General features: G+C 38.9%; 1 protein-coding gene across 1 annotated transcript; it reads right to left on the reverse strand.

Moving 5' to 3' along the window:
• Positions 1–551: 551 nt before the first annotated feature.
• On the reverse strand, positions 552–27,980 carry PALMD (palmdelphin). The gene is made up of 8 exons (XM_074151833.1): positions 27,824–27,980; positions 22,267–22,347; positions 16,624–16,754; positions 9,696–9,810; positions 8,774–8,807; positions 8,564–8,674; positions 6,729–7,817; positions 552–2,473 (listed from the first exon to the last, which is right to left on the reverse strand). Exons 1-8 carry the CDS (start codon positions 27,866–27,868, stop codon positions 2,430–2,432), a joined length of 1,650 nt encoding a protein of 549 aa, XP_074007934.1. The 5' UTR covers positions 27,869–27,980; the 3' UTR covers positions 552–2,429.
• Between the last annotated feature and the right edge of the window lie 44,109 nt (positions 27,981–72,089).

Genomic DNA, 72,089 nt, shown 5'->3' on the forward strand with positions numbered 1-72,089 from the left:
TGCCAAAGTGTTCTGCTTCCTAGCCAAGAGGTTTGTAACGCCAACTTAACACCTACTTCTTGTGCTGTGTATGGTTAAGGCTACTTTTACTTTTTTACATTACTTTTCATGTACCAGTAGTGGATTTCACCTGTAGATTTACTATGCATTTGCTATTGCGAAGTCTCTCTTCAGTCTCCTTTCTTTTAAACTACTTTGAATAATATTATGTTGGCAGCAGCATTTTTGCCCCCTTTTCCAGATCATTTAATTTTAATAGCATAGATTAAAGGAAGGCAGGATATGAGTGTCCATAGTAATCTGCCGCTGTTAGAAAAACTGCTTGTGACTGCTTCATATCGCTTACCTACTCTCTCACTTTTTGGTGTATCCTGTTAAGAACCTTTGAGTATATGTAAAAATAACAACAAAAAAAAAAAAAAGAAGAAAACAGAGTTGAAGGCAATTCCCTCTGCTGCTCTCAGAACCAAAAAAATAACAAATGAAACATAAGGGAGGAAAAAACATTATAAATTATATATTAAAAAAATAAAATAAAACACAGGCTAGATATAGAGAAAGTGTAATATAGTTAAATTTATTTATTCTTATTTACTATTCCATTCTCCAGGTAACCATCTCTGACAAGTCCAAAGATTTGAGATTATTACCCACTTCAGACTGGAAGCCACCAAGAGTTTAGAGGCTACAAGTCAGCTGATTACTACCATCGTGCCTCAGTATGAGGTAGTAGCTTCAGTTTCCTGCCTTGAAACGAGGAAGACCAGCAAAAAAAATCATGGTTGTATTTTGCTGGTGCATAATTTGAGTCAGCTATACTAGAATAACACAACCTGAGCTTTATCTCTTTAGTGATTGCAACCAGGCTAAGACCTAGCAAAATAAAGCTATCGTACTGATTTGAATATAAGGATGTAGTGCTACTACAAGTAGGCACTTTTTCCCTGCAAGAAGTATGTACTGGAGAAATCTGACTTGCATGTGATTTTTCTAGGTGTAATTATACTTATGGCTGCGGTAAGGGCCCTTAGCTCCTCCCTCATGTGGAAACAAATAACCTGTTCCTTGGTGGGAGCTGTGAATGTTGCTGGAGAGCTGTGCTCAGCGGGGGCTGCCCCTGTAACAGACCTTCTGTTGCAGCTGCAGGACAATTTATTGGCAACTCAGTATTTCTGATTAGAGGCTTCCACTAATTTTACCTTCCCTGACCAACTGAAAACCTGTATGCTAAACACTATTTTTTAAAATATATATTTAATTACTTTACTGAGAGAGTGGTCAGGCAGTGGAACAGCCTGCCCAGGGAGGTGGTGGAGTCACCATCCCTGGAGGTATTTAAGAAACGTGTAGACATGGCACTTCAGGGCATGCTCTAGTGCCCGAGATTGTTGGTTTGTGTCTGTTGGTGGGTGGGTGTGGTGTGTGGTTGTGGGTGTTTGTTTTGTTTCATTTTTGGTGTTTGGTGTTGTGGGTTTTTTGGGGGGTTTTTTTTGTTTTGTTTTCTTGTTGGTTGGACTCGATGATCTCAAAGGTCCCTTCCAACCAAGAAGATTCTGTGATTATTTTTATTTTTTATTTTTTATTTTTAATGGATGGGCACTACCTGTCTGGCTACCGGTTTCCTGGAAAAACAGGGCTTTCTGTAGCAAGCTAGGGGGTGAAACCATGCTACAGAGGTCTGGCTGTTTGTGGTGAGATGCACAGGATTGATCTGTGAGGTTATGGGTGGAGAGTGTGTATATGGCACGGGGAAGGGAGCAGGGTCTGAGGATGGCTATACTGTCAGATATAAAATAGTAGAGTGGGTGGACTGTGGAGCTCTAGAAGGTGGCTAAATATTTAAATGCTGACTTTACTATTTTTGGTTTGTTTTGCTGTCACTTGGAAAGGAATGCTTTAGATTTTGGCCAAAGTGTTACGCTTGGAAACTAGCTTTTATATTTACGTTTCTTCCTGCTCTTATCTCTCGTTTAGTGTTTTATTAACCAATGCTTTTACCAGAAAAATGCTGGGACGGCATTTTCAATCAAAATCAGGTAATTGGCACACTTTGAAGTGAAACAAGGTCCTGTTAAGTTCCATGGAAATGGGTGTTTATCTGCTCTGTGTATATAGCAACAACATATTCCTGATTGTGGGAACCAGTACGCACGTGTCTTCGTGCCTGGATGTACACTGCATTTATGATCTTAGGTAACTTTCCACTACTTTCAGCAAAATTCAGGATGCAATTTGTGTGCACGTGGCAGTTGGTCAAATCTAAAAGTCTGTTCAAGTCCATTGGATTATGCAGAGGGCAAAATAACCCAGATGCATAAAACAGAGGAGCAAAACAAGCATTATGATCCAAAAAAGAATGTGTTGAAGAAACTCTTCTCAGCTTTATTCTGCTTTGAGTAGTAAATTTTGCTTCCACGTCATTACAGCTGTTAAATCACCTTTTTCCCCAGCTTTGCCATTCTCATCCTCAGAGCTGAAAAAAGAAAACAAAGCAAGCCATTGCATTTTAAGACTAACTTTCTGTTTCTGATGCTAAATATCCTTATTTGGAAAAATGAAGAATACACGTACCTCCAGTGGTTAATCCAGCAGAATAAGCATTGTTTTAGTGTTATAGGAAGAAATCAGTAGAAGGCATTAGTTCTGGTAATTTTGCAATTAAGTGAGTATATTAAGAAATTACTTCATTATCACTATTTGAAAATTCACACAGCTCTCTTCTAACTGTTTTGTTTCTGTTACCTTCACTAAGGCATTGCAGACAGATGGGTTTGTCCTTGACTTGATGCTGACAGATTAAAAGGATGCATGAATAATTAAACAAACTCTTTGTTTAAACTAAATTCCTCAGTGGGAGCTGTAAGTGTTTGGAAGCCTTTTTCTTTTGTGTTGATGTTCACAGAAAACTCTCCTGTCTTCCTGCTGCCATGAGTCAGAGCGGGAGTTAGTCATACTCCTGATTTAAGTCTGACGGAGTAACTCGGTATCGGTATAAACATCAGTATGGCTATTGTCTGTGTCTGGGTATAATGTGGGTTAGTTTGAAAGTGACAGTGCAGGGCAGATGATTAAATGTTAGGGCTATTTTTAGAATGGCAGTATAATGCTGCAGTTTGATATGTAAGACCCTCCCCCCACCACGTAGTTGATCTGAGAATGCGGTGGGAATAATCTCCAGCTCTCTGACCTGTTAGTTTGAAGAGTCACCCGAAATAGCATGTCTCGTTCCTTCACCCTGCATATGTCTCTGTACTGAGAGACGGGGGACAAAGCAGCTGTTTGCTTGATTAATGCATGTCAGCAAATGTCCAATTTGAGTTATGATTTGAATGCTGCAAATCAGAAACATCTGAGTGTAACTTTATATCATAGGGCCACCCATGTTAAGCTTAGCTCTTGCAAAGACCCTGTGTACTGTTTGCAGACCAAGGAATTCTGAAGGATTCAAGTCCTGGTTGTGTTTTGAGAGAACAATCAGTCTGATGCTTCGCCTACAGCAAATAGTCCATTTTTGTATTGCTCTATGCGTTACAGAAACAGATGGTATTCATGTATCTTTCTCTATTTAAAAGTTTTGTTGTATGTTCTTCAATGCAAATTGAGCTAAGTCTCCATTGTGTTTTTTGAAGGTTGCACAGCTTCCAGTGGTAAGGAAAAAAAATGAGGTCATCTAGACTAGCTACTTGCCAAAAGCCTTGGACCTTTGTGTCCCATGAGCGCCTGTTCCACACTGTCAGTAGGTTTTACTGCCTGTTCAGCTTCAGTTTTTCCTTTCCTTATTCATTCTACTATGTCTAGCCTTTGTTCCCCCTCTAAGGACTTTTAATTTCCCTAATGAGTATTCAGTCTTCAAAACATTTGCACACTAACTCATTTTACTGAAATTTAAAGAAGAAAATAAGCTCTAATAATGCAAACCGCTGGTGTCCTGATTATAGCATTGTCATCCTTCTCTCTGTATGGTTTTTCTGAGGGCACATATTTTGAGATATTATCCCCCACCAAACTCATGGGGAAAGGAAAATTGCTCCTATAGGGCAAAAAGTATGTCCTACATTTCTGTCAGTTTGGGGACATACTGAAAGCTAATTTAATCTGGTATTTCTCTACATAGATTGGCACATGGAACAATTCCTCTGCCTCCTAGTTGTCTTTGGCCACCACTAACTTGTTCAGTAGCTTGATCTGAAGATTCATTTCTTTCCTAAAGCAAGATTGTTACATAAGGGACGGTCTCCCTGCTCTGTCCCGTGCTTCCTTGCTTTCTGTTCTCTTTCAAAGGGTCCTCAGTGCCTGTTTTATGTTCAAATGCAATTGCTTCCCAAAGCTTTCATTTCAGAGAGGATTATTTTTTCCTGTTGTAACATTTGTTGTTTTAGTAATGAAGGATGAGGTACCAAAAATAATTTTGACTCACCTCTTTTCACTGGTGGTGTTTAGGGTGAACCTGCTAGGCTGGGCATCAGTGGCTGCTTTTAAAACAGTTTATTTCCCTAAGAAACAGCTGCATGTAATACATTGTTCTAGTTTTAAGAGGCTTTCCTGGTTTTGTTTCTTTTTTAGAAGTCGCAGTAGGATTACAGGACTGCTTGGAAAAAATTGAGTCACTTCCTGGCTTTTTCCACTGATCAAAATGTCCCAGGGAGTGCCAATAAATAGGTGGAGGGGTAAGGAGGAATATGGCTTAATTCCAAATTTTACTGGGCACTTAAGAGGCTCACTTGGAGGCAGTGCTGACTGTTGGGGTGTGTTTTTGAGGCAGTTGCCAAACCGCTTTTAATTTAATTGGGACCAGCTCTTTCCTAACTGGCTATTTTCTCCTTAGTAGAATACTTGTAAGTAAACGGGTAAGACCAAATCCGGGTTAATGGGACCCGTCTCTGCTAGATTTACACTTATCACCCTTCCTTGAAAGTCAGTGTTTGTTTTCCACTAACCTCAAAAGAGAGAGAACCTCGATTTGTTCCGAGAGTATCTGAGTGGTAGGGAAAAATTAACAAGTTTCAGATACTTCTTTCAGGAGACACAAATAAGCAAAAATTGTTACAGATCAAGGTGCTGAGCTAACCTCTCATGGCCTCTACATGGCCCACCCAAATGGTACTGCTAGCTCGTAGTTACTTCTTGGAACCCTCTTTCCCAGAATCTGTTCAGGAGCACCCATGCAGTGAGCTGTCAGATGAATGAACTGTTTCAGCAGCAACCAGCTGGTGGGTGGGGGAGTCTCACTTCTTCATTATATGTGTATATGCATGTCATGGGGAAATTAAAGGCCTATCTCCAAAATATAGTGGGCTGGAGCAGTTGCTGGAGTAGTTTATCTTGCCTGTACCAGCTACTTCTGCTTTCAGTTGCTGCCCTAAGGGTTGCTGGCAGCAGCCTTTGGTTCCAGAGGGCACAGGGAAGTGCACAGATGGCAGAATTGGTGTTTGAGAGAAGCAAAGGTCCTTTCAAGTGATAGACAAGTGCAGGGGCCTCTGATGAGAAAGGCTGTCCAGCACTGCTGGAATATCTCGGGCTGTTGTGTATGTGACTGCGTGAGGTCAATACTCCTATAAACTGGGAGCGTTACTTACTGAACAGCTCCTCCCAATCAGTGCATACTGATGCAAAAATACTTGAAACTCCTTATGTGATCCAATGACTACCCTTTCTCCTGGCTTTACCTGTATTGTAAAGAAATGCTGGGCTGCCAGTGTAGCTTTAGGCAGAGCCCAAAATTACACTTTAGTTGCCAAACTGCAAAGTTATTCAGAATATAGTCTGGAAGAGGAGCAGGGAGGGAATGCGGGATCAGGACCCCTGATTTCCTATAATTCAGTACTCTTTCCTTGAAGTGGAATGTGACTGTCTGAAATCTGCTGCTCTGTAAATATACTTAGATGCAGTTTAATGGTATGCGTTGAAGTGCAACATAGTCATAAAGAAGAACTTTCTGTGTTTCCGGAAGATCTTGCTATGGTTCTTTCAACCTTTTATTATAAAACTTTATAGTAAGAAATAGACACCTTGAGAGTGTCTATTAATATAGAATATTATAATAGAATATTATAATAGAATATAAAAAGCGTTAAAAAATAACACTATGGACTTATATGTGTTAACCACATGTAGTGATGAAAATTGTTTTGTCGTCTTTCAGAGGCTATAAAAATATCTTACTCAGGTTAACAAAGGAACGGTAAAACTTGCATAAACATTGTCAAGGCAAGGTTGGCAATGCTGATTCCAGAAAAATGCGAAGTAAAGCTGGTTATTAGTCTTTCTGATTTAAGGAACAATTTGTGTTATCTAGGATATAGTTAGAATGCAGACAGGCACAAAAACATTCCAGTGAGGAGACAGTGTTAAGAAGCAATGCTTGTAGTTACCTGGTAGAAATGAAAGCCAATTCTGCTAATTGAGGTAGCATTAACGGAACTTTTAATTGTCACTTGAAAGAGAACCACTTTTAATCTGTGAAGGTTACAGAAATGGCTTTTCTGAGATAGTTTATTTTCCAAATTTTGATATGGTAACTAGTGCATTGCTAAAGATTAAATAATTCCACAATACCAAAATGCAGATTGGCATTTGTTAATAAACAAGAGCAAAGAATTCATTAGTAATTGTATATTAGTCCATGAAACAATCCAAATAGTAAAGTTGAAACAGTTGCTAGCAGATAAGAGTAGTATCAGTTTGCTACATGAGTGAACAGCAGTGACATGATCGTCCTTTTCTGTTACCTGTTAGTGAGGGATCTTCAGTACCGTCTCCAGATACCTGGCTGTGAAGATGAGCACGGTGTGTTGGTGAGCTTAAGCGTTCCTCTTGTTCTCGCAGGGAGATGGAATTTTTGTGGGGTACCTTGCTCAGGCTCGCGCCCAGACTGCTCACAGGGTTCATTTGTGGGACTTCTGTGATTTTCCTGCTTGGTGGCTGATAAACCTGACTGTAGTGCCCTATGGGATGATATGCTGGTTTTTCAGATTTGCTATCATCTTCATCATCGTCATCAATAATAACTAATTCTGCACGGATAACCCCATCGTATCGTGACAACTTTTGGTCTGCTTCTTCATCATCGTCGTCAACACGCTGATAACCCATGAAAATCATTGTTACTGGTTCAGAATCATCCACGTAACATGGCACAGCTTGGACAACACTGTATTGAACATCTTCATCATCTTGAGGTGCAGGGGACACTTCATTAAGATGGCAGGGACTTTGAAATCTTGTCTCATGTCTTTCTCTTGTATTCTGGTAAGGTTTTAATTCTCCATGTGCAGCTTCTCTTTCTTCATTATGTATCATCCTGTTCTCAGGATTAGTGTGCGCTTTCTTCTCTGAATGGGAAAGTACTGGAGAGGGAGACTTTGGCTGTATTACCTTTGGAAGATCAAGCCCATTCTCTTGCTGCATAAAGGGCTCTGTTTTGGAGGAGAATTCTGTCTGATGGTTGCTAAATCCATTCATCTCTCTTCTGTGAGTGTCTTCCAGTTTTGGTCCAGGCACTAATTTGTCTTTCTGAGGAGTAACTGGCCTGCAAAATTTATTTGCAAACACAGGCTCGTGATACTCTGTGGGAGACTGAGAATTTTTTTCAGTTGCCTGCCGTAGCAGGTCTTCCACCTCAACAGGAGCAAGTTCATCCATCCCATTTTGTGTTGTGCTGCCATTTGAGGACACTGCGTAGACTGACTTCCTGCCATCGTCATAGACTTTAATTCCTGTCTCTTTAAACTCCTTTGAGGGAACAGGTATTGTTGATAACACTGTGTTTTCTCCTGTCTTCATGTCTTTTTCAACTTTAATTTCCATGGCAAACAATGCTGTTGAGAGAAACAAGTGCTTAAAGTGATAATGCAGCAGCTGCAAGAAATATTATAGAAGAGTTCTGACAGTGATAGAGAATGACTGTCAGAATGAATTATCGAATAAGTGAAATTATCACATATATAACCAACATATTGGATTCTCATTTTGAACGCCCCCTTCCATCCTGTCAAAACTGGAATTTGAAAAAAATATATTCATTGGTATCTAATTCTGTGAGGAAAAATAAGCTGTTGAGGAGCCAGTTTTCATTATGTGACTGACTGAGAAAGCCAGATTTAACCCTGGCCCCTGGTGTTTTGCTGGGCAGTAGCAGCAGTTGAAAGAGCTCAACGTTCTGCAAAGAGTTTTGGGCACTCAGAAGGTCTGGAGGCTTTGGAGTAGTTGGGAAATAACCAGACTACTGCTGGCTGCCCGGTAGGTGTCAATGCGGTTAAAAAATATGAAATGTATGATGTGAAGGGAGGAACTACTTAAACTTACACCAGGTAGAGAGGAACGAAGTGCTGAAAAGAAGTGTTAGTGTTGAAAACACTTGATCCTTATTCTTAGTGGCATGTATCTTACATCAATGTCCCACCTCTCAGTTTTGATTACCTCACTGATAACATTACACAGCTTAAATGAGAACAACATTGTCCCATATCCGTAATGTTTATCCTTCCTTTAAACTGTATTAGATTCAATTTATAGGAAGTCTCTCTACATATGAACAATCTTTGGAGTTACTAATAAGCAGTACCTTTTCTCTTTTCCTCATCATCGGTGCCAGCATGTGCTGTACTCTTCAGTGCAGAAGGCCTGAAATGCTTGGGAAGGTCAGGTATGTTGGTGTATATGTAGTCTGCTGACTCTGAATAAAGAAGACCCACAAAGCATTTAGTACACTTTCACTGCATTCTATGAGAACCTTTTTAAATATATATATTTTTTTTTTTTTGACTAAACATACCTTTTTCAACTTCTGCTTTTTCAGTCTTCACAGACTAGGAAAGAGAATCGTTAACAATAAATGTGATTAGTCAGTTTTAAGATGTTAAGTGGAGAGTGCTCTGCTTTACCTGAGAGTTTTAACTTTTTGTATGCATGGCCTTATACTGAGAAGGGACTAAAAGCGGAACCTGCTCAGTTAGAGCATGGCAAGGGAGAAAGTGAAGTTTTTCTGGTCCTTTTTTGCCACTGTGATTCTAAGTCACACATGGAAGGAGAGGACATTACAAAGCGTTAATCAGTGACACAGCCTCATGCTGTGGCCCAGGCTGGCTGGCTTCAAAGGTTTACAAAGTCTCTACTTTGGCTTTCCAGTTGTGCTTCTCTCCCTGTGTAATTTAGAGAGAGAGAGAGAGAGAGTGTGTGTGTGTGTGTGTGTGTAAGAACAACTGGAGAACTGAAGTTCAGTTTCATTACTCTATTTCTGAGATGATTTAAGATGACTTTCAAGTATCAAAATAACATTTTGACAAAGATGAATGACTGATAATGACCTCTTTCAGGGACTTTGGGGAAAGCATGATGCAGTTCAGCTGGGCACATCACCTGAAGGAGCACGAACATGTCAGCCTCTGTGCCCGCTCTGTACCTGTTAGGTCTGTCTCTGGCTGAGACGCAAAGCTGCTGGTTGGTGCCAGTGACAATGCTCTTTTTTTTTGAGACATGCTAGAGATGACTAATGACAGGAATTGCTCCCACACCCCCATAAAAAAGCAAATGGAGACATTTGGGCACTTGAACAGTATAATATCTTGACCCCTTTGAACTACTGTCACTTTAGACAAAAGCTCGTGACCACTCACAGGATCCAGCTAGTTCCCCTTTCCCTGGTTATCATGATGAACAAGTAATTAATTCGACTTCTGGAGCAATTTGGCACTAACCTTTATTATGTCTTCTGTTGTTTTTTCAACAGACTTGAGTTTCTTTAAAATTGCTTCTTCCTTAGCTGAGACTTCCATTTCCTCTCTTTCCAGAGCCTCAATTTCCTTCTCCAGTCTGCAATAACAATTCCCTTTGATTTAACACCAGGCAGAGAACAACATTGCAGATTCACTGCATTGTCCATATGGACATTAGTGGGGCTTTCTTAGAACAAAAGAATTTGCTTATTTTCATTATGCGTACAAGTACACATATAAAATAAAGAGACAAATAAATAAAATCATAACCCTGGAATCTGTATACTAGATTCTTACATCTTAATTGCAAGGGAGTAATCATATTTTTTGAGACAGTGTAGGAAAGAAAATTTGCTTAGAGATGAGAGAATGCTGTGGGGGCCTATATAACTTATTTTTCAGGAGGGTACAGATAATTAAATTTCAGACACTTTTCAAAGAAGGATCAGAAAGAACGTATTGCAGGTACATTTTTCCTTTAAAAAAAAAAAGAATACCATTTCACAGTATTTTCTGATGCATGTGCAATTATAAGCTGATCTCATATTAGAGCAAAATTATTTATATCCTTCTTGTGTGACTGCTTGGGGAGTCTGAATAACACTGTGGCTCTTGCCCTGTTTGAACTCAGATTTGTAGAGCTACTACAAATAATAGGATACTACGATACTACATGGACTTTTTTCTCTTAGTGAGAATATATATTTTTTTTTTTTTTATCAACACAAAGGTATCACAGAACTCAGAATTGAGATGTGAAGAAAAATGTATTCAGGATGAAAGTAAATGCTAAAAAAATATTTAAAAGCAGTTAACATTTTGGACTTGAGCTCTGCAAGATGTCCTTACCTGATCAAAGGTACTGATTATAGTGCTAAAATTTAAAACTATTGTAATGAGGGGGATGAACGTTCTTGAAGGACTATAAAAGTGACTAATGCAGTGACCATGTGTCTTATTTCTGCACTTCTTACAGAATAGAATTTGTTTAATATATGGAAATGTCCTGTTTTTACATGAAACTCAATTGCAATATTCTAATGCAAAAATTAATCATTAAAAGCTCACAGAAACATAATGAGCTGAAGAATCATTAACCTTTACTATGGGTTTATTTCAGTCTGGACTCTAAACACTTCTAGACACAGGTGGAAGAAGAGGAGGAAAAATCCTGGAAAGGTATTAAAAACAACAACAACAACAAAAAGGTGGTGGGGAGAGAAAGAAAACACAACCCCAAATAAATCAAAGATGATAAACCCCATATAGTTATCTGGGAGATCAAGAAAAGTATTATTTAAGTTTATATATGCTCTCACACCCAGACCAACACCCAGTTTATATGGTAATTAAGAGGACTGATTCACTGCTTAGTGGGGTTAGGGAAAAATTCTCGTACCCATATAATGGGAATAGCATCTAGACCTTAAGTATCTCTCTTGCACTCATACTTGCATAGAGACATAAACTTTTATGGTTCATTTTCAGAGGATGTTGTGAGTGTGCACGCTGGAATTTGTTGAAAGGAAACTTTCAAAAGATGCAATCTGTATAGTTCAAAGAAATCAAAGTCCTTTTGACTTTGTGCAGTTGAAAAGTTAGGCCAGAATCTTTCTGGTGTGCTTAAATCTTTAGAAACTTCTAAATCAATTACACTTTTATGAAGTTACATCATAGTTTGGTTTTGTCTTGAAAGGGTCTAGCAGCTACATAACAATTATAAGAAACTATCTTTCAATGGTGCTGCTTTGTTTTGTCAAGAAAGGGAAATATGACATAGCTACTGTATTAAATCAGTCCTTTGGGTATTTGTCCTTTTCTCCTCGAGTAGCATTTGTTATCTGAGAGGGGAAAATAAGCAGTATGGGGGTGTGGATGAAAGAAGGAATCTTAGAAGCCAAGATATTCAATTGGAAGTTTCTCTGCCAAAGTAGTAGCTGAACTAAGAAATTCTACAGGGAACACCTAACTACTGCTGGCCACCAGCTAATCTGCTGGGGTTGGCACCACTGCCATCCCAGAAGAAAAATAAACAGTTTAAGAATGAAAAGCAGATAGGAGGCTACCAGCCTGGAGAATACCGGATGGAGAGGAAAAGGCAGTTTAGCAAGTCCTCGCATGCTTTGAGGTGAGTCAAATGCTTTTGCAGCTCTGGAGTCCATCTAGCCTTAGCCTGCCTTCCTGAACTGCATTACACACCGTTGAATAGATTTTAGTTAACTGTGATGTTGTTTGTGCATTTTTAAGTATGTTGTTTAGCAACTAATTCCATCAGGAATGAATGCTATTTGCTGAAAATTAAATGAGAAAATGGGACTCTAAATTCTTCATTCATCTTGTACCCTGAACAAGGACATACTCGCTTGGCTCGCTGTAACTTCTGCCACGTATAGAGGGTGAATAGGACAGGTAATGTAAATGCTGGCTTCGTCTTTAACCAGAGCATTCAGCTATTTGTCTGCAAGGTGGTTCAGGTCACTCACTATTCACTATTTCATTGTTGATACAAAGAATAGAACTCTCCCTTTTATCAAAAAATTTTCAAATCTAAACTGAATAGCAGACATACACTAGGTCTATTTGACACCCAAGTAAAAGATATTTCAAAATAGAGGTCCCATTTAGGAGGGTGATGGAAAGGCCCATGCCACTACTGTAAATAATCTCCCTACAATTGTGATTGTCCTCTTGGCAGAAACAAAGATTTGTCTAAGGGTATTCAATAAGTCTTTAAAGTGATTCAGATTTTTTCACTGAAGATAAAACCCATGCAGAATAATTATTCTAGTGTACAGAATCTGAATCAAGTGACATTTACTAATCAGATGTCCAGAGGAAAGAATTCTACTGAGCTGCTCAATAATATATATTACTGCTGCTGCATGACATGTGCTGCTGCATGACACATCAGTTTAGCAATCTTTGATTTCCAGGGCAGGTGAAAGGTATGACTTCACATATATGTGGTCATGGGTGCTATCTGTAGCATAGAAAAAGCACTGTGCAAGTACTGTATGGTGCATGTTTTGTGCTTTTTAGTGGACTTTGTTGATACTGAACTCTATTACTAGGTTTCTGTATTGCATCTGTCTGGTTTCAAACCGGGCTGGGTATATCTAAACAGAACATAATGGTATCTGGAAAGCAGCACGGAAGTTTTTCTCAAGACCTTTGCTAGACAGCCATTAAGGAGTGGTAGGGAGTATAACTTATAGCAAAAGGTGCTTGATATGAATAGACCTGCTTAAATTCCCAGTTCAGAGGGAAGTGCCCACATGACTCCAGGCATGTTCTCCTGCCTCTGTTCTCCATCTGTAAAGTCAAATGTCCTTGTCTGAGTCCGCTGTGTATCATGAAGATAAAAACTACCAAAGACTCTAAGGTGTGTAGATTGTTTGGGTATGAGAGTAAGTGTATCCGTAATGAAAAAAATTCTTTTGATATCAAGGCCTTACAAACCTCTAAACTGTCTTTAAAACTTCAGCAATGGTGAATTAAGTCCTCTTAATTCAAGGTGGCTCAGGAATGCAATTAAGAGCATTTCTATACTGATTTTCATTTCTAGGATGCATTATACTTGCAAAGTTGTTATTGTAAGAGTGAAGACAGTGTCATTTTGTGTAATAATTTCTTTGTCAGTTAATCTTTTCATTTTATACTGATGTAATTTCTCTGATTCATTTCACTGCAAATAAATCGGAAGTATTTCAGATGTACGTCAAGAAGTAGGAATCATATTAAGAAGGAAGCAATTTGGTGGAGTTTCCCAGCAGAAGGTCACAGGCAGGAAAAGTTTCTTGGTAACACTGGTACTATCAACAAATGGCTGGGGAAAGGCTTAGTTTGCCATGAAAAAAATAAATTGCCATGAAAGAGCAGCATATATGAAAATAAAAGTGGAACTATTCACATGTTCCGTTAAGCAAGTGTAGTAAAGCAAATAGCCTTATATTCTTGGAAAAAGAATAACATTTTTAATAAGCAGAGAAAGACCAGCAACTACAATCAAACATTGCATTTTTCTTTTTCACAGTGCTTCCAGTTGCAAGTAAACTCATTGAATTTCATTTTCATCAGGATTTAAATTGCTGGTTTATGGTCAGAATATCAGTCATCTTAGATCTAGAAACATGACTTGCGCTTGTAATTAACTGAATCTGGAACTATGTAGGAAAAGAATTAATACCTAATAAATTTCTCCTAAATGCAGGCATATAAATAGAAACTATTAAAAAACCAAAACAACAAATAAAACCCAAATCAAAACCAAAACTAACATAACAAAACAAACCTGTAATCTCTGCATCCCACCTACCTGGGAAAGGAATTCTAAAATGGAGTTTTTTGTACATGCTGAATGTTAACCATGTTTCTGACAAAAATTCCTTTGGAAAGGTAGCATTCCTATAGTTAGGCTGTAACAGTCTCAGGCATACATCAAGTGTATGAGCTGAGGAACCTCCACCTTGTTTGGTATAATGTGTGTGCTCTTGGTCATGTAATGCAGTATTAAATGTGCAGTCTTTCCATTTACAGAATATATCTACGTCTAGTCCTTGTAGTTATCAAAAAAAAGAGACAGGCTGAGATGTTACTCCAGGATCCATGTTGTGATTTAAGAAAGCAACTGGGGATAAATGATGGGTTTGGCACTTTCATTTCTCCTTCCTTAAAGCACAAATACATTTAGAAATATTCCTTTAAATGTCTGTGGGCATCTTTTAAAGGACCTGGATGCTTCTAATTCAGATAAACTTTAAAATTTATATCCCCTTGTCAACTTTTGAATCCAAACTAGAATTAAAACAGAGAGAATACTCTTTTGTGATGCTAATTTACCTACATAAATTAAAGGAGTTTTTCAGGCTTGAAGTTCCAGTTTGATTACTGTTTTACTATTTGTAACAGTGACATATTCTAGTCATGATAAAAAAAAAAAATTATATGGCTATATTCAGAGATGTGAAGCTTGCTATGTGTGTTCAGTTTTGGTCTCAGAGGAAATAAAATTTAAGGCCACTGAGCTGACATGGAAAATAATTACAAAAGCAGTATCAAAAGACTCTACAACTGTAATTACAAATCCAGGATTCTGCAAGATGTGAAAATGACATTACGTACATGAATAATCAGTCCTATTTGCTGACATCTCTAGTATGGTAGGAAGGCTTTAAGTCTTAACCCTGCATTCCAAGTCTTTGCAGGCTTAGCACAGCAGAGACCCACTTCCAGTGCTGCTGAGAGATAGCACAACTACAATGACTCAGGTGCAGAGAACCTTAAAGCTTTGTCATGAGGTGACAGACTAGATTTAGACGCTGGAGATACTGCCTGCCTCAAAAAGTGAAATATTTTAGCAGGAAGTGTACTGTATGTCAGCAGTTCAGCAGCTTTCCTTTTTAATGGCATAGACATTCACAGACCTCCACTATAATAGCATTGCTTGTTCTTTACTCGGGTGTCGTCAAATGAATTGGAAACAGCGTAGATGAAAATAAAGTAGTTTGAAAGATCTCCCATGCAAATTTCTTAGGGCATAATGGAAGATCTTGACTCAAAGTCAACAGGACTTTGAAAATCTAGCCTATCCTCACAGTGCCTGGAGAAGGGCTGAACTTCCAGTGGGCTGGTGGGGAACTACTGGCTCAGCACAACTTCCCCGTTGCTCCTGAGCCAGTCCTTCCCCACATGGCTCTCTTTCCTGGTGATCACATTGTCATAGGGACCCCTTTTGCATGTCTTCATAATCACAACCTGCTGGGATGTTTTTAGAGCACGCTGTCTACCTCCTACCACTGCAACAAAGGATTCCACAGAGGTGCATGAAAAGCTGTTCTGTTGAGAAAAGTGCTTTCAAGCAAGAAGTCAGCATAATTATAGGACAAACTAGCACTAGGCTGCTGCCTGTCAGCCAAGAGAATTATCGTTTGTGTCAGAGAGATGGAGTAAGTAAGGAGGGAAGTGGGTGGGAGATAACTGGAGGAGGTAATCTTGGTGACAACTTTGCCAAAAGAGTGTGTGTAGGAGGACAGTGGGGGAAGAGGAGAGTATGGAGGAAGATGCTATTGAGCTGAAATAGAGGAAGAAGCCTTAAAAAAAAAGATGATGAGACTTTCCAGAATCTAAAGAAACAGGAACACTTCATCTTTTCTGTGGGGGCTAATGGGAAGTACCAGTCAGTATGCCTGGACCCAGGTAAGGAGCTGATTGTGTAGAGAGGCCTGTGGTATATGGGAAAGGTGAACTGCAGCTAACAAGTGTACAGAATCATGTCCATAGGTGTTGTATGTGAGACACGCAGTTTGCTGTTAACCCTATGTGGTAGGGAGGTACTGGCAATGAGATTTGTAGGAACATCTCTAGTAAGTGGGAGAAAAAGGTCTTTACTGTAACGGGCTTCTGGGACTAAATTGAGGACAACACAGCATGGAAGATAAGTGAAAATAAGACAAGTGATACCAACAGCTCTAGGCAGCTTGTACTGTTCTGACTTCCTGTGTTATGGTAGAAGTCATATGTTAAAGGCTGTGCAGGACCTGGGGAAACTGAAGAACTTTTAAAACTATTTACTGTTATTTTGAAATTTTGATTCAACAATTGCTATCAGAGCAAACCCATGTACCGTGGCTTACATCTATCGAGTGTAGCATAAAAGGGGTATCTGGAAGTAAACAAACAACTACACTGCAGGATATTTATGGTGCAGTTTGATAAAATTCACAGTATGGAAGCTTGCATTGTGTATTCTCTAATTCTAGCTGACTACAAAATACAACACAGATTGCTTTATTCTGTGTATCAAACTGCATATGTTTAGCCCTTGCTGGTACTTTAATCTTTTACAAGATTAAGTAGGACTTTTAAGAAGAGACCACTTGAACCCAGCCAGAGGGAAGGGGTACTACCCTACCTGAAAATATCTTGTTCCAGCTCACGAGTCCGTTGTTGGTCTTCCCGATTCTGTTTTTGCATTTCTTCTTGTTCTTTTGGAGTGAGAGAACTAAGGCCATCCAAGAGCCATTTTTCTCGCAAGGCCTTTTTCTGATGGGGAAAAACACAGATAAGTAAGTGTACTTCAAAAGTTAGGCTGTTGAATCATTTACAGTATTTATCTCAATGCCATAGGCATGATCCACATTCTTGTGCCATACCTAGCATAAGGCAACCTGACAGCAGTGAGTGCCACTGAAAGGGAAATACTAAAAAAATCTTCTGTTTTGAGATTGACTTAAAAACAAGCTCATTAAGAGCAATGTCGCATTTTATTAGTCCACCTTAAAAATGCATAGAGGATGTCAGTTACTACCTGTAACAGATTAATATTTTTAAGTGGATCCAGCGGTGTGTTTGTCCTCAATAAAGCAAAACAGTTGTATCAAAGTGAACGTATCACAGACTTGTGTAAGAGGCCCTGGTCAGAAGCTCTCTAGTTTTATTTCAAAAGCTCTGATTTTGGGGGTCATGACAGTGCATGAATTCTGGGTATAAAAGGTGAAAAGCTTCTGTAAATAAGCTTGTATAGGAGGAAGAGATCTCTAGGGAGTTAGTGGTCCAATGCTGTGTCTGGAGTTTACAAGTTTCTTGGGTAATTATGGTAGTGAACTCGCATTTCATCTGGTGAGGATGTGTGGGGTAAGAGTGGGATTGGAAAGGCGGAACCTGGGTTGCTGTTGTCTGGTCAGTGTTTCAGGAGACCTGCTGCGTATTTAGAACTGCTGTTGCAGGGGCAATCCGGGGCTTACGTATTTAGGTCCTGACCTGTTTACTGCCTGTGGAGTTCCTTCTGTACAGTAGTGGCTTATAAATGGGTGTATTGCATGTTTACAGGTGAGTGAATTTCTCAGCTGTGTTTTCAAATTTTGAAAAAATATGGCTGTATGCAGCAATTGCTTCCTACAGCTGCTTTACAATAGGAAAAAAGAGAAAAATACTAATGGAGATAAGTTCATATTTGTAGGCTAGAAGTTGTAAACCAGGCAAATTTTCTTGTGCTCTTTTTACTCCCTTCAGTCTAACTCGGGAATATAAATCCAGTTGCTGCCTTGGGGAAGAAGTGGCAGTCAGGGCTGCTTAGAAAAACTCTTTCAACAGGGAAAAAACCCCATGCATATAAAGTTTTTAATTAACCGTGAATTTTCCATTTGTAATTTAGATTCCTTGAGCTGTCTGATTTCCATGTTAGTTCCCCCCTGCATATAGTTTCATTAATTGTAGGATGTGGATGAAGATTAAATTAGATTTTGACTTCTGCTGCTCTGAGGCAGAGCTGTGCCCAGCGCTGCTGAGAAAGCTGTGTTAACGTCAGTGCTGCTCGCAGCGGCTGTTGGAATCCCTGCCTGCATCCTGTATGTTGAGTCACTTAAACTGTTGCTTCCTACATTGTTCTGTTTATTGTATACTTCACATGAGGTTATTACTGCAGGCAAACTGATGAAGGAGGGTGCATGTAGGGACCTGACTGCAGATAATTGCAATTTTCAACTTGCTTGATGTGTGAAATACACGATGTGATAGAAACTGTGGCTAAAATAGGCTTGCTGGGAATTCTGTGGAACTCCATGGTGCTTTTCTTTTTCTTTCCCCGTCCCCCCTCCAGAACATAGGAGCAATGTTTACAGTTGCCTTAACCTTGCGGGACAGTATTCTCTTTCAACAGTGGATTGTAGGAAATCTATGGGGAAACAAGGGCTGCTCAACACTGGTGTCCTGAGCCTTGACTCTGGCTGCTGGGTCACGTGGCAGCACTTCCTGGCAGTTGTGTCTTAGGCTCAAGTGAAATAAATGCCGATTTTAATAGAATGGTTTTACCTGATCTGGTAAATGCATGTCGGCTGCTGTTGGCACAATTCTCATTGACCACAAAATACTGTTTTCTCAAGTTGGAGGGGACAGAGTTATCAATTCCCTTTCAATCAAGCTGTTCATTTTTTATCGATAAGCAGGGCTCCTAGAAAAGTGAGGTTTTAGTCCTGATTGGAACTGAATTAGTCTAGCGTTGCTGTCTTCAAAACCAAATCTGTAATTCCTTGTGAGAATTACAGTGGGGCTGGCACTGTAGACCTGATCAGAAACTGGTAACGCCCATTGAAATCAACAAAAGCTTCATGTATATATAGGGTTAGGCCCAAGAAAACAAACTCCTTAAATGCAGGCATAACACAATAGTGTTATTTTTGCCTTTTCCCAGAATAGTTTGCTGCTGCTCCCAACTAAATGCCATGTAATCTTTTTAATTTAATTGGCCAATTTTGAAAGAATGCCACGTTGCATAGTTTGGAAACAGCTTTTGAACAACAGGCAGTTTCAAGGCAGCTCCACTGAGGCATCGGAACAAGCCAGTGCAGGAGCTGCTGCTTTTGGGCCGTCGGGTTCTTTCTGCTGCCTAAGCATTTCCTTCCACTATAAAGTGCCTCTAACTCAATACTAGCTTGTGCATGTGTTATAGCACTTATATGAAAGCACTTTCATTTTGCATTAGGCTCGATATGATAAGGGAAAGGGATACTTATACACTGTCATGTGATAAGACCCAGGGAATGGCCAGAGCGCTGGGAAGCAATCGCTTTGTTTTGTAGTTCATGGTCACATCAGGACTACTGCGACAATATTCTGCAAATTCTGTCAATAATGTCCTACGCATGCTCCAGGTAGAACTCCACTGTAATCCTTAACGAGGCTGGGCTAACACTGAAAGATCCATCCTTCGCTGGAAGGCACAGGTGTTTTCAGTTAGTGGGTCTTGCCCTCCCAGTGGTATGGCAGTTCACCTTGTGGCATGTTGGGGGAGGCATGAATAATTTTTGTAATTTTCACAGAAGATGTAGTTCAACATTTAATGCCTGGAATAAGAAGGTGTGTGACCAGCACCTACAAGGTAGCACTAATGGAGTTCAGACATGTCAGAAGCCAAAAACGTAATAAGCTAAACCAGAAAAGCTCTTGGGAAGTACATGCAAATCACTGCTGACTATGCTTTTCAAGCAGCTCTGTCTGGTCCTTTCCCTTGTTGCCTCAGTGAGGATTCCAGGTAGGAGGAAGAATTAGTTGCTGGTGCATCTAGAATTACTTGAGGGTGAAATTTCCCTTGTACCCTCACCAGCAGCCCCCATTTTCCCTTGCAGTTCTGTGGAGCCCTATCCACACAGGTGTCTGTATTTGCTTGCATGTCCTCTGCTTCTTGTGGTAGGGGTGCACATGTAGGCAGTAAATATTCCTTCTCCAGTATAGTTCTACCGGATAACTAAGACCTATTACGATACCTCATTTGTCTCTTTCTGGCAAGAAGTCAGCTTGGGGGCAGCAAACAAAGTCATTGGGAAGCCAGAGCACAGATTCATATTTACAAAAAGGAAGTTTTAAACAAAACAATCAAACAAAAGCAACCAAAAACCCCCCACATAACAAAACAACAACCTTTTAATAAACCTGTTGCTAAGGGTTATAAATAGTAATGAAAGACAAAATGAGGAACAGGATAGCGATATCCAGCGAACAGGAACAGTTACATGACAGTGAGATTTACCAACCTGCAATAGTTTCCTAAGGGACAGGTGCGAGTAATGTTGAATAGATCATAGAGATCTAGATTTCACTGTACACAACTGGTAGGAGTATAAATGAGTGAAATCAACCTGACTCGCTAGGGAAATGAGCCCTCAATAAAATTTACTGAAGTGCCTAAGCATTTTAGAAGTCTAAATCTGATTTAAAGCAATTTCTGCACTAGATTCTTGTGTTGTTTGATTCCATTGAAATACCTGAATTAGTCTGAAGCATAAAGGTTCATTAAAGGACAAGGCTTCTAGGGCTTCAAGCAGAGGATGTTCATATAGTAATGATGCATCTGGTATCAGGTCCTTGTCTCAGTACTCAGCTGGAAAAAGAAGTCTCCATTTTGCATGCTCCAAATAGCTAATGATACGTATGTGTTTGTACACCATACATATATATATTTAACTGTATGCTTGATCCCTTTTTGACAAGTGAATAATTTCTTCTATAGATCCTAGATTTGTCTCATACGCAATATGACTGATTTTAATTTAAAAACTTTTCTGTGTGATATTTGTAAGATTTTTCACAGAACAGGCAAACAAGTGACATCCGCTGTCCTCTTTGAAAGGAAGAACATTTCAGTAATATTTTTCCAGGAGTGCTTTAGGTTCTGTAAAATTCCATAGAAAATCTTCAGACTAAGTGCAAGGTGGCTTTTGGTTTTCTTAAATTTTTAACTCTGTTGTACCTATTAATGTTAGCTGAAGGCATGTACTAGATCTGTAGGGAAACTGCCCTAGGACTCTGCACACAGCAGTAGTGAGGATTAGCTGGCTGTCTAGGACAGATCAGTTTATCCTTCTTAAAAGAAGGGCAAAAGAGTCATTCTGAATTTATAGGCATGGAAACTTGAAACATAAATTGCAGTACTCCATGTAACAGTGTACTAAGATAGTGGAAGACAGTCACATGTTTGCTGCTCATTAGTTACAGGACTTGGAAAAGATATTCCCCTCTCTTTTAGGCAAGATACTAGGCAATTGGTCAAGCCTGTCCTTATAGTCACTGCCTTCTGATAAAACTTAAGCATGAGTGAATTTTGTGTTGGTTTGCCAGGCCTGGTGAACTAGTTTATCATAACTTTTTGGTTTTTTGGCTTAACACAAAAGAAGAGAGTGGATAAAACCCAGGATCAGGTGTCTATTTTGAAGAAGAGTCTGTTTTAAATATGCTTCTCCCCCATTTGCTCAAGGAGACACACCACGCTCCTGGTATTTCATTTAACATATCTTTCTGAAACTGTTTGTCCACTCACATAATTAAAAGGGTATGTAAAATACCAAGTCTTGCATATTTCTAGAAGCATAGATTTTTGTCTCATCTCCTTAAATGACATGCCTATTGAAATTTGACATTACATGTAAAGAACGGTGGTGTTGGGTAGAAACAGATGCATTTTCAAGTGTCTTCAGAGCTGGATATTTTGGTTCCTTTGTAATTTGGACTTTGTAACCCTGAGTTTACCAGGACACTTTTCAGGACAATATTTGCGTCAATTTTTGGTTTGTTTGTTTGGTTCTTTTAATATACAAAGAAATAGCATTATTTTACCAAAGAGTCATTAAACAAGCTGACAAAAGGCTATAGCCAAATAAAAATCAGCTGCTTTTTTTTTTTTTGCCAGAAAAAAGTGCAATTAGACCTCATGATTGTGCTGCACCCTGTACCAAGTGAGGCTGGTGTAGTAGAATTAAGGACTGAACACACCCTGTCTGAAATGTGAGGCTTAATTTTCAGCTGTGAGTTATTCCTGGTTATGATCTCATTTTATGCCATGAAAGTGATCAAATACCATTAGCTCTTGAGTGTAATTTTTTTCAAAGGGTGATGCTTATTAAAGTTAAATGGATTCCTGGCAAGACTCCAAAAAGCAGTGAAAATTTGACAGTAAAAGCATGACTTAAATGTGTGAAGATTTGCATTCCAAAATCCAAAACCTTTATTCATGCTGAATGACTTGAGGCTATCCTTAGTTACATAAATCCAACACTTTACTTACCTTTAAATGTTGGTGTTTCATTTTTTCCTCTTCCACTTTTAGACGTTTCTGTGTAATTTCTTCTTGCAGTTTTCTTTTGTCCTACAAATTAAGAGGACAATAAAATACTTTTTAGAGAAATTATCTGTTGCTAAAAAAATTAAGTGCTGTTCAGCAGGGTAAAATCAATCCATGCAAACAAAGCCTTATTTAAAGTGTATACGGCACTCAGGCAGTGCATAATTCTTAGCAGCAACAGCTCCTGTGTCCTATGCAGGTATGGTTTCCATTACTCTTTCTCTGAAGTACATTTAAACATGTTAATGACCACAAAGCACGGATGATCCGAATTGGAAGTCATGTACTGTTGGGAAGGGTCGGGAAAGAAAACAGGAAGAAATAACATTTGAGCACAATTGTATATGCAAAATGAGGTTAGAAATGGGCCCTGACCAAAATTCCTAAGGCACCCCACACATCATTTAGGAGAGGAAAGAGTCTGCATGGTCCACAGTGTGCAGCTGTGTAACTTCACTAAATGAAATGGGGTGTTGGGGGAATCCAGTCTATGTATCTTGTGGCTAATAGCTGAAATAAAGAGCAATAAGCAATGACTTAGAAATATATTTCATTAGTTGAATAGTGATAAAGATGAACACAGAGAAATGTAGTATGCTTCATGTATATTGTTGTTACCTCAATTAAAAAAAAAACAAACAAACATTTTTGTCTGTGCAAAGGCAGTTTTCATGGTGGCTAAACTAGAAGAGAAAACCTCAAGTACTACTTATCTATCATAGTGCCACCTTCATTTTTTTTGCTACAGATTACAGAAAAAAAGAGCTGGGTGAAGTGTCTCTGAATGCTGGCAACACTCGAGCCTCTTGTGTATTTGGATAGCTGCTGTCATGTGGAGTATCCTTGTGGCTCCTCTCTATGAGGCCAAACACTGATTTAGTACTTTGTGTTCTCAGCAGCCAGTGGGAAAGAAATCATGCCAAAAGAAACGATCTTTTACAAGCTGTATTAATAGGTTATTCTCTTGGTCAGCCTTAATGCTATAAAATCCTGCTATTGGACATGGCAACTTTTGCACTTGTTTCTTGGTATGTTTTAGGAAAGTAAATCACCTGTTGTCTTGTGCAGAAATGTTTGCTGACTGGTGGCCAGTCCCCCTTTCCTTTCAATTAGAACACATTACTGATAGGTTTGGGGTGTGTTTTGTTTTTTTTTTTTTATTTTTATTTTTTTTTTTTAACAGAGTCTGTTTTCAAACAAGTATGGTTTAGGAAGGAGTTAAGTTCTTCACAAATATAGGAAGAGACTTGCCCTTTCAGCCCACCTGAGGAACCAACTGTGCATAAGGAGTACAGAAAGTCACTAAGGAAGTGCTGGGCAAAAGGCTAGGAGTTGTTCTCTGCTGTTTCCCTAGGATCTGGGATTGGGAAACAGGAAGAGCCATACTGTACTTGGCTGAATCATTTCACTGTTACTGGAAATTAGAAATTAGTGGTGGGGCTACAGGCTATAGGGATGCTTTGTTGAAAGATGGGAAGTAGAAGAAACCACCTAGTCTTGTGGAGATTGAGGGCTGGACTAGGGGCTGGCCAAGCACAACTGACGGGGTTTGGTAGGTGAATGAGTCAGTGATCTCTCTTGCAGTCTGTAAAGTGCAGTAGCCATCTATAGACACCATCGGTACTTTACAGTTTTTCCTTGATAGTGTTAGTCTGCCTCTTTAATTCACCAAACAGAGCAGGTAGGGATCTTGCCTCAAGATACGTGTTACCTACATCTCTGTAGTGCTTTTGATTTTGCCAATGCTCTTTAATAAAGTTAACAAAGCTACTGATTTAGGAGCACTACAACAGGTAATTTTTCTGCAGTGTCCCCTTTACAAGATTTTATGCAAGAGCTGCTATGTTGGATTTTACTCAGCCAATCCTGATTTTGAAGACATAGCACCTGGTCTCTGACCCTCACACCTTTCCTTAATTAGAAAATATTCCCGATCTCATTATATAAATTGCCTTTGAATAACCCATCGTTAGATGAGCGAAGTGAGACAGGAGCTTGTTACAGATTGTTACAACTCTTAAGAAAACTGCTTTTTCTCTTTACTGAAGTCTGGATAAGTTCTTAGAGAATGAACTTTTATTTGGTTTATACTATTGAAAATATTCTAAGTAAATTTTAATATTGGTTTTATACCAATGGAAATGTGGACTAAGAGTTTGGCCACTCTGAAATGAGAAGTGGTAAACAAAAGTACTGCGCAGAAAGAATAGGAGTGAAAAGGTACAAATAACTGCATTTTAAATTAACTCTGTAATAAGGAACCTATTCAGGAATGAAACTTTTGCCTATTTCTCTTGAAAGAGTCTATGTTTCTTTTGCATCCCATATTTTTTCTCTTAAAGTTTTCTACTTGCATCCTTCGGCGTTCCAGCATGTTTTAATTTTACTGGTTGGTAGTAAACATCCATTATACAATTATCCACATTACATAGGTTGAAATAGATTGCCTTTTATATATCTAGTCAAATAAAGCTGAAGGTCTAATGCCAGAAGCTAAATTCAAGGAAAATGTATGAGGAACCTTTTTGAACTTTGTATTTACAGACTACTTTTAAAAACCTGTTAGGAGTCTTCCTATAGTGATTTCTGCTATGCTTGGTCCACAGATCATGTCTTGCTGTACAAAGCTTTGACTATATATGTAATGGAACAAATGTTTATTCCTAGATAGCCGAGATCAATGCTTCTACTAAACTTCATACTCTGCCCCTGTAGGTAATCAGGTTGCTGGCAGAAGTCCTCTGATCCTCTCTTACTAAGATTTTGTTAATGTAGGCAAGATTTGCTTTTTATGAAAGAGCACCTTCGAATCATAGGATCACCTTCATTCCTTTCTCTCTGTTGTGCATCGATGCAAGGTGAGACTTGGGCCTTAGTCCTAATTTTCACTCCTACTGAAACATGTAGGAATCTTTCCTGACTTTTGAGCATAGAATAGAGTCGTGTTCTAAATTGGATCTATCTGAAAGGAAGCAAAACACATCTACAGAGCAGTGTCTTGCTAGGTATCTTGTGTGCCAAGTCCGTTAGTTTATGACAGTGTTCCATAGTGTGCCAATGTTGATCTGCTTGGTCCCATGGCGGGTGGCGTGTACTGTCAAGGCCAATGGAGCAGTTAATGTTTTAGCTGATTTATTTTTGTTTTCATATAATTTGAGAGGTAATACTTGGTTATTGAGGGGTCTTATGTAGAGGTATGGACGCTTTAGTCTGATGGCATAAGACTGCAGAAATATCATAATTCAAATCTTTAATCATAATTCAAAACTTCTTTCACTTTAGTTTTCTCATAGAACGGAGGATTTGATGAGAGAGGATTAAGCCTAAGGTTCCTCTTTGACTGTTTTGTCTCAATATGTTTGCCACAACAAACACTAAAGCTTTTGTATTTTAAGATATGACAGCCTAACAAAATGGATGCATTTCATTTTTTACTTGTTATATTCTATATACACCACCAGCAGGTGGAAGCTACATAACAGAGAAAAGCAGTTCCTTTTCAGAGCCATGGGAACATCAAAACCTTAAAATAATAATAATAGGGTTTTCCTTTTTTCTTTATTACATAGAGAAGATATGAAAAAGAATTTGAAAACCCCTAGTGGCTCTATGAGAGCAGGTACTGTAAATGTGCCAGGCATTTAACAACAGAAACCAATCAGGCTTTAATGCAAATGTAGTTCTTTACTGCTCTGAGCGCCCCTTGCCATCCTCTGTTAGATTCTTTGCAACATACATTTTGTAGGTAGCACTTGAATTTCCCAGGTATGTTGCTTAGGGCAAACCTTCCCAAAGCCACTGAGTAGTAACTCAAAGTTGTAATCGTAACATATTGTTTTCTTAGACAGCTCATATTGCAGATTCTTAAACCTGATGATAACATCATCTTATTTAGACTCCTTCATTTCTGCAGCGCATTATAACATATAAACTGAGTGTTTCAATTAAACGCTCTCAATTGATGAAAGTGATGAAAGTAGAGAGCAAATAGTTCCTTTATGCAGCAAGTGTAGTAAATGAAATCATGGCCAGAACCCAGATATGATTTCCCACTTCTTGCAATGCAAGACACTGCAAGCTGTCACAGTTCCTTAAAAAAATACCTCTCCAGTATTTGTCTGGAGGCAAAGACGCAGCCAGGGGATGCTAACCCTGGTGCATTCGCAGGAATCCTCCTCAGGCAAGCTGCTGCCCCATTCCTCCTGCTGAGTACCAGGAAGTATAAAACATCACAAGGCCTGGACTTCCCTGGAGCACCCAAACATTTCTTATCTTTTGAGCCTGTACACTAGAGACAAAGTCCGGGTTACGCGCCTGGTTCAAACACCATTACAGTTAAACACACAATTGTACTCTAAACCCTCTAAAACATTTTAAATTACCTTATTGTGAGCTTGATCATGTTTCAAGTCAATATGATAAATGGGCCTGTTAGCTTTTATCAAGAGTCACAATTAAAACCCAACCAAATTAAAAACCAACCTGTTCAACTCCCATATATTTTCAGTTACACCTTGTCACATTTATTTTGGTTCCAATAAGGTATTTTTTTATTGCTGCTCACCATTTATTCAGTCAGTAGTGTTTGTTTCACAACTACTCTATCAATGTATCATGTGAAGTGTGAAAAATACCTTTGTTCCCATTATTTGTTTTTAAAGATTGCCTGTGACAGTGAGTGGTCCTTCTGCAGTTTTCCTTTCATCCCAAAGGGACAAATTTTGTTTCAGTTTAATTCTTTTGTGACTGAATAGGTTTCAATTGAGATCAAATTAGAGGGGAATCTGGATTCAGCCTTTTTTGTTACATCAGGTTATATTCCTTTAAAAAATAACTCAGTAGTTCCTTTAAAACAACATAACTATTTTGATTCAGATTTCTCTTTAGAAGAGAAACTGAAAATGTTTTCTAATGTCTTTAGCATAAACTTCACTGAGTCCTTTTTCTTTTTTTTTTTCTCTGAAAACCGATAGGTAGGAATTTGCTTAGTCCAAGCTTGTCGTTTTTTGCTTTTCAGGCAGCAGTACTTATGCTAGATCATCAGTAATTCAGAAATTGTATTTAATTCCACAATGCAAACCCCAAAATCTTTTATCTCTCAGTTTTATTGTGAAATGGGAAAATTGATTTGTTCTGGAATTCTCTAGCTGCCTTTTGACCTGCTGTCCTTCAGGCAAGCATTCAGCTGTGATGATAGTAATATGTATTTTAGACCGTCCAGTAGTGATTTGCACACATACTTTCACTGCTTTGAATTTAATTTGAAAGTGAAATACCACCCATAATAAAGTCAGCATAGGCAACTTTGCTGTCTTAAAGCAATAGCTTATAAACCAGAATTTAAAAGTAACAATTTCAAGCAGACATAAGTCTATTTGTCTGTCCTGGGATAAATCATTCTTCAGAAAACACACAGTAGCTCATTAACACAATACTATTTCTAAGTCTTTTTTTTAATATATATATTTTTAAATAGCAAGTTATAACTATAAGCACTTACTGTTATGGCCTGGAATCTTTCTTTCAGCAATTCGGCTTCCTCCATTCTAGAAATCAAAAACAGACAAGTAGTGAAGGAAAACAGAATGAGACCATAAGCAAAAGCCTCCTCGTGGGGCTACAAAAAAAGCTGATGTGGTTTGATCCAATTCCAGAGCAGAGAGAAGGCAGAATTTTTGACTTGTCAGGAGGGTCCCCGAACAGATGAGCAGCTCAGTCCAGACAGACACATGTAATGAGGGTGTGTAGAAGAGGCAGACGTGGAGAGTGCTGGCATGAGTTGACTGACAAGTTGGAACAGTGGAGCACAAGCCCTTTTCCTTCAGAAGCTGCCAACTCTTTGTTTTAATGTGCTCAGTTAGCGTGCCATTGCTTCTTTAACTGTTAGATGCCCAAAACAAAATCTTCCAGGACCTTAGTAGAAGTAAATTTTTAGTATGTTCCTATTTCTCTTTCTTCCCTTTGTGCATGCTTCTGGTGATAAACAGATATTTTAAACTTATTAAATATTCCTATTTCTTATGAAACTTTTTTCACCTGTGTGTTTTAACCTGTTGTAATATAGCAATGTAGATGGCATGGGCTTTTTTGAGATGGCAGTTTTAATTTAGTTTCCTAAATGAAATCTTTAGAGAAGCTGTATTCATAGCTGGAAGAATGTTTTGGAGCTGCTAACCTAAAGTAAGATAAACTGCAACAATCGGGTCTGTCATTGAATGCAAGTGTTAATCTGTGCAATTACTGGTCAGCTATCTAGGACTCAGGGGAAGCTTTGTCTAAGTAAGGATTTCAGGATCATCATTTCAGTGTTACCAAGATGAGTCTAAAATGTCAGTGGCTCTCACGCTGGATTTCCATTCAGCTGACTTGAAGGGTTTTTTGCTGTGGACTTCTGCTGAAAACAGCATTATGCTCCTTAAGGAATGGCGTACATTTTGACCTTTCCAATTATGTGAGTGGGAGTCAGCCTTCCAAAATCAATCTAGGAAACTTGCAAAACAAGTGAAACTGCCTCTTGTAAAATCCAGTTGTGGAAAAAATTCTAAGCGAGATAAAGCTGAATTCAAACAGCATAAAGATGCAATGTGAGTCTAGAATCCCTTTGTTATTCTCAGTATCATGTAATTTAAGCCTTTGTGAGGACACCAACAGGACAGTCAGTCAGCATGTTTAGTTTTTTTCCTGCTAATTTATTTAGATGACTAAACTCAGCAGGATTTGGTGAGGGGTTTTACTTTACATGTCAGTAAAGTGACCTGAATCTTGGTGGCAAATCAGGCTCTTTACTCACAAATTCTAAGATGTTACAGAATTGAACACCTGATGATGAAGTTACATCCTCATAATCCACTATGAATCAATACTTAATTTCAATTTCCCCCTTTCTAGTATATCATCACTCATTCATATACCCAAGCAGACTATCCCCCTCCACACTGGGATTAAGGATGCATTAATGTTTTGTTTACACTGTGATCCACCCTGAGGTTTTGTTCAAACTTGCAAAGACCCCATGTTTTATTCTCCAGTGAAGATTTTTTTTTTTTAAATATTAATATATGCCTCATTTGGTCAGCACCTGAAATTAAAAAAATTACCACATAAAAGCAAAAGTGGAGTTCAAAGGCAAGTGTACTGAGGTATATCAAGAGGCAGATTACATGGGAATTTAAATGCGTTCAGTTTATGGATTTGAGAATAAACTCAACCACCCCACTGAATTAAACATATGCTTGCTGCAGAAGCCAATACAGAGACAGTCTTTGTATTTAATCTTTTATAAGTTAATATAGGTTGCCTTATTATATTTTGAAAAAAAAACCCAAACTTATTTCATCTGTCTTCTGTGAAGTTCTTAAAATCCTAAAGTTTAAGTGTGAATCTTGAAATTTAAGTGTGTATGTGGACTTCAAAATGTTTAAGAATATTTAAAGCAGAAAATTATTACATCAGAAATAAGGAGGTCTGTTTTGGGCCAGAATCTGTACTGTGATATAAATAGGACTCCATTCTCAATGGATGGAGGAATGAGATCAGTATTTCAAGTTCAAATTGGAATCAGTGGGATTGCATTGCTTTGAAATTTTATGATCTGAAATATTTTCCTATATTTATGCTCCAAAATTATTTAAACGCTTTTAAAAACCTTACTTGTGGATTATATATATTTACAGACCAGAAAAGTATTTAACATGTCTTTCCCTAACCTAAACTCCCAGATTTTGAAGTAACCTGAAGACAGCTTCTAAAAATGTTACTTCCCTTTTTAAGTGACCATTATTAAGAAAGTATTTAAAGTCCACTTTAAACATTTTAAATTGCTTAAATCATATATATCCTCTTGCTAGGCAGGATTTGTTGTTCAGTCAATAGGTTGTTTTCCAGTTGTCTTAATCCTATTCTAAATGGGATTTATGTGCAAGAGAAGAAATGGACCAGCTGTCATTTTGTCTGCCCCTTAAGCCTGCTTCACCAATAGGAGTATCCCCAGTGTTATAAGTTAGATCAGTGAATCTGAACAGCTGCGTTTTCGGTCCGCAGGACTCTTGGAACAAGGTTTTTCAGAACTTGCCTGCCAAAAATATATCCAGAGTAAACTATCTACCTATTCTGCAAGTTTAAGCAAAAAAAGAGCAAAAAAGAAAAAAAGATGACTTTTGGAAGAATAATATGTTAGCCTGTGTTTCTGTAACTTGCAACTGTGTATTTTAATTTTGGTAGAACACATTCTCTGAGTTATGCAGAAAATGTTTGTTGTATCACAGGACGAGTCATAAAGGTTGGATTTTTTCGGCTTCACTTCTTGCTTTGTTCATTTCCATTTTGCACTGGGTACCTAATGTAGGAGCAATAATGAGAATCTAAAGCACAAGGTGAAACAGTTGCATTACGAAGTCTTAAAGAAAGATGGGTGGGGATTTAGAGGAATGCAATATCCTGAACCAAAATCTAGATGTAGGACCACGGGAGCACTTTCACAGCTGGAAATGCAAGTTCCGTTGTCCGTTTCTGGAGCAAAGTCTGACTACTGGCATAGAGAAATCCTGTTGCTTCAGAACTTTAGCGACTGTCCCTGGCCACACTTTACAAACAAAACTGTCCTCAGTTCTACTCTTACTCGTTGCACTGGGATTTCTTTTGAAACAAATAATTAACTTAAGGTAATACATGTACAGTGAATTATAGATTATTGTAGTAGCAAACAATTGCTTCTAAAAAGAAACATCTCATTAAAGGTAAGGAGCAAGAAGCTTTCACGTTTTGAAAAAGTGAGTTTGAAGTGAATGGAGTTAATCAGATTGTTATCAGTTGAAAACACAGCCTGTATTTTCTGGAAGAAGTGGTTACTGAGTTTATGGATCACCATTTTGTGCCTTAACTAGTCTGATTTTTTTGCTTCACGATGAGCTGCCTTCTGTAGCTGTGGAATGGAAATGGGAAAAGGGTGTTTTGGACTTGGTATCAAAGTGAATTTTATATTCTTACGGTGGGAAAACATACTTCCGCTATGCATCTGTCTGCATGTGGCCTTGAATCTCTGACAGTAGAAGAATGGAGAGGAGAGAAATTTTACTGAAGATCCCTCATTGAAAATGTCTACTGCAGTGTCCTGTCAATTGACCCAAAGGTTTGGAGTCTGGGATGCCTCAGCTGACTGAGAAATGGTCTCTTTTCCAGCTGGAACCAAGAATTTGCATTTTAAAGGTAAAAAATAAGCTAATAAGAAATAGAAATTTGAAGATCTAAAAAATTTTGTTTATTCCAGATGAAATACTTAAACAACTAAAGCCTTTGGGCAGTTGCTCCTCAAACTTTTTTTTTTTTTTTTTTTTTAGAGAGGCTTTCTCTTTAGCTGTATGTTATTTCAAAGGTTGGTTTTGAAGGCTGTTTCCACCATTACTCTGCAAAGTACTTCCAGGTGTTTCAGTCAACAGTGCATTAATGTTGTACAATAAGCAGCAAATAGCTTTTGTCTAGGATACATCCAGCTAAAGAACTCTTCTGGGCATCATCATGGTGCTACTTTTTTTGGCTAAAAAGCTTAAGACAGTTACACTTCTCAGTGATGGAAAACTTAATCCTCATCAAATAAAAGGCTTGAAGGCCAGGGAAAGAACACTAGCCACAAGCAGCATCTATCAAATTAAATTTGTTTTACTTTAACCTCATTTCTTTCATATTATAAATAACATTTTTATGTATCCATCAAGTCATAAATTCCAAGCTGAACTGGAAAGTGTTTCATGAAAAAGTCTCTTAAGGAAAAAAGCTTTAAAGTGAGGATAACCTAGAGAGATGAAGTTAAAAACTATCCCCAGAATATAATTTTATATATATGAATAAGTGTAAATATGCATCTATATATTACATATATAAAATAATTATTAGTTATTAGTAAAGATATTATGTATCACTATGAGTACTTGTACATGTTTAAATATTGCATCTAGGGGTATGTATAACTACCAGACTAGTTGTGTGTTGCATGTCTATGGGAGACTTTCTCAGTGCTTGTTTTCTTTCTGTGGCTTATACATCTATAGCTTTCTAGCCTCTCAGTTTCTGTTGGTCACTAAATCTTTAATGACCTGTTGAGCATGTGGTATTACCTGACCCTTATCAAGTGAATAAAATTTAAGATCGTAGAACCACAGAATGGTTGGGGTTGGAAGGGACCTTTGGAGATCATTTAGTCCAACCCCCCTGCTAAAGCAGGTTCACCTAGAGCAGGTTGGACAGGAACTCATCCAGGTGGGTGTTGAATATCTCCAGAGAAGGAGACTCCACAACCTCTCTGAGCAGCCTGTTCCAGTGCTCTGTCACCCTCAAAGTAATGAAGTTTTTCCTCATGTTCAGATGGAACTTCATGTGGTTGTGCCCATTGCCCTTTGTCTTGTTGCTGGGCACCACTGAAAAGAGTTTGGCCCTATCCTCTTGACACCCACCCTTTAGATATTGATAAGCATTGATAAGATCCCCTCTCAGTCTTCTCTTCTCCAGGCTAAACAGACCTACGTCTCTCAGCCTTTCCCCATAAGAGAGAAGCTCTTGTCCCCTGATCATCTTCGTAGCCTTCTGCTGGATTCTCTCCAGTAGTTCCTTACCTTTCTTGAACCGGGGAGCCCAGAACTGGACACAGTACTCCAGATGTGGCCTCACCAGGGCCACTTGACCTGCTGGCCAGGCTTTTTTTAATGCACCCCAGGATACCATTGGCCGCCTTGACCACAAGGACACATTGCTGGCTCATGGTCAGCTTGGGACCTGGGAACTGCTTTCCAGCAGGTCATCCCCTAGCCTGTACTGATGTACAGGATTATTCCTCTCCAGGTGCAGGCCCCTACACTTGCCCTTGTTGAACTTCATTATATTTTTCTCCTTGCAACTCTCCAGCCTGTCCAAGTCTCACTGTATGGCAGCACAGCCTTCTGATGTGTCAGCCACTCCTCCCAGTTTTGTATCATCAGCAAACTTGCTGAGGGTACACTCTCACCCAGGTTGTTGATGAATATGTTGAACAAGACTGGACTCAGTACTGTCCCCTGGGGAACACAGCTAGTTACAGGCCTGCAACTGGACTCTGTGCTGCTGATCACAACCCTCTGAGCTCTGCCACTCAGCTGGTTCACAATCCACCCCTCACTGTCCGCTCATCTAACCACTTCCTAAGCTTATCTGTGAGGGTGTTGTGGGAGGCAGAGTCAAAAGCCTTGCTGAAGTCGAGGTAAACAACATCCACTGCTCTCCACTGCTTTCTTTTATACTTTGGTCAGAGTCCAGATTACATTAGCCAGTATGCTTAAAGATGTGATAAATCGGGGGCTGGGGGGAAGTCTCATGTCTCTCCATCAAATTATACAATATTAGAAATTATTTAAAAATGTGTACATTTTTAGGATTTTAGAGAAGTTCATAAAAAACTCTGTCAGCTCTTGGGAGGGATTAAAATTTTGCCTTGAAGGCCACTTTTGGAGAATTAATTCCTACTAGGCAGGTCTTTTAACGTAATGAATTTCTTGGGTCCTCTGACAAAGCAAAACAGTATCTGAGTATCTCAGTTTTATACAGTTTTATGAAGCTAAATTCTACTTTCTTTTCTTGTTTGAGTAGACACACACCCTGAATCTCTGGGAGGAAAAGCTTTGAACTATTCTGTTGGTACAACTCCCTTCCTGTTGCTATTCATAACTATAAATATATTAATTCTTCAAAATCAAACTAAAGCAACAGCGGTTGGTCATTGCCTTCGATTGGTTTTAAAACACTGATTATTTTAATAACATTTTATAATAAATCTTCTTGTCAGGTATCTTTCACTATTATAGGGAAGTTTTAGAGTGCAGCACAGGCCTCGCCGTCTCCTGTGGTAGGTGTGTATATTATATGCACAGTGGAGCACGCCTATAAATACTAGTGTGCTAAATACGGATCATCTTGCCCTTATTTTCTAAAATTGCACAGTGAACTTTATCGAAGTCTATTGATTATTTTTTTAATCAGCTAAGCATGTTTTTTGTAGCCTTTTTCATGTTCCCAGACACTTGTCAATTCTTAGTCTCATGTATTTTGGAAATCTTTTATGAAACTGAACGTGGGAAGTTTTCCAAAGCAGCTTTAATGAACTCTGTGTCTTATTTAAAAATTGCACTTCAGTGAATAGTTTAAGTGTAATTACTGTGGTGATACTAAATGTGAGATTCTTAACAGAATATGTTCATGTGCCTGGATAAGTGATAGGATTGTGTTTGGTTTTGTCTGTGTTTTTTTTTTTTTTTAATGTAAACTGACATAAATAAAACCACAAAGAGTCTGAAACGCTCAGGATCAGAGCTTTAAACCTGTTGTGGAATGCATTGCTTGCAATCCAGCATTTTCCGACTGCTGCAGACACACACTTCTAAGAATAGTGCAGAGTTTTAAATCCTACCCAGCCAACTGCGTGGGGAATTTTTAGCAGAGCTCTGAGAACCAGCTTTAGTAGTTGAGTACTTTGCTTATGTTTCATTAAGTGAAATCAAATACCCATACCCAGGGCCAAATCCTGGGGAAAGTAACAAAACCCACATGGGTACTAAGCTGTCCCTAGTACGGTAAAGTGCATGACGTGTTCTTCTGATTCTTGTTTTTTGATGCTCTCAGAGAACACAAAGAACAGTAGTGGTGTTTGGGCCTCAGTATGATTGCAGAGCAACGTTAGGGCCTTGCAGACATATTTTTGTGAATGCTTAGTGCCAGGTCTGGTTTCTCCAAGTACAAACGTTGCTGGTGGAAGCCTTAAAGTATAAATGATTTGGTCCAGAAGAGAGAACAGAGGTAGGAAATCCTTAGGAGAAAATCTTTCTCCTGCAGCTGGAGCTGGGGGCAGAGGTGTAGAAGGGGCAGGGTCAAGACTCGAGGTGATGAAGCCATTTGGCAAGTTCCTCTAATGACCAGCCTCTTGTTCGCAGGCTGAAGAATGGAAACTGTGCAGGTTACATAATTTGATTCCATCTCCCGAGGCATGGGCAGAGCGCTTTCCCTGCTCCCTTGGGAAGCTGCTTGACTCGCCTGTGCCTGTAGCACTGTCTGCCCTGAGCACTGGAGCTCAGATGTTCTGCAAGATGGGATGAACCTTATCTGATAGCTCTCAGCAGAGCAAAGGGGAATTACTGCTTTCTCCACCCACGCTTCCAGCCACATTTTCCAGCCACTTTCCTTCCTCTGACTACTCTGTGAACCAATTGAATGTGCTAATCTGCCAGGAAAGTAATTTAAAAAAAACACCACCAAACCCAAAACAAACCTAAACCTCCAAATCCATGAGTGTCTGCTATGCCAGTGAGCTGAATAGGCTCAACGGGAGACAAGAGGAGCAGCGGCATTTGGGAGTAAGAAGAAATGGGATTCTGGCTGGCAGTTGAGCAGCAAGAGAAGATGGAGGAAATGTGACTCTTCTTGGCAGCCGTGAGTTGCTAGATGAACTCAAGCCACCTTGCAGACCTCAGGCTTACCTTACCACAGTGGTCCAGGGACCGTGAGAGACCTCATACTGACGTGTATAATAAGCATGTACGCTTAGCTATTTGTCTGAAACCTGAAACTGTTGTGAAAACATGATGACTTCAGACTCTGGCAATCCTTCCTGTGCTTCCAGATATTCAGTACCCTGCGCTGTGGGTGGGCAAAAAATATCCCACATACTATTTGTTTTGCGTAAGCCTTTCCAAGTATTAATGGAAAAAAATATGTGATAAGATTATGCAAAACTTTATTGTTGGCTGATAAGAATATTTATGGCCGATAACTCCCGTTGCAAATACAGGCCTATTTTCTTCAGTGAAGAAGACCTACTTTTTTGCTGAAGAGTTTGTTGTTTGGAAGCAGTGGCTGAGAAAATCTCTCAACCTGTCAGACATTTGAACTGTTAACTTCAGCTGTCCCCTGTTCGTTTGCAGTGCCGGGTAGGTCATCTGAATAACACGGGGGCTCTGACTGACCGGCTGACGCCTGCTGCGTGGAGCGCCGGGCGGCGCAGCGCAAGCAGCTGAAGCTGAGTAGTCATCGGGATGCCTGCGAGAGTATGTCACCAATTTATGTTTTTCAACAGATTCAAATATTTCACTTCTGCTTCTCATAGCACTGTATATTTACTTAACCCCTTACCTTAGAGTGGTGATTATTAACTAGGAGCAAAAAAAGTTGGTCTAATATGGTTTCCTTTATTTTTCTTGTAAGAATTGTTTTGACTGTCAAGATTTCAAACCTGTTTCATAGCCACATTTTCTTACTAAAAAGCTAATATTCTCTTCCTTCTTTTCACCTGAATCTGAAGCAGATCCTCTGAGTGATATTATACTGTTCACTTGGAATTCACTTAGGGTGAAATCACATGAGAAGTCTGAACTGATATAAGGTGGCCGTGTGGTGCTAAGAGGAGGCATCGCTTCTCTCTCTCCATCCTGGGCATGTATTCCCACAGTTTACCTGGCTCGCTGAGTCCCCTCGCAGAGCCGGCAGGGAACTAACCAGGCAAAAAGGTGGCTATTGCTGAGCTAGTGAGTCAAATCGTTGCCCAGAGAAACCTGATGAGTGCCCAAGTGTGGTAAAGGGAGAGGGCAGAGGGTAGAACTGTGGTTATTGGAAAATGCAAAGGAAGGGGAAAGAGGAGGGAGGAGCAGGAAGAAAGGGGAGCGGTGGTAAACTGTTAGATAAACTAAGCTGTTGTATGTAAATTTACCTTTACAGACTATTTGACACAATGTGGGGAAACTTTTTACTTATTTATTGATTTGTTTTTCTTCCCCCTGAAGACTGAATAGGCCCTTCAAACTCTGTTGGCAGATCAGAGGTTAACATTTTATTACCATCTATGAATAATGCAAAAAATAATCCGGCTGCAAGTTGTGTGAAAGAATATTTTGGGGAACATAAAAGCTCTTTTCTTGCCATATATTCTCAGCTGTGAACAAGTTCTTTACCCAGTGACATCAGGAAGGCCAAGCTAATCTGTAGCTCATGATGGTGCTATATTAGGTGTAATTTCTGATGAGTGTCTTTGCAAATTTCTTTTCACCCTAGGAAGCAGGATCTTTGGTTGGTTGGAAGATCCATTTTAGTTTTTGTATAGATTTCTCACTGTCCAAATGCACCTGGAGAGTGATGGCCTGCACAGGCTGCAGTTGGATACTATTTTAATTATCTATTTTAGCAAGACATTTTTACATTTGAAAATATCGCTGCTGCATTTAGCCTGTATGACTTTTTGAAAAGGGTTTTGATACATGGTGTTAATCTGGAAAAGGAGGTTGGCAGGTAATTTCTTATTTGACAAAGTATTATAATAGCGTCCTGTAAAGGGGATCTAGCCATATTGTCACACTTCTAGCCAGTGGAATTAGGAGGCTTCAAGAAGCCACTTCTTGGGGTTTGGGTTAGAAACTTAATCCACATTTCTTGCTCATAATCATCACTTGATTGGACGCAATTAATTTTGGTGTTTGAGGGAAAAAAATCAAGAACACTCTAGCAGTTCTAGTTAACTCCTATCATCCTTTAATTTAGTTGATCTCTTCTCTTGCTTATTTTGGCTAATGCAGCTCAGGATTCTAATAAAAAATTGTCATTATCTCATGGCTGCTCGGTGCTTGTATGACAAGTTTTATATTCTCAGTTTCCAGTGGAAAGTCAGCAATGGGAGAAGAACTAAGGAATGCGTAGCACGCACAGTAATCTGTCCTTTCACTGAAGGAACACTACATGTCAATGTCAACATCTTTTCACATAGTCTATACTTCAAACACCAGTAAATAGTTAATGATTTATTTATTTATACAGGTATATAGATTTTTTTTTTTTTTTTCCTGCTGAGATTCAAGAAAGTTCTTTATGTAAATACTCTCTCTGCAATTGTATGAAGCATATGGTCATCTAGGTTGACATTTACACTTGATTCTCTTAGGGGACAGCCACTTATATAACTATTGCTTGGAATTTATACCATAAGTCTCGATAACTGTTTTACTGATTTATTGTGGAGTTGTTTAATGTTACAGCTCAGAAAGTAAGATAGATCAAACAACTTCAATAACATCAGTTTGGACCTCCAGCTAGTGGAGGAACGCACTTTTGGGGACCTAACTATCTGAAGGAAATGTTGGTTTAAACACAGCTGAGGGACCTTAGGTCTCTTTAGTCCTAAGAAGTGCCCTATAGCAAGGTTGTATTATTCTGAACTTGTTCTTTTTACCAGTATGGAATTTATTTCATGGTTGACAACTTCATTTGATATGTGTTGCTCATATCTAGAGAACTTCATGCTTTTTAATCATATAGGCATATTTATTATATCATCTCCTAACCCCTCATTAATTTCATAATTCTGTAAATACCTATCTCAACTAAAAATACTGACAGGCTGTGATTTCAGGTTCCTAATTTGAATACTGGTTGTAGCATAGTAGATTAAATAAAATAATTGCATTTTTTAAGAGTATCCTGCCATCACCACAAATTGAACAACTTTGGCAATTAAGAAAAGTCTTGAGAGTTACCTGTTCTTAACAGAGGCAGAAAATGGCTTTTGTAGTAATCATTTGGCTTCAGAGAACTTCAGAAACAAGTTCCCTTATTGGGAGAGCTGATCGCTAGCTTTCTGAAGCTAGGTTAAAACAATTTTTTAAGATACACACATGAATTCTCAAGAAGTGCAATATAGATCAGAAAAGGAGCAATTTCTACAAATTATGACCACAACTTTTAGCTATGTTTAACTTAATTTGTCTGTGTTCAGATGATGATATTGGGACCTGTCCTGAAAAACAGATGAAGGTGTCAGAGATTTTCAGAGCTGTGTGAATGTCCTGTGCTTGCACTAACTGGGTTGTCCAGAGCTGAGCTAACACTGCCAGTTGTGTGTTACTGTATGCAAATTAGCCATTAGAATTGATGATTCAGGTACTGGTATAGGTTTGTTTAGTTGGTCCTGCTCGGGGGTTAAAAACAACGCTTCCTCTAAGCCCTCATTCCTTTGACTGCAGCCTTCTGTTTTAATTGCCTTATCTCTATGACTGCTTCAGCAGCATCTGAGCTGCCAGTTGGTACTTTCTCCAAACTGATAGTGTCTGCTTTCCAAAAAACCTTGCGTGAGCCACAGCCTCTTCCACCTCCTCCTCCCGCTTCTGCTAGACATTATCCTAATCCTCAGTCTTTCTCCTATCCTATATTAATCCTATAAACCCTGAGCAAATCTGTCTACCTCTGTCAGTGTTTGGTGAGGAAGGTCCCGTTCTCCAGGGTGACAGCTCTCAGTGCACGGTCTGCGCTGACAGGCTGCAGTCAAAACTGACCACAGTTTGAATCCCCCGGTTTATTTGTCCCTACCCTAAGCAGTTAGGAAACCCTCAGAGCAACTTTAAGTGCTCATAGGATATTCTGAAAATATTCCTTACACATTGGTCCCTTAGGTTGTGTTGTGTATAATGCCTGTGGTGTAGGGCTGTCTTTGAGACAGTGAAATTAAATGCTAGTTTTGAAAACAATATGAATAGTACAAGAACAGATATATAGGACAGGCTTTGGAAGATCATGAGCATGACTGAAGCAATTAGGATTTTATTCTGGTTACATAGAGCTTTCAAAGAGAAATGTGAATCAACAAAACAACTTGACTCTTCATTCCTCTTGTTTCTCTTCCAGAAAATTACTTTAAACTCTCTAATTAACCTTTCATTGGAAGTACTGATTCACTTAAGATTTTCCAATTGCTGTAGGTAAAAGCTTGTCAAAAACATTTTGTATGAAAGGCAAATATACTAGAGACTGCCACAAATCCTCCTGTGCTAAATCAATGCTTTTGGATCCACTTTCCACTCTATTTTTCCCCCCATATATTTTTATCTGCATGATGTGAATGAATCCTACAATTATTAGATCCTACAATCTATTATCCTAGATTAACCTCTTAGTTGTATTTTTTGGTCTAGTTTTGCCTTTACTTACTTGGCCTTTTGAGTGATTAGCCAACAAACTTTGGTCTGATTTACAAGAACACTCCTAGCTGGTGAGACAATGACTAATCTCTCTAATTTACAGTTACCACTAGTATCTAGACACCCCCGTTTTCAGATGTGAAAGTGGCGTAAGAATTATTTTTATTCTTTGGCTTTACATCTTTGATTATTCAATTATTTTGTCATTTAATCATTCTAAATAATTGGATCCTCCTGAGTAATGAAAAGGTTTACAAAAATTGAGGAACAATGCGCCATCTCATTCCATGTAGATGTGGTATGATTAGTAAACAGTTTGAAATGTCATGCATTATTATTAGGCTAAATTAGTAGACTGCCTGGGTTAGTCTCCGCACTTTAGGAGTTAACAGAGAGTCTCTGATAGCATCTGCCTCCAATCTGCTTAATTACAAAACAGATTTGCCTGATCAGGCTTTTGGTTCTTTCAAATTCTGGTTTACAAGGTTCATATCAATAAAAAAAAAATTATTATTTTCCTTTGGACTTCTGCATATTGGGAGAATTCTTCATTAGCAGCATTACATATTTTTTTGCCTACATGTGGCAAATAGACCTTTGCAGTGGCCCTTTGCAATTCAGAAATGACAAACTGCTCCATTTGTGTTTTGTAGTTCTAAGAAAGTGAATCTGTTTTTTAAGGCTCACGTGTATGAGAAACACAATGTAAATGACAGCACTAGTTTACAACTATTATAATTCAGACCCGGTACTGCTTAGAGCTAAACCAACAGCACCGTGTTCATGGTGGTTGAGATTTTGATGTACCCTTGTGCAGTAGGAAGACTATGCTTGTGAAGTCAAACTGTAAGCGGCCTTTTGTACTCTTCAGTGTTTTGACCTGAGGCACTTTTCCAAAATACTGAAATTGATTGAAAGCAACTCAATCTAAACCCATCTGATTGAACTGGTAATGGCTTAGTCTTAGGTGTCTTGATCAGCCATTTTTTGCCTAAAGATTAATATATTGGCTGGGAAAATAATTTAATCATTGACAATTCTTCTTTGTTCCGTTAAACAAGAATAAAAAAATGCTAGCAACTTACAACTTATCTTCATTACCATATAAAAACTCTTTGGAAGAGAAACTTGTTATATAGAAGTAGAGAATAAATTGACAACATTTTAAAGAAGAGTTGAGTGAACAGCAAAATTATTTTTTTTGTGTTTTTTCTCTCCCCTCAGTGCTATCAGGGATCAGAATTAGTGTTCATAGGCCTGCATTAAATGAAGAATGAGTAATGCTACACAGTCAAGAAACAGTTTATACATCTACCACATCATATTAAAGTTTGACAGAGTTTCTAGTGACTTCTAACAAACTATCTTACTTTCCAGCTGAACTGCTGTGATACTTGAAGACAGTAATAGCTGTTTTCACAAAACCTTAAAGTCTTGGCGGTGGTTTCTCTCCTTTGCAGATACCATTTTCTCTTGAATGGAGAGGAATAATTTCTTCTTAAACATTCTTTAGTACAATAAGTAGAAGTGTAATCTTCAAAAAAAGTTATTGATTTTGTCTGTAGCATATACTGCAGTTTAAAATTCCTGAGAGAAATGTGCATTGCTATTAAAAGACGTAGATACTATGACCCAGATAATTTTTGGCTTGTCAGTCTAATGTCATCAGTTCCAGGCAAAGTGTTGGGTTGGCTGATACAAGATCTAATAGTTCATTAAAGGAAAGTGACATAGTGAATACCAACACACGGGAAATAAATTCTATCTCTCTAATTTGATGTTACTTCTGGGAAAAGTAGTAGAGCGGATATATTATTTTCATTGATACCTTCATTAGGAACCAAGTTTATGTAATGCCAGCTCAAGAACAGAGATATTGTGACAGCTAAAAAATAAAGATGACAGTTCACTGGCATGGGGTGATCTGGAGCACTAGAAGAATGTGTGCTCATACCAACGTTCATTTCAATACTGTCAAAAGCAGGGTCATATGTTTAGAAAGGATGAAATGCTTCAGATTAAGGCACTGTCCTGAAACCTCATGATTCTGAGTCATGCTGGATAATCAGACAAATATTAACTCTGATAACAAACCTGTAGCTAAAATGGCTAAAGTTCTAAAGAGATTTCAAGTCCCTCTGTATTTGGGAATGAGCGCAACTGTTGTGGGAAATAGTCTGATTTTGCTGGCAGTGTTTCAAGAGGGATGCTAAAATCTGACTAGAATGTTATGAGAAGAATGGTAGAAGGATTTAATAGAAACTACATTCTGCAAAAGGAGGTTAACTTATTAAATAGAAAGTTAAGTGGTTCTTCAGGACCACTCTATAAGAAACAGAAGTTTGACAATAAAGGGCTTCTTACTTTAGCAAAATGATAATGAAATTCAGTGACTAGATGAAAGTTGAAATTTCTGCATGCTAGAAGAGATTTTTAACAGGGATATCGAGCAGTTAATGCAACAAGGTCTGAGTGCAGTCTCCATTGCTGCAGACTTAAAAAAGCTGACTTCTTTGGCCTTATAATCAACGGAAAGTAATGCCAGGGGAGTGGCAAAAGCAAAGTGATGAAAACTGTAACAAAGCCTGACAAATTTCTTAGTATGTTCAGGAAAGTGTCAAATTGGATGGTACAAAAAAGGCTTAATCAAAAAAGTCAGCTAAACTTGTTAGTACTATTTTTGGGCATTTACTGAAATAAGAATACCAAAAATCCCTGACACAGGGCTGGTATTTCGTTTTCCCCAGCCATTCTGCCACCCCAGCCATCAGAAACACTCTTTGCTCTCCTGCAGTTCCTCTGGAGCTGTTTTCAGGTTGTGAGAACACCTAGGCTTTCCTTACAATCTCAGGCAGCACTTTCTAGTTTGGATTAAATATTTCCATGTTTTTCTCCGAAGACAAAGTTTCCTAGCGGTTGACAGACACAAGTAAGAGTGCAGGTGGGAATAAGACTCTTCTCTTAAACTAAATTTATTTAAGACTTATACCTAACCAATAACCTAACCAATATATTCAACTCCTCAACTACTATTTTTTTGTAATTATTCTTAGCATTAATTAATCTTTTGTAATTATTCTTAGACAAATAAAATTATTCAAGTTATTTAGAAACAAATGTCTTACTGAATAGTTGAAAACACTTCTTACAGGACAATTTAAAAAGATTTCTTACTGATATTTTTTCTATTTTCTTCTGCCTTTTCACATCACAGGAAGAAATTTTTTAAAAATCTAACACATCAGAATTTGTGATTTGTCACAGGTAGGTGGTGTTTTTGACAGTTAGCTGTCAGTATTATAATAGGATCTCCAGTCCTACTGTATGAGTTACAGAATATATTTACAGAACCAGTTTGTTGTGATAGTTGCTGAATCCACTTGCTCGCAACCGTCCTCTTGGAACTTTGTACATTTTAAGCTGTCTTTTATAATCCAGAACCAGTGATTTTCAAATCGGGATTGGATTTGCTGGTTGTTTAGTGGTCTGAGTAATGAAATGTAAGCATAAGGACTGTATCCTCACTGTCTTGTCACGAGCCTAGATGAAGCGTGAATGAGTTTGTGTAAATTCACTGTGTTTTTCCTGCTTCCCATCTGACAGATGGGTAGAACAGTACTTTTCTAGCTCATGGGGAAGGACTGCTGTTATTGAACATGGACTACTTCTTGCACAGCCATTTAGATGTGATCTGAATGGTGAGGGGTCTGGAGCACAAGTCTTATGAGGAGAGGCTGTGAGGGGTCTGGAGCACAAGTCTTATGAGGAGAGGCTGAGGGAGCTGGGGTTGTTCAGTCTGGGGAAGAGGAGACTGAGGGGAGACCTTATTGTTCTGTACAAGTACCTGAAAGGAGGCTGTAGAGAGACGGGGGTCGGTCTCTTCTCCCAAGTCACAGATGATAGGACAAGGGGTAATGGCTTCAAGTTGCGCCAGGGGAAGTTCAGGTTGGATATTAGGAAACATTTCTTTACTGAAAGGGTTATCAGGCATTGGAATGGGCTGCCCAGGGAGGTGGTGGAGTCACCATCCCTGGAGGTATTTAAGAAACGTGTAGACATGGTTCTTCAGGGCATGCTCTAGTGTCCAAGATTACTGGTTTGTGGTGGGGTGCTGTGTGGGTGGGTGATGGTTTTTGGTTTGGTTGTTGTGTTGTGTGTTCAGGTGGTGGGTGGTGGTTTTGTTTGTGGTGTTTGTTTTTTTTACTGTTGGTTGGACTCGATGATCTCTGAGGTCCCTTCCAACCACTACGATTCTGATTCCGATTCTGATTCTGATTCTGAATTCAGAATCTAGCTAAAATGATGATGGGTCATTTGGTAAAATAAACATTGGGAAAAAAAAAATTTTAAACAGCCTTTTTGACTTATAGATGCCCATGCAAAATAACAATTGCAACGAGCCATAGCAATAATGGAATTTTGCCAAAATTGTGCTGCCAAAATGCAGGCCATCCCAGCTCAGAAAAGAACTGAGAAAACTGCTTGATTCCTGTTGAAAACCCTGGAAGTCATAAGCAAGTGCTCACTGTGAAGTATGAGCTGCCTACATTTCAAAGTGTGTTTCTGTTCTATTTTATTTCTCTTACAATAGGCTGCTGTGCCTTACTAATCTCCATAACTTTATCTTTTAACAAATTATTTTGGATGGAGCAGACCCAGCAGCAGGCTAATATACTATAGTCATCATTAGCAAATATGATTTGCCCTTGAACACTCTCCTCTACTAACCATTTTATGCTATCACCATCCTTTTTCAGGATTAGGTGTGTTTGCTAAAAGCAACCTGCCCCTGTCGATCTGCCAAGAGACGGTCCTGTCATTTGATTTAGTACCTCTCAAAAAATGTGTCTTTGTGGCTTGGCTGACTTCTCAATTCTTTGCATGCTGAGACTGTTTGAATATAGCAAGCTGACTATCTTCACAGAGGGCTATAGTTCAGATCCCATCTTGGTGCCCTTTCTAAATCAGCAACCAGGCTGATATTATGCATTAGCAGATGACAGCACTTGGTTTGGTGATGAGGAGTGGCATTTTTCACCCTGGGAGACTGAAGGCTGAGCCAGGGGCTGCCATTGAATTTCTCCTTAGTCACAGCTTGCGCAGGAGTCCCTGGCTGTTTTGATATGCAGCAGAAAATGCAACCACTAAGCAGGGCTTCTGGTAAACCCAGCGTCTCCTTGCATTCAGGGTGTCCTAAGGGATCAGCCTGATGGCATGAAGATGAACTACCTGGGAGGAATTGTACTACTCCCACTTGGCAGAAGCACCATTTCTGTTACATTGCAAGTGGTATCGCTGCCTCAGTTTAATCTTTGTGACAGGGATGTTTGCTGCAGCAGGCACAGCGGCTCTTTACAAATGCATTGCGTGTGTGACAGGCTCAGCACACTGGGACAGGTTTTCAAGAGGGCTCGGACAGTTCTTGTGACGTCCACAGGCAGTTTTCTGAAGACCCAGGACCGTGACCTCCAAACAGAGAAGAGCTGTAGAAGCTCTGCCTCTGTCAGCAGTGCAAGAAGTCTGCTTCTGTGTGCAGCAAACTTCACACAAGGAGAGACCACAAGTTCACTTGTTTTCAGAGGCTTGTTTATTGGCCTTTGAAATAAAAATGTGACTTTTCAATAACTGAGCTTCTAGTTGATATTGAATTCCTTCTGCTTTGATAAGTGGTAGTCGTTGGTGATAGATTGTTGTGTGGTGTAGATACAACACAAGCCACAAAATTGGGCAGAAGAGATAATAACACCTCTCTCTAGGTACCTGCACGTAGCAGCAAAGTGTGTATCTGTGAATGTAAAATCCACAAATAGATATCCCTCTTACGCAGGTATCTCTGTAAGTAACCCCTCCTTCATTCAGAGAACTGACCACTGACAGAACACAATCTGTACAGAGCCTTTTACAACCAATGAAGCATGTTGTGCTCCTGCCATACTAGATGTTTTACAAACACTTGGGCAGGCGGTCGTGCCAGCGGTGATCTTATAACCGAGGAAAAAAGAAGGGGCCTTCATAAAAGGCTCGGCTTTAAATCTGTGATGCTTTGTATGTGTTACCTCTTCTGATAATGTTAGAGACCTTACCTATACTGGGCAAAGTGCAGTTAGAAAACACGTATTTAACGTACTTTAAATAACATAACATGATTCAATACTTACTGTGACCAAAGATCATCTAAAGCTAGCTGGACTGACTTAGCCTTTCACTCTGTTAACTTTAGCTGTAACTACTTAACTCATTTTTTAACTCGGCTCTCTGTATTTATTCTAGACAATAGCCTGTTTTATGGTATTTATAGTGTTGTTTTCTCTAACAATACCTTCTAGTTTGGGAAAGATCTAGAACATTTTGCTGTCTGAAAGGTTGTAAAATTTAATGGGAAAGGTAGGGCATAGTGAGTCATGGTCCTGAACAGTCATAATATGGAAATAAACTGATGTTTCTGATGAGTAGTCATAGGGGACTGGCAGAAAAATGCATCTGGTAGTGGGAGATTTCTCTGGGCTGTAGTACTGACAATGAGTGAGATGAAGGGAAAATTAACCCCAGAAAGGGTATTTAAGACCAGGAAAAAAAATAATTAGAAAAACATACAGGAAGTCCACTATCTTCTGATTAGTTTGATTTCATTTTACTTTTGGTACTATTTCATGTCAATGACTAACTTATAGATGTGGCTTAGCACCTCTGGAAATAATCAAATTAGATCATGCTTGAACTTCTGGAAGAGATCTTATTATAAAGGTAACCTCAAGAACACATAAAACAGGGAAAAGATCATGAGGATCAGAGATCATGATGAACACTAGGAAAATGTTAACTGATACATGAGAAAGTAAGTTGCTGAAGAGGCAGTATTCATGATCTGTAGCTTGGTCTTTTGTCTGGCCATCAGCAGGTATATAATAACAAAGCTTGAAAGCTCTTTGGTCAGCAGTTCAGCTCCCACACTAGGAATGAGGCAGGGCTTGCTCAGCTGATACCTCATTCTGACAAATAAATTGAGTAACAGGATGGACACAGAGCAGGAGTCGGTGTGGCATCAGTAAGAACAGTAATAGAGTAAACCTCTACCTACCACTGTTTGTAGGAGAAGTAAGAGCATGGAAAGGTTAACCAACAGCGCATCTAGTATTACTTGTTCAGCTGGAGTAAAGGAAGCACTTCCAAAAAAGGAAGAACAGAAACTGGCCTTGCTCCAGGGATGAACCTGCTAGGGCTTGTAGATGTCAGCTGCCTGTAGTGGGTGTGTAGATTCTATACATGTTCTGCCAGATGCTGGCAGGGTCTGCACTGCCTGTGAAGAGGGCTGGGTTGTGTTCTGGCAGGTAAATATGGGATGACACAGTAGCTTAAGTGTGGAAACAACACAATGACACAGTCATCAGACTGCATGAAACTCAGTGAGAGCAGAAAAACACTGCGTGAACTGGGATTTTAATGTGAGAGAGAGTTCTCCCTCTTCTGAAGTCCTGACATGATAGTGGTTCCTTCTGAGGGTACCAGCAATTCCCTCTGCAAATTTTTGTACTGAATGAAACTTATGTTGCAGAGGAAATGTCTATAGATGCTTGTATACCATGGCTCTGAGAGCCATGAGTGCTAGCACTCACTTCATAGTTATTGATTGTGACCCTTCCAGCCTGCAGCATAGGGTAATTAGTACTAACAACTCAACGTGGCTAGGAGTTAATTATATGGAACCTGATCCTCAGTTTATGGAGCCTGATTCTCTATGTCTGTTCACCAGTTCAGATCTAGCCTACGTCCCCCAAATTTGATATGTGTAACCTTGACAGAGTTACTTCAGGTTTCTGTCACCAATGCACAGAATCAAGCCTGCTATTCGTGATCAGCTCTGGGCACTGTTGACCAACATCAGGTTCCAAAGAGCTTTAGTCCCCTGAGATACAGGACAAAGTTTGCTTCTGGGGGGTGAGGTAGGGGGTAAGTAGCTTTAATTATCAGAGAGATAGTAGAGATCAAATTTGTTAAAGAAGGTTCTGGCTGTGCAAGGTAATTTCTTTATAGCATCTGCTGGGATATTGCAAGCTTGGGCTGAAGGAGGGGCTGGCCAAACAGCTTAGCATCTCATCTGCACTGAGGGAGACAGCCAAAAGAACATTACCCTTCTAATGCTCAAAATTGACTGGAAAGCTAGATGTAATTTTCAGTGGCACGCATAAGGTAGGATTTGGCTCACTCACGAACTCCTGGGGGTAGTTTTATAAAATAACATTTCTTGTGGGTATCTTTCTAATGACACACATACAGTCTTTATCCCTCCAGTGTCAACTTTGTAAGGAAGATCGAGTATCATCGTCTGTTATTTTGATAGATGTTGTAGAGTTATGCTAGGAATAATAAACAAACTGGATTTATCTTCTACCTGGGAGCCCTTGAAAAGCTCCATGTAGATGGGAAATATCACTTCTTACTGCAGTTCAGTTCTCACCTCAAAGAAGGTCATTTCTATGTACTCTGTGAGCCTCTTGGAAGGAATGTGTTTATTTTGAAATAAAAATTCTTGAACTCCAACCAAAAATCCCACTTAGGGGATGGACCACGTCCATCTTTATGCAGAGTTTTGCATGGATCACAGTGCATGACCCAAAACAGCAGCCATGCATTATTAGTTTAAGCATCCCTAAAATCTAATTCTTAAGTAAATTAATATGTTTGTAGATAGATACAGTTCAGTTTTTCTTTCACTATGTAAAAGAGTATCTTGAAATATAAGGATTGATTAGAAGAATTTCTCAGCTAATCGTAAGGAATTTCTGCTGTCGAATTTGCTGACTCTTTTTGGAATCCACTGAGCAATCCCAGGGCATGGTGATCTCTACCATGCAGGGGCGGAGGAGGAAAAGAGCACCTAGAAATGAAATATTTGTAGTTCAAAACATATAATTACAAGCTCTGTCTGGGCAGATTCAAGGTCAAGGTTGTTGCCTAAAGACAGCATCTTTATGGGAAATGGCAGCTAGGGATTAAGTCTATAGTGGAATATATGTGCCCCCTGCACAAATACAAGACAAACTGCACTAATGTGCTTCGGTATATTGAATTACTGTGCAGTGCAATTAGGAGTATCTGCCAAGAAGTTTTTTGAAGAAGACAAATCTTTGATTTCTAGCAGCAGCATGTGGACAAATGGCAGTCAAGACACACATCATCCTGGATATTCTGCAGTCAGCTGGGAGCTCTGCACTTGCTGCGTTAGATTACCCTGGTGTTTCCTGAGTCTTTTAGCTTTCATTTTTGGCTACTCAACCATTACCAAAACAAACAGGGCCAAATTCATTCTTTGGGTATCTTTGAAGTCAGAGGAGCTATAGTTGTACTAAGTCCCAGGCTTCTAAATATAAAGGCTGTGCCCAATCTTGCAGGAGAGGCCCCTTTTCAGAGCTTTTCTCTAATGGAATGCAGCGTTTAGCCAGGCTTTTCATTATTCATCATGAGTCACCTTGCTGCCTGTTCAAAAGCTGCATTTGCAAAGAAGTGTTCTTGCTTTTTCTCGGTTTTCAGTGAAACATGAAAAAAATCTCATGAAAACAGTTAAGAACTGTGCTTAGCCCATCAGTATGCTGCAGGTTGATGAGGAGATGGGTCAACTAGAGTAAAGGTCATTTCAGTGACAATGTTTTGTTTCCATTACTGCATTTAAAGGTATCGATTGCCAGAAGACTTCACGGGGTTCCTTTTGCTATTACAGTGTTATCTCTTTACCTCATCCTCTCTGCTGCGTGTAAAACATTGTGATAGGCCTGGTGTCTTTGCAGTCTTTGACCTAGGTTACAGCCACAGTCACTAGCAGGGAAAAATGTCTGTTCTCCTTTCCCCACACCCTTAATGTAGCGACTGATTTTATCTACCTCTTAAGCTGATACAAAAAGTGGTAGAAGTTGTCTGCACAATATTTGCATGATCCCATGAGCTCATGTTCAGATTTTTTCCACTGGCTGCTTCATATTCCTTGTGATGGCTTTTTCCTTGAAGAATTAAATTGGTTTTTCTGCAGTTGATAATCTCCATGGTAGATTTTCCCCAAGACTCTGACTTTAGTACCACATTATAAAGATTTCAGCAGGGCTGACTCGCATCACTTGCAACTCAGAGCTAGTTTCAAATACTTGACGTTCTAGTCTGTAGGGGACAAATACTTACCTTCAAGTACTTGCTTTTGATAGGCCATCAGAATGAAACTCTAACTGTTGGACAAACCCAGGCTTGGAGACAAATGTTTCTTAGTTTTCCCACTTAATTCTCTTTCACATAATGGCTGCTATATTTTCCAGCTTACTGGTTCCTCAGCTAGCATTGCCATATTAGCTGTTTCCAGACTAATGGAAACTTTCTTCTGAATGAAGCAAGTTGCACTGCCATCTATTTGAAGATGGAAAACATTTGTAATCTTTACATACAAAGAAATAAGATCTTACCATAAATATAGAAGCAGAGCACTGTTTGTGCCCAGATCTCAAATACATCTTTGAAATAGCTGTGAGCTGAAAAAATGTTTGGGAATGTGAAGGAAGGTAAGGGCTTTAAACATCTCATCATGAAATGCGAAAAGTTATTCTTGAGCTCTTTATTCCCACAAGAGATGGCCTTTTGAAAACGGAAATGTGGCAAACAGGAAAAGAAGGCATTTAAGGAAGAAGCACAAATGTAGTCTGAATTGTTGGCTTGGCCTTATCGCATTCTAGATAGAGGAATGGAAGATGAATGGATTCACACCCAAATTCCACTCTAGTCATCAGCAGAAACTTTAGAACTGGGCTCAGGGGCCACATGTCCACCTCCATGTGCAGCTGTTAAAGTGCAAGGATCTTGGAGCCTGTGTCCTGATGTACTTTTAGTTAGTTGATCCTGTTCTATAAATGGGAGTGGTCAGGTATTATGGGTGCAGCCACAGTGACAGAGATGTTTGTAACCTACCTAAGAGAGGTAGGTTAATTTTTGTATTTAATTAATACAATTAAATTAGAGGTAAAGTAATTTTTGTGACAGGGATTCATGATCCTACAAATCTGGCATTTTTTGTTCTCTAGTGAATATTTTCAGGCCTCCCAAAAAAGCACGGCTGCTGTCTTCATTCTTTTTCTGCAATCTGAAGCCAGAGAGTTGCATGGTATTTTGTTCAGGTTATAAAATGCTGGTCTCTTGAGTAATTTCTCAGATTTATATAGTGCATAGAATAACTTTATAGCTAAGGCAGTTTTGCACACTCAGAAATGCCTCAATTAGAAAATACACAGAACTGCAGAAATGGAGCTACAAGTAAATGGACTTGTAAAAATATTCCAGCTTTCTGTAACAAGCTTTAAACAGCCTAGATTTCATAGTTAAATGTTAAGATGTTGTGATCTCTCTGTCTTAAAATCAGATTAGGAAATGGAAATGGATTATCAACTGAATGATTTGATTGTTATTCTGTTTATGTATATATATCACAGAGGGAGACATGCTTTTCTATAACTTTCATGTGGCAATTGCCAGAAACGAACAAGTTAAGAAACCAGCAAGAAGTACTGGTTTCTATAACTTTTTTTTTTGCGTATTGATATAGACTATGTAATTGCTAGAAATGGCTGCTTTGCAGGAATAGGGTATGACAAGTCATCCACCATTTGATATCTGGTCCACCAGCAGACATTTTGAGAAGTTAAGGAACTCTGCAGTAGCTTCTATGTGTTTGTTTTCATAAGAACATTTCCTGGCAGGCCTGTCGATGGCTTGCTGAGTCAATGTTATCTCCAAAGTCTTTCTTATATTTGATAATTGCCTGAAAATTGCTATGGTATGCTCATTTCAGGGATTTTATTACAGACCAAAGGTAAGTACAGTGTTATAAAGTAAACCAGGGAAAAGTTCACCTCTTCTCCCATGATTTAATTTGTCCATAGGTCTATATTGACTTTTTCATTCAGTACATGGCTTGTCCAAAGTAGAGAATGATATATGAATTTGAGAATTAAGATATCAGCATGGCACCACTGAATTTTAGGTCATTTATACCACAATGAATCCATAATCAAGTATTTTTGAAACTGTTTGCACTGCTCAAAGCTCTTTAAATGTTAGATTATTACTATTACCATCTATTAACCATGAGACCTTGCTATGCTGGGAATATTCCTTATCAAATCTGGGTAATCATCCTGTTGAAATATCTCTCAGTCAACAGAAGGAGTGGGAATCTCCCTAGCTAATGGCTAATTAGAGGTTTCCCTTTCATACTAACCACTTGCCATTGAGCCTTTGGGAAACTTGATTCTTCTAATCTCTTTAGTAATCAGTATGGACAAAGGTATTTCAAGGTGTGCAGGAATTAAGTAGACTAAGAGAACTGTGTTGGGTCTAGCTTAAGTAAAGGGAACCTTTCCAAAATGATAATAAGTGAAGGTTTGGTGCTATAGGTAGAAAACTATAGATAGAAAAACCGCTATAACTACACCATGATAGTGTTTGCTAGGAAGCGTATTGTCTGCTGTCATGTATGGAAATATACAGTAGTGGAGAATTCCATAGCAGATTGTGAATTCCCCCTGGAATTCCAAAACTGGAAGTGTCTTTAAACAAATAGAAGCATCTCTCTTAAGTCATGAGCACATTCTGTGAGTACCAGTTTACTCTTATTCAAATGCCTCCATAAAGTTACTCTGTTACAGACAATATGACCTGGAAACAGCTGGATAGGTGTTGAGTTATGATTGCTACCACTGAGTCCTGCTATGTAGCACTGCTGGAAATTGTGTGCACTGATAGACTGTAGTCAAACAAGCTATTACTGCTGTCACTCTGAGTCAGTCCAGACTTCCCCTCAACACCCAGCCTTCCTACCCTCCCCTGAATCCTTCCACCTTCAGACTTTCATGACGTGACCTATTATGCCTTTCTTTGCTGCTTCCAAGTACTTAAATTAGTGAAATAATACAGGCTCCCATTGCTCTGTGTGCAGATAAACTTTGCTATCAGTTGCATAGCTGTTTGCGACTGATTTATACAAGTCCCAGCCTGAAGGTGATATGGATAGTGCCAGGCAATCACAGCGCTGCTGTTTGCTATCTGCCTTTTGCTCTATATAGGCACATCCTGTGTACTTCTGACAGTCCCACCAAGAATTTTAAAAAAAATGTTTTTCTGATGTAAATTGGAAGAGGAATGGCACTAGACCACTGCTGAAAAATTTGAAAACTTTTATGTTCATCCAGGTCCTGGATTTCTGAGAGGAATTTGCCAGGACACTTCGGCCACCAGGAGCACGCAAATACTGGCACAATTTTGTATGTTCTTTCTTCAGGAAAAAGGCTGCGGATATCAATGGCCGATTTTTGGACTGAAGCTGCCAGAATTTTATTTCAGCCTTCTTGATGCCTGAGGTTGGATTTATTTTCATTTTTAAAATGAGTGATATTTTTAAAACCAAAGTCAGTGAAAGTCTTTGCTATGTATTAAACTGCATCTGCTTAATACCTGTCACAGGAAGTTAGCAGAGCAATTCTTTGTTGAAATAGACACCCAGAGATCAAACTAATTATGGACCAATATTGTTTTGGAGTTTGTGGGAGAGTGTCATTCCACCAATTCCATTTACAAGTTCCACTATAAATGTCAGATAGACTTTAGATCCCCTCCGCAGTCAGTGGAGATGAGAATCTCCGGAGGGCACTTTGGTCATTCCTAAAATACTAAAATAGATGAGGTGTTTTCTGGAAGAGGCTGACTCCCTCTGCTGACCACAGAGCCTCTTTCTGCCATGCTGTTGACAAAATAATGATCTTGATGCTTTGTATGAAAAACCAAACAACCCAATGCAGGCTAGAACAAGTCTAATGTGTGGGCAAGTGAAAGTTCACAAACCTTGAAATTATATTAAATCAATATTTTAACATGAACAGAAGCACGTGTTGCATTTTCATGTTAATGTACATTCTTTATTCCCCCTAATATGAGCATTCAGGAGTGTTAACTCTATTGGACTGTTGTCAAATCTAGGAAAACCAAAATGCCATCCTGGCAAGGAAGCCAAGCTGCATCAATGTCTGTTATCTACTTTGCCAGCGCTGCACAGCCCAGTACTGATACTTCTGACAAAGACCTACCAGCCTCACACTAGGCAGATAAAGAATAATCTGCTCTTCCCTCATGGCCCTTACCTGATCTGTAGCAATTAAAGATTGATTTGAATTCAGAAACATTAAATGATTTTTCTACAAAGCTGATATCCTAATTGTACTTGAAAATTCTGGAAATAACTACTCAATCCCTTTCTTAATATTGAATCATAGGTTTCAACAGACTTCTGTGGCAGCATGTTCCACAGTTTGATTACATAGTGAATGTAAAAGTATTATTTTAATTTTCTACCTTTTATGAAATGCCTCATTGTTTTTGAAGACAGATGCACACAGATTAGGAGTTTTTCATCTTCCTTACTTTATCTGCTCTCTTCTGAATTGTTTCTAAAATCATATTCTGTTTTTCAGGGAGTAAGGTCTTTTTTATCCTTCCCCAAGTCTGTTCTAAATCTCAAAAATCCTTTACATAGATGCAGAGATCAGAGTGCAAACCAGGACAAATATTCTAGACAAATTTGCGCTAATGATTTATACAAACGCATTCTAACATTTTGTTATTCACAGTTTCAACCTCTATATCTTCTTTGCATTTCTGGCTACAGCTGTGTATGCAGTTACATTTTCACTTACCTAAGATAACGCTATGTCCATTTCTTGACCAAATATTGCCATGTAAACATACCTACAGCTAGTTCAGAGTTCAGCAAAGTGTACTAGTAATTCACACCACATTTATCAGCTTTGATTTTCTTTTCTCATCTTTGTGTCCATTCACCTAGTGTGCTTGGATCCCTTTGTGTAATAATTTCAATTTTTATTGTGATATGCATGGTGTGTGATTGATAGTGGAACTAAGATTCTACATTCCTAGGTAGAAATAATAACCCTCGGTAATCTGTGTGGGAAAACTTTAATTTAATTTGTAATTAAGCTATTAAGGAAAATACGCCATATGTTATGGCATGTGTGTTATTTAAATGAAGTAATGAACACTAACAGCTATCGTTAAATGAGTGAGGAACAAAAAAGCACAGGAGAAATTTGGTAATTTCTAAACCAGTTCCTAATTAATCTGCTTATTTCTCTAAAACAGACAAATGTCTCTACCGAAACAAGTCTCCAACTATGGATGTCCAGGGTTGTAATTTACTACAAAGCAGGCGACAATGACTGTGCTTATTTTCTTCTTGGAGAGTTCAATCTGAAATTAATATTCTGAGCATTGCTATTAAAGCAGGATGTGACAGGAAGATAAACAGACAGGGGAAGGCTTCTCCTTCATGCAAAAGGAAAGCCCCTTGCATTTAAAAGAAGCTCCACCTATGCAGGCAAATTCTATAGACAAGGTGAGGGCCAGGGTGGGTGGGAAGGGGCAAAATGCAACAGAGAAAATTGGAAGAAGAGAGATTGAAATAAGAGCACAATCTGAGGATAAAATTTAGAGAAGCAAGAGAGAGAAGATTGAAATTATCTGTTTTCAGCAACTTAAAGAGAAGATTAAGGTGACAAAATATTTGAAAGGTGAAAAAACCAATTTTGAGAGTGAGAAAAGCTGACCAGGAGTTACAATTTATGGAGGTTAGGAACTGAGAAGTTAGGTCAAACATGAGCTTCATGAGAATGCGATTTCTGATAATAGAATCAGCACATAAGACATGTGGGGGATGTTTAAGGCATCACATCAGTGTGGGGGATGTTTAAGGCAATCCATGGGTGGATACAGCTCCGATGTCCAAAGATGCCCAGAGCAAGGCAAAAGTTGTCTTTGTTTATACTTGTTTTTCAGTGATGGCTCTCCTCACAGTGCTTTTTGCTGCCTTTCTGATCATGCAGAATGTTTAAACTAGAGCTGGCTAATTAGACTCTCCTATTAAAAGAAATAGTTCTAGTTCTGACAGTGAAAAGTTGTGGATTAAATTAAAAGTCAAACCACACAATCTGTGTACCTTTGTAGACTATGACTATTGCTATGCATGGCTGCTTTGATGATGGCCAAATCTGCACAGTGACCACAGTGTTTCTTCTGTATTCAGAATCACTCTCTAATACAGTTTAATGACACAGAAGCAGGTTTAGAACAGTTAATTTTAACTGTATTTCAATATCCCCTTCTCCTTTCTTCTTCACCTATCTTTGGATCCTCTCTCACCCTGTTTTCCCCTTGTCTTCCAAGAACAGATATAGTCACAGTCACACAGATATTTTAAGATTTGTGTAGCTCTAACTTTGAATTAGATACTCATCTATTGTGAATGGGCACAAATGCATTGAAGGTACGTGGGGTTAATACAAATAGCACAAGAACTCATAATCCAGATGCACACCATAACTGTAGATATGTATAAACTAGGAATTTTTTTTAGTAAGGAAGAAAAGCAGAATGAAAAGCTATGGAATATACAAATTACTATCAAAAAACAGATTTTACCATCACGTTTCTTAAGACCAGTATGCAGCCTAAATAGATTTCAAGAAATTGGGATCTTACCTTTTTTGTCTTTGGTATTCGGAAACCAAAGCGTCAGGCTGCATTTTGATGTCACGTTTATCACTGCCACTTTGCAAATGATGACAGGGTAGGGGACTGAAAGAAATACAGTCTGAGATGATAAATCCTTTTGATATTGTGTTATTGTGCTTTATTCATGCACATATCCGTCCAGGTGAAGTTTGATCTTCTTTTGTGGGGTTAAGAAAAACAGATGGAAAAAGATATTTTAGAAATGTCCATGAGGGGTCTAAGAAATACTTGTTAAAGGCTTTTCCTCTGACAAATCAGTTATCGTCTAAGGGACCTACTTGTGTTGTTTGCTGGTTATAACCTAGTAAATGTTTAACTTGCTAAATGAGAGTCTTGGGGCTGCGTGATTTATAAGTGGGTGTAGCCCTTACCCTGGCATTTATTGTGGCCCTTTGTTCTGGACATAGCCTAACTAAATTAGCAGGTGAGGTAAAGACTGTAGTGATTTACTGTAATTTCTGGACAGATAAAAATGCTAGGCAGGTGCTAAAGGTTGCTTTTAACAAAAATTATAAACTTTCACATTGTGAACTATTTTAAATGAAATAAGTGTGTTGACAGTCTTCAAGAAAAATCACAGCAAATGCATTCTAAAATTCACCTTCCTGTGACCTGGAATGCTAAGTTTTCTTAGAGACCCAATAAGAGTACTATATTCGATGTGGAATTAATACATGTTTTGTTTCATGCAAAATTTCTTTGGAAGCAATAATTTCATGGCACCTGTTCAATTTTCCTGTGTCGAGTTTCATGACACCTTGATTTATCTATCTAGTGGTGTGTGAAGAATGAAAGGAAACATGGCTCTGTACTTGACAGCATGCCATACCTGCTCTCTGAGCCATATCTCAGACTGTGCAGGATCCAGCATACATGATGCAGAGAATGTCTACATCAAATCTGCAAAGGATTTGACCAAAGGAATATGCAGTGTCAAATATTAAAGTAGTATATAAGACAAATTGAAAAATCTGGAAAAGCTGCTTCTCTAAACAGATATGTCAGGAACAAAGAGTTAAGGAAGCAGGGAGATTGGGAACAGGTCAGAAATGTGAGGGGCCATTGCCACTTGCTGTGGAAGTTTCAGGGGTTGGGGAATCTGTCATGTAAATCTCTGAACTATTGCGGAAAAACACGGTCTTTTTAGTTCTTTTGATTTTGGCGATGTGGGATCTCTTTGAGACATGGAAATATTTAAAGGCCAGCTGGGATATTGTTCTGTGTTTTGTAATATAACTAAAGGTAGGTTGGCACAGGCATTGGTTAGCACAGAAGCACCAGCTGTGTGGCAATCTGGGTCCAACTCTGCAATACTTGCCCTGGCTGACCCAAGCTTCGGTGTGCAAGCATTGCAGCCTGTTTCCCAGAGGTGACTCCTGCTGCGCAAGGTTACCAGCTATAAATGAGGTCTGCTCTTTGCTGATGGGGAGATCAGCTGATTTATGAGACTCGCTAGTCCCAGCGCTTTGGCCTCCTACCAGCAGAGCTGAAGGCTGGTGAACTGTGCCATGGTGCCACCTCCCAGCCTTCCTTCTTAACTCATGGTCCCATCTTTTGGAGGTAAATGTAAATGAATTGGAAAATATAATTTTGTAGGTGTCCTTTCTACAGTTTGTCTGGTAAAACTCCCCAAAATCCTGTGCTTCTTGTGTATATATTGATGTAGTTACTTGTCTTCAGGAAAAGACAAGAAAAATATGTTAAATACTAGTGAAGAAATAATGTTAAAGGAGATTAAAAAAAAATCTTTAACTATGCTGTCTTGAATATCAACTCTTTTATGCAAGATGTGCATCTTTAGATTGCATAAGAACCTAAATGTTGTAATTTTTAAAATATTTCCTTTAAAAAAATTCTTTACATTAAAATCTTTCCAGAAACTGGACTTTCCAGAAGTTTTTACATTTAAAACTTTCCAGAAACAAGTGTAGTGTATCTGGCTGTAGCGTGGATTAGGTCTTGACGAGTAGCTTCTAAGAGTTGCATTTAAAGTATCTCACTTACAAGGTCTGGTGCGATAAAGTCTCCCTCTTACGGGATCTCTGTGGCACTGCAGGGGCTTGCGCAGGTTCTCCCGGAGAGGCACGGAGCCGGGGCGTGCGGGACGGGCTCCGCGGAGCGCGGTGCTGCAGGGCTGTGGCCACACTGCCCTTATTCTCGGGTCACTGCGGAGTGGAAGTCGGCAAGCAGAGGTGGCGAGCACTGTTTTAGTATCACATAAGAAAGAAAAACAGAGGCAATCCCAAATGCTGCTCATTTTCTGATACCTCAGGAAGGCAACTGCCGGCAGGAGCACAGCACTTAATCTCAAGCTTGATTATTAACTGTTTAATGCCGCAGGACACAGTTATTTTTAGAGCAATATATGAGTCCTAATTCATTAAAAAGTTAGTGCTTCTTACTTGGGCAGAAACGATATAGCTTATTTTTTAATATTTCTCTTTTGTATTATTTTTCATGACCTCTAAAAACATGCACATGGTATTATTTTTTACTATAGGCCTGTCAGCCTTTTAAAAAGGGGGTCAAAAGTATAATTATGGTATTATAATTATATAATTTATATACATCTCCTATTTGTATTTAATAAAGACTTACTGTGTGCTGTGTACAAGCATTATTCACAAATGTTTAATTCTGGTCTACTCTGACTGTTTTGGTCAAATTCAGGTAAACTAATACCTGAATAGTAACACTATAAGTAGGATGGGAATGTAACGAACATACACAAGTATTCAGAAAAGTCTGGACAAAACAGACTCCTGCCAGGCTGAGACTGGTGAGAAAATCTCCCTTCCTTCATAACATAACAGTTTTCTTGTTTATTCATAAAAGCATTGTCTGGGTCTATATGATGCAAAAGACAGGAACGTGTAGTTAGTGCTCTACAGGTTTTATCTTGGACATTAAAAAATATGCATGGATGTACATTAAAGGGCCACAAACCATGTTGTCTTTACTTTATACTGAGACTTTTTTCTTCATATAGTATAGTAGTGTCTGTAACTTGACATTATCTTAATATTATTTGTAATACTATAGGAACTTTGCTTGTGTGAAGAGAGAATTTTGTTCCCAGAGCTGCTACACAGTATTACAGATGTGATGAAATTTTCTTGATTACTCCCTTTTAATTCTAAACAGCTTTAAAGCAAAAGAATGCCTTTTCCTCCTCTGTTAAAATATCATCTTTTTTGCTGTTGCTCAGTTTACCCAGAACAGAGAAACATTAGCACAGTGGGTTGGCAGCTGAACAGCTCAGGGCACCTGATGGATTTATGTTTCATTAATTTTTCTTCAGCTGGCTGGATGTGAGAGGTAGTAGCAAAGTGTGTGGAGTCTCAACTTTTCTACATAGCTCTCATGAAACGCCACCTAAGTCAGACAAAAGCTGTACATACTTAGACTTTTTTAAATCTCCATATATTATGGAGATGTTGAAATGCAAATTTACAGCTTGACTTTAAGTCTCTACAGATTTGCAAATATCACTCATGATCATTAAGAACTGATCCACTGTAATGGATAAAAATTGTGTTTTGTTTGGCACCAGATCACGTTTCAGATTAGTATTCTTGACATTAATTTAAATTATATGTTTCATAATATATTGTTCAATTTTGTATTATATGAAAGTGGCCCACCCTTGCTGTGTCATTTCCTATGTGTCATTTTCCTACACGAAGTACTGCCAAACTTTCGTCTGAAACACTGAAGTGCAGCCCTGGTTGAATTTAATTCCTGGCATTAGAAATCTGGGCTAACATAGTTGTCTGGTTCTTAAGTGTGTTGTAAATGTTTCCAAATACATAAAAATTGTTAATATCTTCCAGCTTTTCACAGAGTGCTGAAAATAGATTGGTTTGAAGTTTTGTTACTACTTTTAATTTCTGTCAAATAAAAATAATTTTATTTTTATTTAGGCATGTCAAAATACCTTTGGTTAATTTTGTGTGAGAAAGCCTCGATACAGAAAAGCTGAGAGTGTCGAAGGTCTTAAGCCTGTAAAAAAATCCCGATCTTTTCTCTGTCATTTGAATGTCACTGGAGAAAGATCCAAGACACCGGAGGAGACGCTCCTCTTGGTGCTCAGCTCTGTTACATAGCTGTTCTCATTCGCTTAAAATGTAAAAGCAAATTTTACTCTTAGAGGGAGTAAAGTTACTTTAAATTGCCTCATTCCATTATCTCTAATTTTAAAAATTGCCTGTCCATCTGTTTGTCTTTCACACAGCATCAACTCACTTTGGAAGATGCATCCTGATTCCACTTTTCAGACGTGTGTCTCTGGGCACAGCACAGAATGTATTTTATTCCTCTGTATATTCTGCTGTTAGGGTCTCATACAGAAGAATTTACGGTATGTCTAGATTAGTGGTTTGGTTCAGATCAGGAATGTGCTTTTGAAGGCAATCTGCTTGTCCCCACTAAACATGCTTTGATTCATATCATGGAGCAGTCTTGGGGTGCTTTATTGGATCTCTTTCAGACGAAACTGAAGAGGACGATTTGTTCCAACAGCACACTCAACGCTCACCAACTGCATTCAGCACCTAATGGGTCCTGATTAGTTCTTCTCTGAGGTAAACCCCCATGAAATGTGCATAGTGAGGGTGCCAGGTCGTCAGCACCAACTGTTTAATTCCACAGCTCTGTTTCTAGTGGTCCCCGGTTCGTGCTGATGTGTCCATGGCCTCTGTTTCATTTGTATGATTCCTTTTAGCAGAGGTGGTGTCTCTTTGGCCTTGGAATTCCTTGTGGAAATGTCTCTTAACAATTATGTTTCTATGAGACCACACATCCAATTGCACTTCCTCTGTTTTAGGAGGGAAGGAGGAAGGAAATCAGATCTTTGCCAGAGACCAGTCTGAGGTTTTACTGAATATATGGCAGATTGCTCAATGCTGGGGTTCTGCTTTGGCTAAACTAGAGAAGCTGAAATCAACTGTGTTTGGGTTCAAATGTCCCCAGAATCAGAGTGTTCCCCAGGTGGTCTCTGGAGCTTACCTTCAGGCTTGTCCCTTCTACAAAAGTAGAAGGACTGGAGAGAGACAAAATGGGAAGATTGCCAGCTAGCAACAGAGCAGTGACAAAATGGAGCATTCTCTCCTTATGCCGTATAATTAACCATTTCTGGACTCTTCTGGAAGACATTTTCATTTCCATTTTCTTTCTTACCTTCTCAAAACCCTCCTCCCAAAAAGAAGTGATAGAGGCTGACTTTCAGATGTCAAGTTTCTTCATGTGGTATCTTTTTTAAGAAAGCTTGACTCTAGTGAGACTAAAAGAAAAATAAATTTCAGTAATGATGAACTAATGCAGTCCTAATGGAATGCTCCTAGACTGACTGGGATTTAATGGCAGGGCAGTGTAGCAAATTTCTGGATTTTAATGAGATAAGGAAAATAACTGCCCTTTACATGATACTATTAATAGGCTGGACTTGATTAAATTAGAACAGAAGCAGTTTGCAGACTGAGGCAGGTATACTGTAAAAACAGTGAGTTCAACATGAGTGACAGCAAAGATTTTTGGTATAATTCACAGCCACAGGAACCTAAAAAAATTAAATTTGGAAGCTGCATGCATTAGCAGATTGAATTGTTAATGCTTCTTCAAGAATTTTTCCTTTTTTTTTTTTTTTTTTCCCCTGCCCTGTAATACTCAGAGTTCTCTATAGGTTGCAATGAATTCTGCATAAATGTCAAATCTGTATAGTTTAAGATCAAATATCCTCAGCAAAATGCAAATATTTGGTGCCTGTAGGACAGTTCAGAGCAGTTTTGAGGTGATCCTGGTTTTCTGATTTTTACCATGATTTGGCGCTCGTAATTCTATACTACAGTTGAAGCTGGCATTCATTGATATATCTGAGGTTGATGTGTCTCTAACACCCAAGAAGTGATCTTCCTTTAGATTTTTGGCAATTATTCTGTGGAATTTTGGTAGTCTGTGTTAAAAGTGTCCTCCAGTTGGAAGTTCAGTCCAAGCAAATGGTTTGAGCTGAACTCACAAAATATTTGATGTTCTTTTCAGATATGAAACATACTACTTGTTTTTGTTCTTCACTGGAACTCAGAGGCAGGAAATAAGCTTCAAAGAGATGTCAGTGTAGCAGTGTGTTATTAAATCCTCTTTGCAGTTGGATGAAGCCTTGAAGAATTTGGGATAAAACTGAGCTGTCTTAATGAAACAACATTTTTTAAATTGTATTATGTAACAGGCTAATAGCTGCTTCAAAATTTTCCTTCATTAATGGGGAAGCATTAAAAGCTCAAAACCACTGTGAAGGATGTGTTAATCAGAAATATTAATGAAATGTGCTGACCCCCAGGTATATGTTCCTGTGCACAAAAATAAGGTCTCTGTAATTGAGACCCATTAAGTATCGTGGCTTTATTGGCTGAGTTAGCAGCCTCAGGTGCTGGCTAGCATTCAATATTGCCAATTTTTTGCTCTGTTAGCTATATAAATGGGGGGAAAAAAGAGAGCAATAACAACAATCCAGTCTTTACTAATGGGAAAGTGCTTAAGATGCAAATGAAAAGTTCTCTTACCCCTTCTTTCAATATATACTAAGTGTATTCAGTCTGTCCTCACTTTCATTTGGTTAAGAAATTTATTATTTGAGACTGAGCTGTGCAGGTTTCTGTGCTGCTCAGTGGTTGTGCTACAATAAAAAAAGATCATAGATCTCATTCCCATGTAAGGACACCTCTTTCTTTCTGTAGCAGAAACTCATTAATTTTAATACACACCAGTGAAGCAGCTGAGTGGGCTTTGAGGTCTCCTTCATAGCAGCATGTTGTGTTGCTTCTGCACCACTGAGTTCATTATTCTTTTATTAAGAAAGCAAGGAGGAATACAGTGTGTACAGTCCTAATGCTATCTTGCTCAGATATCACAAGAGCATCAGCACTCTACAGAAACATAGAGAGCCTGCTTGAAAAATGAAATGAAGCATTCTTTGTTTTGTTTAATCCATGAGTGAGGAATATGTGGCACGTGTCTCTACATGATTTACTTCTCTGTTTCCTTCTTACTCTAAAGTTACACAGGTCAAGGCTAGGAAAATTGGCTGTCTAAGAAATAAATGCCAGCAACGTTATATAGGGCCAATAAAGAACTTGTCTGCATTTTCTCTGAAAATTATTGTATGTAAGGTATTTCCTCAACCCTCCAATATTTAACTGTGCTGATGTGAGTATCTTTACGGAGGTACACATTTGCTTTCTGTGTTGCTTCTTTAGGATTGAGATTTCTTTCAAGCCTTGGGAGCCTGGTTCCATTTCTGTAGTTCCTAAATGGGTCTGAAAGTCTCAGACCAGTTCTGCCAGGATGCATGAGGGAGGCATTCATCTAGTATTCAGGTCAGTGAAGCCTTTTAGGGGAGGCATGCAGTGGTGCTCAAGACATGAGTGTATTGATTCAGGTCCAATTCAGTCTTGAATTCAGAATGGAGATTTGATTCTGCTTGTCACAATCTCCAGTGTCTTTGTCCCACCTCTGTTCTGTCAATGCAAAAAAAAAATTAGCAAATAGAGAATCTGCAAATTTCAGCACACTGTCATTTGAAGTTAGTACTCAGGCAGAACGTGGTCATTTCTGTGTATCTAATATTAGCCATGTTTTTACTTTGTTCATTAAAGAAGCCTCTATTTAATTTCAGTTTTGATTCTGCAGAATTTCTCAGGACCCAGCTGTGGGGATTGAATCCAAGCAGCCATTTTTAAAGTTTCTAAGACTAAGTGTCCCTTCTTCTTTTCTCTTTTTAGGTTTGTTTGTCTCTCCTTACTGTGCATGTAAGGAGAGACATGTGCATGTACACTGTCTATGTAAATATGCCCTTTTTTCTGGTTTGCCCCAAGACTTGTTAATTCTAATTTATAGGCCCCAATAGTCTCCTTTGTATGCAGTAATTTCCATACTCTGAAAAATTTGCAACCCCAGCTCCAGCAGAGCCTTATCCAACCTACCTCTCCTGGGCAATGGTTCAGGAGAAAGAATGAAGGAGAGCATACTGGAATGTCTCCCAGTAACCCCATGTTGTTGTCTCCCTATGGTGATCAATTAGTGTTCTGTCAAGAACTACACGCATTGATTGACGTGCTGTGTGATAGAGGGTATCTGTTATGTTTGCTTGTTGGCAGTTCACATACAACAGAAATGTTCTATGTAGTGTCTTTGTGTTCTGCACTGGGAGCTGGGGTGTGGCTGGATAGCAGGGAGGCAGGCAACCTTGCTTTCTTGTCCTTGCTACTTACATAACAGGTTGGGTGAATCCTTTGGCAGGAAAACAAAGCAGCTGAGCATGTTTTGCTAAGTAGACTTTTGTCTGGAATGCACAGAGACTAGAGGGTTCCTGTGAAGAGAAGAGAGTAGACAAAAAGCCAACCATTGGAAATGCTGAAAGAATAAAGGCTTCCCTGAGAACTCGAAGAGGTGTGCTGCAATCTAAAGACAAAGCAAAGTTTATTGTATGTATTTTTCTCCCCTACATCTTCCTTAGTGTCAGTGCTTTCATGATTCCCTGAGAGTTCTGTCAGCTATCAAAAATCCAACTTTTAGCTAGACCAATGTTTCTGAATCTTTACACAATACTCTAGTTGCTAGTTTAATGGGAAGGAGGTGAAGGTTGCGATCTCTTGGAAGCAGAGTGGCCTTGGATCAGTGTAAGCTGATTGGAAAGATTCTCTCACCTTTTGTCATTACCGTCAGGCAGAAAATAGTATTTGCCTCAGAGTAAGTAAACAGCCTGTTTGTATTTAAGTTAATCACTGGAAGAGATGGTAACACCCATTTACTGTAGGAGGAAAGGTGTTTTCCATGACCAGATGCCTGCATTCCCTTGTTAGGAGGACATAGTCATGACCCTGGTGGCTGGCATGCTAAAAGTAACTGGTTTGCTATCAAGAAATCTCTGGTGGATGACTGAGGAGAGTTGGAATCAGAATAGTAGGTCTGAGTATGAGAAGACACATAAATCAACATCCTACCTCTATCTTGAGCGCTCAGTTAGGCAAAGGGATAATACGCCCAGAATATTTGCCTGGCCAAGAGGCTGGGTAAATACTCTGGGAGTGTGGTGGCTGGTGAGAGAGGATTGCTGCTTGGACAAAGGCAAATCCTTACTGTGAAATATCTTCATGAAAAGCATTGAAGCTTCCTACCCAGGGGAAGCTCCTACTCAGGCCTGGAAACAATTGAGATTTACAAAATGTCAGATGTTATGAAAAGAGCCAGATGATGGCAGCATAGAATGCAACAGAAGACTGAGAAAATTCCTGGGTTAAGTAGCAAGAGACCTGGCCTTCAAAACTGAGTCATAGCTCAACCTTTCCACCTCATCCCCCACTTCTGTCGTGGCTTTTTGTAATATAGGTTTATGGTTCTGGGAAGAAGTAAAGAAAACAATGATTTTGTTCTGTGTATATGTGTTGATCTTTCATAAGCTATGCAATAATTCAGCACAGAAATTTTTCTGTGTGGCATCAGAGATAAACAATTCTGCTTCATCCTTTCAGACCCAGAAATCTTGTATTTTTTCCTCAGGTCTATAAATTCTTCTAGCAAGTCTTACCATCTACAAATAATACCTTTCTGATTCTTGTAATCAAAACTTAATCTGTAACTACTGCAGCCTCAAAGACAGAATTCAGAATATTGCCCTGGATATAATGGAAAACACAAGCCATGTGCATGTTAGTTTTTCAAGAGAAAAGCTTAACAACTGATGTCTGAATCAAAGATGATTGACTTGAACACCTAAGAAACTAATGTCTTTTTTGGTGCGATAGGGAAGTGCCGTCTCTGTGGCAAAATGCCAACTTGCATCTTCCTGGAGCACTGTTTACTGGTATTGGCAAAGGACAAGACGACCACTGTGCAGGGCCTGTTTTCTCTAGATCTACTGCTTTGTATTGGTCATGAAAGCAGGGAGTTGGGTTTTAATATAGCCCTTCAGAATTTCTTCTGCAGAGGTAGCCATGCAGTCCCGGGGGGAAGCAAGCATGCGGCAGAGCACTTTCAGGACACATACCATTATGAGATAGGAAGAGAAAACAGTGAAGCAACACAAGGTCACAGCACATTCAGAGCTGCTGTAGATATGTCTTACCTCTATGCCGATACTGTTTGGAAGTGGGATTGCCAAGCTGCTCCACTGGTTTTATTTTAATGTTTATTGACAGTGTTCCCCTCACAAGCTTATAGAAAATATTTTCCTAGATAAGCAAAAGATAAATGGCTGTAATGCACTTGAACATCGAATGCTCTTCTGCCAACAGAGACTACTGAATTAATGCTCATTACATCTGCAAACTCCTCAATCTCCTTGGGGTTTAATTTGAAACTTCAAGGACATGGGTCCTTTACACTACTGAATGCTTGCAGAAAGAAGAGATGCTGCAAAGAGGAACTGGGACTGTACTAGCTTCTGAGTTTCTGGGTGGGATGGGAGTGCAATATGTTTTAAGTTCAACTGTTTTCTGGAACAGCAGACTCATATTGCTGCTGTGAAAGGCTCTGGCTCTACAGATCTCAATTATTGTACAGCTGGCCCTAGTTGAGCAGAACCAACTCTTTTGTCTGCACTTCCTACTACCTGAAAAGGAGCTGGTCTTCTGTAGAGAGCAGGAATTGTCAAGCCCTGCTTCACTGAGCTACTTTGAAAAAACTAAGGAAAATAACTTTTATCCTTGTATTTGTGTAACCGCCATCCCTGGGACTGTACTCATGATGAGTTTCTATCCCAGCACTTGCAAGAGGAGATTCTGGCTTATTCCGGTTCTATTAGTTTTGACAGTAAATAAGGTCATTGGAGCTAGAAAAAAGGAGATATTTCTTGTGAAACCTATCCAGGACAGCTTGGTGTTATGGAAAGATAGCAGGCCTTAGAAGAAAATTGACTCTCCTTTCCATTCCTGAGAGATCTTACAAATAATAGATGTCTGATGGGTTCTTCTGTCTGGTAAAAACAAATTCAAACCATTCAGTAGCACCAGTAAGGGATGTTTAGAATTCCCATGAACAGAGAAGCGAAGTACTCATCTACCATATATGTGATAAAACAGGGAAGATACCTTTATGTGTGAGGGAGGAGGGAGAAGTAAGAAGATACTTGCTGCTACTTTCTGTCCAACGCACACTAAAATACTTGCAAATAGGGACAAATTGTTTAATATCCATACAACACTTTGAAGATCTAAAGTACAGTAAGTGCTATTATTACTATATTTACTACAGAAGCTTAGATTACTCTTCTAAATAGATATATTGGAGTTTTATCTTTAAAACACTGTATTACAAAAAGACCTGTGTGAAATTTTTCTGAAAAGGAATGAATGATATGGGACATTTATCAACACAGCAATAAAGTATTCACAATTAGGCCCTCCACTCTGTATAGGCTTGGAGGAAAGGAATTTTTGAGTCAGCATGTGGTGCCATTAAACATATTTAAAAGGTAGTTTAATAATAGTCTTTTCACATGCTTTTAGTGCATAGGACTCTTACGTTAAAAATAAAAAAAGAAAATTGCTCATGGGGGTTGAGTGCACTGCATTCATGCTATTCTACACCTCTGATTGTAAGTACTACAATCAGGAGGGTGAACAAAACATGACCTTGAAAATGGGCATCGTAATTGTGGAGTGATACTGCTAGTGCACATTTTCTAGGAATGCAAATTAGGTGCGTGTCAGGGGTAAGCAGACAGAACCTCAGTATATAGCTGTGCTGCTCCCCCTCAGAGATCTGCATTTCTATTCATGAAATCTTTGGTGTCTTTTCTAACCCATAATTTTCAAGACAGCCATGTAATAGTATGTCTGCTGTACAGTCTCTGCTGTTATTCCTTTGGAGCGAACAGGAATATCCTGACACTGTATTTTTTCAGTCAGTTTTAAGGGTTTGAACAGCTCCAAGAAAACACTTTGATCCAAATTAGCAGGCAGTTTAATACACAAAAGTTTTGCAGCGGTCGCATGGCTATGCTGAAAATGTTGTGCTCTTGGTTACAAAAGGTTGGTACGTAGGAATGAGAACAAGACCTGCTGGTCATTTCCTATAGAATTAGTAAAATTGTCTTTACATCTTTATCTTTTCTGGGATAGGAAGGACCACCGTGGCTAGGTTATGAGGATAAACGTGATACTAAGACTGCTATGACTTTGTGTGACCAGGCCTGGATTAGTGTGGGTGGGTAGCAATTCTTAGAAAGACAAAATCAAAAGGTAGGAGTTGGCAGCTGAACTCCCTGGGTTCTTTGAAAATCCTCATCTCAAAAATCTCTTTAAATAAAAGCTCAATTTCCAGTTTCTTTTTAAGTGCAGTGAATGATTTTGCAGTAAATTCTTCTGGGAGTTTTACAAATATGCAGCATAAATTAAATTATGTTGTCTGTCTACTTAATATTCATTTGATTTGTTGAGCAGCATTTAGAATTGCCTTCTCACAGCACATAAACATAACATGAATATATCTACAGGAGGTAAGACAGATTCTGGGCTGAAACAAAGTGTCGATCTGGAAGTGGTAGAATGGTAACCAAAGGTGGTAACATTTTCAAGTAATAGACCTCACTAAAGCAATTTTATGTGGTTTCATTTGAAACTTTAAAATACTGACTTGTTTTCTTTGCTGTCTCTGATGAGTATTGCACTCTATCATGTGTTCTTTCTCCTGCTGTTCATTTTTCCCAAGACAGATAGAAAGAAAATGTTTTTGTGCTTGAAACATCTAGGGTTTTTTTTTTTTTTTGTATTTGAAACATCTACTTTTTCTTGATTATTCTAACTTGCATAGTGATATGCATGACAATATAAGAAACTGTCCAGAGCCTCCCACACTACTTCTTAATAACAAACCCCTAATAACAAGCTACCTCCTAATAACAAAGTACAACTTTTCTTGGCCACGTTACCTTTTGAGACATTGGGATTAAGATGATATGTACACATTTACTGAACGTATGCACAGCAAGTCTGCAAAACTAATATGTCATCCATTTAGTCTTGTGTTCTATTTTCAGTGTCTATATTTGCAGATCACTTTAACAGAGTTGCATTTATCAAAGGGAAGAAAATAGTTTTAAAAAATTATTGCTTCACATACAAGGTGAAGCTGTGCAGATTGCAACTGATTCGTAACTATAATTTGTCTGCCTATGTGCCTCTCATGATTTCAGTTTGATATGACTATATTCTTCAGAATTAGTTACAAATTGTTTCATAGCATTACTATTATGTATTCGCCAACTTTTACCCCAAAGGTATTTACATTTCAGTTCTGAGTGAAATTCTTCCCATACAGTTGGTGATTTGCAAGGGCCTTTGTGATATTTTGTGATAAAAGGTGCTATGTAAATTATCTTTACTACCATATGGCCTCTTCATGTTCCCAATTCGAATCCATTGGGAGAAATCTTTCGGCAACTTCAACAGAAGCACATCTGGTCCACACACAGCCTGTGACAGAGTATTCTTCTGGTTTGATTAGTCCTTCTATGGAAGTTCAAATGTACTTCATAAGAAGAAGAAACAAAGCTTCTCAAAAATGAAAACAATTCTACAATGTGTTTGAGATATGCCAGAAGCTGTTCTCAGTAGAGACAGACAGAAGAGATTTTAAATTAGCTTTGTCAGAGTGAAAATCACTTGTAAGGGCATTGTTTTACAAACCATCTGGACTTTCAGGTCAGTAGTTTGCTGCAGAAATGCACCAGACCCTGCATATTCAAGCACATCACGCTAGATTTTACTAAGTTCTCATTTTCTCCTGTTGCTGACCAGAAGTGCGCTGATAGGGAAGTAAATGATGACTGTTGGTGCAGCTATGTTCTGTGCTGTTTTTAGATAAGGGAAACAAGTAGTCTTACCCATGGGATATGCTGATTGTCACGCCTGCAATGCAGGCAGAGTTTCCTTCTACTGCTTACAGAAAAGCATGCCAAATTTGTGTCAGTGATTCTTTCTATTGTAACCTCTTGCAATCTGAAAACATTTTCAAAATAAAAATGGCAATTCCAGGGAGAATGAACTTTGACAAGAGTGTAATGAAATGTGTGGGAGGGAGCACTCAATCTACAGACTTTGAAAGAAAATCTAATTCCACCTCCAGTCCTGCAAAATGTGGTATTGGACTAAGGGCTTTCAGTACAAGTAGCAACAGTCTACAGTCTAATTCATGCATGGTGAGAATAATCCCTCCTGGTGCATGCAATATTAATACTCCAGGGTTTTGTCCATCTGTTGCCATGTATGCTTAAAGTGTAACCTCTTTGAGGCAGGAAGTCACTTTATTGTTTCATGTATTTACTGTGCCTACCACAGTCAGACACTGTTAGGGGGATATAATTGCTACTGTAGTACAAATAACACTTTGTTTTTCTCTTGGAGAAGTCACAGGAACGAAGGAATAATAATATCACTCCTAGGTGTATAAGCTGCTTCCTATAAATAGGTGCATTTTTTATAAATGAACGTAGGTATAAAAGTTATCTAATTACTTTACTTTAATGAAGGTCCAGATTTTCACATAATATAACTCGTGGAAATCTACTGACAAATGTACCACACAGCAGTAGAAGAAACTTTCTGTATTGGTATGAATAATAAAATAATAATCATGATACCTATGGTGAAGGTAGGGAAAGGAAGCTGGGCTCCCTGAAGGCTCTTGGCTCTGAGGGCACATGCCATCGGTGTGATTTCTAAAGTACGATCTCTCAAAACTGTCACCTCTGCCGAGACGGAAGCATCCACTTCTTTGTCCCCGAGTGCTAAGAAACTGGACTGCATTTCTACAGACGTTTTAGGAGGAACATTCCTATTGTAATCCTGCTGCAGTAAAGAATCAGTGTGGGTCTATTTTCAGGTGAAATATTTGTAAGTAAGTCAGACATATTAATGACTGGAAGGGGTGATGGACTTTCCATTGCTTCAAGTGAAAAATGGGTAGTTGTTAGTTTTGAAGAAATTCTATGGGTTTCTAAATATGAAATCAGAGGATTTAATGAGCCTTTGTGGACCTTATGTGCTAACTATTCTAAGATTTTATCAAAGATTAAGAAGCAGGTGCACAAAAGGAAGACTCTGTCTCTGTATAGCAACTTCTTTCTTGGTGTACCGAGTACTGTCAACAATGAATTCCAAGCTGTTATTTTTAGCTTATTAATAGGTCATAGATGAGAAATAG

Source organism: Numenius arquata, chromosome 8 (genome assembly GCF_964106895.1).
Source record: "Numenius arquata chromosome 8, bNumArq3.hap1.1, whole genome shotgun sequence".
NCBI lineage: Eukaryota > Metazoa > Chordata > Aves > Charadriiformes > Scolopacidae > Numenius > Numenius arquata.

Coding starts and splice junctions, on each gene's coding strand:
- PALMD (XM_074151833.1), bottom strand. CDS start 27,868: ATGGAGGAAGCCGAATTGCTGAAAGAAAGATTCCAGGCCATAACA. Junction 8,808..9,695: donor CAACAGAAGACATAATAAAG/GTTAGTGCCAAA, acceptor TCTCTTTCCTAG/TCTGTGAAGACTGAAAAAGC. Junction 2,474..6,728: donor TGAAGATCCCTCACTAACAG/GTAACAGAAAAG, acceptor TTCTTTTTTCAG/CTCTGAGGATGAGAATGGCA.